This window comes from Branchiostoma belcheri, unplaced genomic scaffold (genome assembly GCF_001625305.1).
Source record: "Branchiostoma belcheri isolate BF01 breed outbred unplaced genomic scaffold, Haploidv18h27 scaffold10, whole genome shotgun sequence".
Classification (NCBI taxonomy): domain Eukaryota; kingdom Metazoa; phylum Chordata; class Leptocardii; order Amphioxiformes; family Branchiostomatidae; genus Branchiostoma; species Branchiostoma belcheri.
Window position 1 is genome coordinate 3,885,532 of NW_017802380.1, and position 61,063 is coordinate 3,946,594.

Consider the following 61,063-nt stretch of genomic DNA (forward strand, 5'->3'; position numbering starts at 1 on the left):
CTCCATCGACTCCAAGAACAAGATGCACGTCAGAACGAGAGTAAGTGCTTTGTCAGGATTAATGACCCACGCATCTAATCAGTCACGTGGCCTTATAGACACGTGGCGTCAGAGGCGGGTCTGGACCGAGATGGGGGTCGTGACAGACTTTCAGCCACCTTCATCAAGAGTAATGACCCACTCAGACACGTAACCTTACAGAAACGTGACGTGAAAAGTAGGCCAAAGGTGTCTGAAAGTCTGTACCGAGACGGAGGCCGCTCTAGACCTTCGATTTGGACATCTTTCGACACATTTTTGGCGCAACTTGTCGATCTGTATGGTCATTATTCCCGAAGAAGGCCGTACGACTGGATACTAATCTAATAATTCATTTGTATTGTTAGGCAGGTTTTCAACGCATTTTGCACTTCCATATTCCTGCTGTTCCAGATGCCAGTGAAGAAAGGCGAGGCGCTGACGGCGGAGTACTCGGAGTGTCTGTGGGGGACGGAGATCCGGAGACACCAGCTCCACAGGTACAAGTACTTCTGGTGCAGCTGTCAGAGGTGTCGGGACCCCACCGAGCTGGGATCCTTCATCAGCTCACACAGGTAGGATTCTTATATTTCATACATTGTAATATGATATGTATAGTTTGAAGAATCCAGACCATATGCATGCATATACACCTTTACCGTATTCTCAATCTCCTGGCCTTCCTCAGAAACACTGTTCCACTCTCGTTAAAAAGACACTTGCTACATAATACATGTAGTAATGTCACCAAACACCACAGGGTGTCTGCTACATCACCAGTTACCATGGTGACAGATGTTTGGCATGGTTCAGGTTATTGACCTTTTTGTTTGGAGAAGAAGAAAAAAAGCAAAAACAACATGCTGTCCTTCTGTGAAGATAATTGTTTTCTATTTGAGACATATACAGTGTCATATAGCATTTTTGGTTCTTGCAGATGTTCAAACTGCGGGGGGAACGTGGTGGCGACCAAGCCGCTGGAATTCAACTCGACCGGGTTCCGGTGTGAGAGCTGCCGCGTCATTATTCGGGGGGAAGTCTTGAAGGGGACCAATCACCAGGTGGAGGAGGAAGTCTTCGAACTGGAGTCCAAAGAACTGGAGACTCCCATTGAAGAATACGAAGGTATGTTTCAACCAATCTCAACCACTGAATCTTTTAAGCGGCCTTGGTAACTATGTGTATTAAAAGCTGTAAGAATCAAATATTGTGTAAAATATAATAGAGTCACAAGAAATAAGACACCGATTTTTAACAGTCTTTAACTGGCCCTCTTCTGAAAAGCTAAGGATGCAATAGCTCAGGATGTGTCACCAGCTAAGGTATACGTGAGCAAGGGGTCATAGGTGGTTGGAAGTCGGTATCGACCCCCGTCTATGTTGAAGTGACATGAGCAACGGGCCAAAGGTGGAAGGATCAGAAGTCGGTAATGGCCCTGGTCTACGTACATAGGTCAGGGTGATTTTATCAAGTTAAACATTTCTATAACGTGTACAGCAACTTTTACATGGTCTTTAAGAGGATTTCGACTTTTCTGTCTCTCTCAGACCTTGTGGAGAGACATGAATCCATCCTGCACCCGAACCACTACGCCATGCTGAGATGTAAGAAGTTCCTGGCGCATGCGTACGGCAGGCAGCCGGGCTACAGTCTGGCAGAGCTGTCCGAGGACCGGCTGAACAGGAAGATGGAGATGTGTAGAACACTCATCGGTAACAACCTACTCCGTTTCTTCAAATCATTTGAACATTTGATATCCTGATCACATTCCTATATTTCTGATTTGCATAAGTAACATCTAATTTTGTCAATCATCACCTATCTACAAGCTTGTAAAACTGCATGAAAAACTCATTATCCATTCGTGAGTTATCCTCTTACACCAAAGTTTTAAAAAAAGACACCTGCAGTTCCCCTCAAAAGCTGATAAGTGATCTAGAATATTATCTAGTACATAAGCTGTGCTAAAGATTTAAATGAGGTTAGAGATTGCTGTCACATGATTTTTGAAAGTCAAAGGTGAATTTCTTTAGTGGGGGGGGGGATCATTAGAAGAAATATAGACATGCTGGAAGATATGCTGAAGACACTGTCATTTTTCAGACGCGCTGGAGATCGTGTCTCCGAGGTTCAATGACGACACGGCCCACTTCCTGTACGAGCTGCATGCAGCGCTGGTGGAAGTTGCCAGGCGGCGGCACGACCTGGGCGTGATCTCCAACCAGGAGATGGTGGTGGCACTGACAGAGGCCAAACACATACTGCATGTGAGTAGCAGAGACAAACCCTTATTTTACTCATTGGCCAGCACCAACCAAAGACCACTGACCAAATAGAAGTACATGTGTGGCTCTACTCAAAACACAGTACCCTACAACCAAGGGACGTCCCTAACCGAAACTAGGGTTACTTTCCGAAGGAAAAATTCTCACCTGAGTGATTTAAGGAAAGTCGTGTAAAGGGCCTTTTCAAAGGGCAAAACATTGGAGCATATTGGGCCAAACCCACTAAAAATAATGTCAGATGATGCCATTGTTTGACTGTCATATTCAATTTTCAACAATCTGTGCCATGTACTCCTCAAACTCACTTTTGTCATTTCAATGTCAATGTCCTTTGTAATTTTTCACACAAATGAAATAATCAAGTACCTGTACATTGTAACCTTTACACCCCTAGCAAGCCCTACAGCATCTATACCCCTGGAATGATGGTGACCTGCGTGACCTTGAAGCTGAGTCTAAAGCCAAGAAGAGCCTGGAAGCCCTGGACGCCTGGATAGAGCTAGTCGAGACCTCCAAACCAACCAAGATGGTTGAGAATACAAAGCCTAAGAAGCCTGCAGAGGAGACTAAACCTAAACAGGAACCAAAACAGCAGCAACAACAACAGCCTGCTGCCAAGAAATCAAAAGGCAAAAGGAAGAGAAAAGGAGGGAAAGGCAAGTGAATTAGGATGGACAACACTGGGGACTTGTGTGGTGGTCCAAGGACCATTCCTTGTGGGACACCTGGCAATTCTACATATGGTACATGTACATGCACTACCAGTGGCTGAAGTGTTGAGCTAAACTGGTGTCTAAAATTGTTGAAGCCATGATTGCCATATGACTTTGATATCACTTGGGATGATCCATTATCAGAACTGGGAGGGATGAATGAATTGATTTTGACTGGTTGTTGAGTAACCCAACATGTTCCAGCAGTATGGTTTAGGTGTAGCTTAGAATATTGACGCACAAAAAAGGATCTTGGCAGACTATTGCAAAATGACAGCATTTATTTATTAACTTAACTTTAAAAACAACTACTTCTAGAAAACTGTTACTTTCATAATTTTCTTAAAAGCTGCTTCTTAAATGTCAGGTATCTGCTTCTCTAAGGAAAATAACATAATGTTGCTAACATGAATAAAGACTAAATGATCTCGATCTAAGGGTCTGGTATTTGTTTCAATGTCTGTTTAGATAGTTGAGAAAAAATCAACATGTAGTACATGTTTTGTAAATCATAATGTTTAGCAGACATGGCAGAAGGAAATCAAGTGTATTGCTTTAGTTCAATTTCTTCTTTTTATAACTTACTGTTGATGATCTGTGCATTATGGTATTTATGTTAACATATACATTCTGATTCTTCTGAACTCAAGCATATGTATGAGAGACTGATAAAAAGATTAAAAGATAAAAACTGCCTTTGTCATTTACTCTTAATGCCCGGCCATCACAGACCTACATTTTGTACTTTACAAGGACTAGTATAGGTGAGGTACAGTAACCCTCCTTACTTCACGAGCACTGTTTCTTTACCCCAGACTTGGTCTGTAAGGCAGGTCTTTTCTTGAGTCTATTCACAGCACCAGATACAGGAGCTCTCCTCATCTCCTCACCATCACTGTCCTCACCTGAAGCTTCCGTCTTCTCGCTGCTCTGGGGATGGTTCTCCTTCCCTGAGGTACTAGATGTAGACGGCTACAGAGAGAGAAAAATGTGTGTTACCACAAAACCAATCCTGGGATCCTGTATCATTCTACCTTTGTATTTGCTTTAACTGTAATGATACAGTGTTGACAGAAGTAGTAGCTGCTGGGAAGCAAACCAAACTTGAACCTCCAAGAAGTGATTTGGGTTTTTGTGAATGCATTATACATGAGGAGGGAATGGTATAACGTCTTACACATACATGTAGTCCACCACTTCAGCTTCCTGAATTCCTCAGGCCTTTAAACATTTGCAAAAATCAGAACAGAAGTAAAAACTTACCCCACTAGTTCCTGTAGTGTTGTCCATAGCATGCTTCTCTGTCCAGCGCTTGGCATTCTCCAGGTACAAGGGTCTGTTGAACTTAAACTCATTGGACTGAAAGGAAAGGAATTGTGCAAAATATGAAGACCTGTTATCAATGAATGTGTAACCAATTTACAATTAAATTACATGCTTGATAAGTTGTTGGTCAGGAATTAAGGACAAGTACACTTGAACTTGAGCCATGAAACATGTATTTGGCATTGAATCCAACACATCTCATCTACAAAATCAAGCCTCCTGTAAATTGCAAGATTGAAGCAGAACTAGACACCATATACAGGTTCCAATTAAATACCCACAATGTCAGTCATGAGTGGGTCGTCAGGGTTGGGTTCTGCCATCAGCAGTTGGATGGACGTCAGGACGGTCGACACATTCAGAGACGGCTTCCAGCCACCCTGGACATGGTATCAAAATATAACATGTCAGGTAAACATATCCCAGTACATACACAGAAAATGGCTCTGTTCCAGTGGTGTTGCCAAAAACAGAACTGGAGTGAGTTAGGAAAAATTAGTGGCTCTAGGACCATTCCTTGCGGTACAACTGACAATTCTACATTGAGACAGAGACACCCTGATTTTTGTCGTTTTTTTTATTGGGATCTCCATAATACATGAGATCAGAGATGTGTAATTTTTCTTTCACAAATCTTTAAGTTTAAGAACCTGAAGACTGCTACCTTAGGAGGCATCTTGAGAATGTCCAGGCAGATCCTTCCCCCATCGTCGACGTTAGGGTGGTAGATGGGGGTGACAAACCTCACTTTAGGGGGCTGAAATGGGTACCTGAAATGAAAGATAAAGACTGTGTACCACATGCACAGGCAGCTGTGACACTACAACTACTTGAACTAGCACTGACATAAAATGGCAAATTGCAAACACAGCCGTGAATTTTTCTCTGCAGCATAAATCATAAGGTTGTGAACATTTACCTTTCTGAGACTTGTATTTCCAACTTGAACACACCGCCATGGTAGGGTGTTCCTTCTGCTCCAAGAATTTCTGAAATTAGAAAATGTGATGACTGTGAAAGAGTATAATTTAATACACGTGTAACGTTAGTACGATACTAATACTAAAAATAGTAACAAAGAGATAATTTATTACTGCTACAGCTGTTAACATGATGTAGAAGCATATGTCATCCCTGCCCATCTACATTGTACTTACGAGCTTCGAGTTCATCCAGTTTGTCTCCCTTCGGCCAGCAGGAGATTCCCGGGGGCGGATCACGGGCAAACATCTCCACCTCCCGCTTCATACGCGCCGCTCGCTGCATGGCTGGAAAAGGAAAATAAAAACCTTGCTGCAGTACATATGAAAGCTGCTAGGGGGACTAAAATGAAAATTGACAATATCATAACACTCCATCCAAGATATCTCTTCAAACCAGATTGTAACCATATATTTATGTACAAGTACTATATCATTTGTAACGTTACTTGTTAAACGGGATCAAAATCGCGACAAAATTCATGCAATTACATTTTGGCAGTGTCAGTCCCAGCCTCCTGGCCTTGCAACCCGAAGAGCGTAAAATTCAAACTTCCAAGACTTCTTCCAACTCACCTTAAAAGTTTGTGTTTCCTTGTACTCTCTGAACTGCCCAGGTAACGTGTACTGAGTTAACTTTAGGTTTGTAAGCTTAGTATTGCAGCTATACAACTAGTCGGTATATCTCGTCAAGTCGCTTGTTCACACACTGGAATTTCCCGCGAAAATTTGGCCCGGATGTCTTTCAGACGATGCCATTCAAATTAAGGAGTGACTAGATCTATAACTTTCCTCCTTATTTTTTAATAGGTCAGAAAATATGTTGACACTATCAATTATTTTGTTATTGTTTGCTCAATATTCTTTTATCAATTTTGTTTACTAAAACGTCTTGGTTACGTTGAATGGATCTACTATCTACTATATTGACTTTCCCCTGTTTTGGTTATGGTATCTGCCTTCGGCATTAGGGTGAAAGGTCAAACAAAGATGGCGTCGGCAGATCTGAAATCTGCAAATTTCTAACATCGCTGTGAAGGTTTTAGCGTTTTAACCAGTTAAGCAACATGGGCGTCACCTGGTAAGTGGTGTTTTATTTTTGCGATTCTTCACAGACTTGGTTTAAATGATTTTATGGAAGCTCTTTTCTTACATTCGAAAAATAGGGTAATTGAAACTCGGGACTTTCACATAACTTACTAGTAACTTACATCATCAGTCTTTTGTCCCAGATAGCAGATTACAGAAACACAACAAAGCACACAGACGTGCCAAAAACAAAACTTTTTCACACTGAGGTAGAAAAAAAAAGAAAAAAAAGGTTTTAGAAAGAGAAAGAGATTGTGTAATAAAAAAGACAGTTTATAAAGTTACCGCTCCTCCACCCTGCAGTGTGAGCCAGTGGCCGGTGCCTGATGGGAAGAGTGGACAGCAGGCGGTGGAGATGTTACAGCGGCGGTTGGAGGGGACCGGAGCCACCAAGGCAGGGTCATTCTGTGTGGACTGTGAGACCTACATGTCAGGACAGTCCATCTGTGAGTTACAGCTTAGTTAGTCAGTTAATGAGTTAGTTATACAGTTTTAAATGTCCAGAGATTCATATTGAGTTTTGCATGACATAGCATTCAACAAGTTAAAAATTTGTTTCTTGAACAATTCGAGTCCAAACAGTAGTCTTAATCTTATAACCTAACTCATGTGTTGTATATGTTTTTTTTTTTTAGCTCCATCTAAAACTGCCCATGTGATGCACAACACGGAACATCCCCTGACCTGTTTTGCCATCATGGACTCAGGCACATGTCTGGTGGCAGACAGCAACTTTGATCAGCTCATGACAAAACTCAAGGTAAATATAGTATGTCCTTCTACATCATTTTTTTTTTCATATTCATCCAGTAATTATTTTTTTTGGGGGGGGGGCTGAAATATGGATCAATGGTAAAATGTGGACCAATTATTGAACTAAATTCTTGTTATGCATGTGATATGATTTAGTAACACAGAGTACTAAGCTAATATTCTTGCTTCTTCGTTTTTGGTCCTCCAAGGGTTTTTACACACCGAGAAAAGGAGCTAAGATAGAAGTGAAGGGACCAAGATATGAGTATGTAGACTTCATAGTGAAGATAGGGACTGTGACGACAGGACCAACAGCAAGTTCCAGAGGAATACTGGTGGAGGTATGCATGTTTGTTACATTCTCTGCCATTGAAGAAAAAGTACTATCGTTGTAGTTATCAGCAAGGAAACAAAGACCTTTGTACAAGGATATGTGGTATTCATAGTCTACAGTTTTTAACCTTCTTCTTGCTAGTTCTGAAAAGCTTAACTTAGTAGGGCACTTACTGTACATAAAGTGTCGATATGACAAAAATACACATAAGGATACCTTACTTTAAAGTCTGTCTAGTAACATTCCCATTCTTTGAAAAATAGTACCTTGCTATCAAACTATGTAGGGTGCAGAGTTAACTGCATAAAAACAAGTACATTGCTAGAGCGTTTCTTTTTTCCCTCCTGCAGGTTGAATACACACCATGTGTGGTGCCCAACGACTGCTGGAGTCTCCTATCAGAGTTCATGGGAACATTCATGGGAGACAACAAGCCAGCTATCCCACAAGTTCTAGCCAACAAGCAGGATGGGGTCTACTCCCCAACAGACACCATCTTACAATACTTAGAACACTTCAACAACTACAGAAAAAGCACAGGGAACAAATAGAGAGACAAACTGTGGTGATATTTTTATTTTTCTATATTTGTTAATTTTACTGTCACCAAGGCAAGTATTGGTATAGTATAAGCAACAAAAGAACAATGTAGTTCCAAACGCTGTCAACCATATAATCATTTGAATTCATGGCAATGTTCTGGCAAATCTGCAAAGTAACATGATTTGGATTAAAACCTGATGGTAATCGTATCCCTATGTTATATATAATACTTGCACATGTAGTTACAATTATCATATGCCACTCAGTTCTATATCGATAGCCACTGCAACAAAGCTTTAGCAAAACTTTCTTCTAAGAAAATATCTATGTCGAGGAGCCTTGAAGATTTCAACAAGGAATACAGCTCAAGTCTTCATTTTACACAAATCTTGTCCTATTGATAAGATTGTACCTAACAGCAGCATACAATTACATAGGTTTAGTGACCTCTTAGTGTCAATGTACCTAACCTTACATACATGTAGATACATGTACATTCCATCACCAATAGCATATATGTGAGACACAGAAAAATGAAGTTCGTGAATCACCAAAAAAAGGAACTGAAGTAGCTCTTATTCTCTGAGGTTTTGGTAACTTCCAGGCCTGAATGGACTTGACTGCAGTACTACTCCTTGCCACTTGGTGGCATTGTAGGAAGAATGCATGCAGCCCCTAATGTACTGAGTCTGTATCCCCCCTTCTCTCTGTTCTCTGTAGATTGTCTTACAAGCTCTACTAGAAGGACCCTATCTACCAGGCTTCTGGAGCAGCAAATTCTCTAGCGAACCAAATCCACTGGTGGCTGACTGGCCTGTTATCTGTCTATTTGGCTGATATCTACTGTTTCCAGACACTTCTGAAGCCTATAATTTCTTCTCATGAGAAAGCAGTATTGTTTCTAACTTTCCAAAGACAAGACGCCAATGCATTGGGTAGGTTGTTAGTTTCAGAATGCCCTGTTTAGTTGCGGAAGGCCCTCTCCAGTAAGTTTTCGTCCTCCACGGCGTGAGGCATGGTGACCTTGAGTTTGCTGTTCTGGTCCATGGCACGGCAGATGGCCTCCTTCGCGTTCTGGTTGCCGCACCAGCTCCGCCTAGCAACCTGGGAGGGAGATGCAGATTGTGAAAGTAATCCTTCCATTCGCAAACCCACAGCTCCACCACCAAAAGCACTACTTTCGTACCTTGAAGTAAAGACATATCTTACCCCATTAGAGACGTCCCATTGAAGCATCATCTTGGCCCTCTCACCAGCATCCTGCAAGGGGGAGGGGGTAACAAGCAGATCGATCAATTACCTACAAATCAAAAACTGTCATTCCATAAAAAAGGCAAAAATTTATCAACTTCTTTTGAAGGAACAGTTAAATGTAGTGTTAAAGTATAAACTACAAAGTGTTAAAAGGTACATGTACTTATTTCCTTATGTTGGGAAACAATTGGCTTAAAATATATTCTGGCAAAAAAAGGAAATTAGTGAGAAAAAGGAAAAAAAAACCTACCTCTGAACCATCCAGCACCAGACCAAACCCACCATTGATCACTTCTCCCCTGTGGAGGTGAAAAAAAAAACAGAATTTTGTTTAATACCAAAAGTGCATGTATAAAAATAAAATTGCAGTACATGTACCTATATTATCAAGTGCATAAGTTTAAAGACCACAAGAACACTTGACTTACCAGCCACATCCCCCACCGTTGTGTAGAGCCACCCATGTGGCACCTCGGAACGAGTCACCAACAAAATTCTGAACAGCCATGTCTGTGGGAAATAGTGATAATCATTTTACCAGTTGAATATATCCTAAACTAGTGAGGGTTGAGGGTGGGGGAAAGTACGCTAATGTTCAAAATTCATAAGACAATACATACACAAGCTAGTTATCAAATACCATCAGATGAAACCATTCTTACTAGACCAATACTATGTTGATTGTTGAACAATCAAGTGATTAAAGCCTTTGTTTACTCTCGATAACTTGTTCAGCCGTATATATGTGGCCACTTGTCAACAAGGTCGAGTGGATGGGGGGTGATACAATAAACAAATTGTACATGAAATGAAAGTTTGCTATAACCATTACTTACCAGCACAAAATGCTGAACCATCATAGATGTTGGAGGTCTCTCTGAAAGGACTGTAAGAAAAACATTATTCTTCAAAGAAGGTTGGCATGTTTGACCAAAACTTTACAGTGAGTCTTTCTTTTCATGTTGGAACAAAGCTCAACTTTACAACTATGGCTTCTACCTACACAGATGAGTTTTGAATATTAGTGAAGACGTCTAAAAACAACAACAGACAACAACGTTTCCTGACCTGTCCGTACCGCTGACATCGTGGTGGTCCCTGCTGATCACAACGGGCCCTTGTAGTTTCCCATCAGCCACTGCCTGATTAAAAGCCGTGGCGATGGCGATACGACCCACACGGTCCGCGTACAGGATACGGGCCTGGGAACCTACAACCTGGAAACAACGGTTGTATTTTATCAGTATTGGAGTAAGGAACTGAGGAACAGACAATCAAGAGAGACCTCCAGTCACAAACCCTGAGACTGGTTGTTGACAGAGCATCCTGGTCTATTTAAGTATTGGAGTTAAATTATAGAATTCTAATGTTTAGTCAAAATTAAAACATAATTTTAGGCCACGTGAAATTGAGAAAGAAACAAAGCTACGTGCAGGGAATTTTATCAGAAATTTGAATGTGAAGAACATGCTCTATTCTAGAGAACAATTATAGTATACACTGTATTTACGTACAAAACCCTACAAAAATATCCAGGCGCACCAGTGCAACTTAAGTCAAAAACTAGATGAACAACTCAACCTTGCGCAGATAGAGTACTGACCATCTTGTGGATGCCTGCCTCCTTGATCCACCTGATGTTATCCTGGAACTGCTGCTTTGCGCTCTCAGGAACTGTGCAAAACAATACCAGATTCCATTATAAATATGGCATCTTTTAAATTTATGGGGGAGCAGGTATGAACACAAATGACATTGGCAGATATCTTTTGTTCATGATCAGGTCAACATTTATTATTAATTTTAAATCCAATGTAATAAACATTAATAAAAGAGACAAAACTCTTAAACATATCTTCTGTACCTCCTTTGTTGATGATATCCTCCAGTACAGATGTAGCGATCTCGTCTGTGGTGGCCAGGTCATTAGGGTTCCCAGACGTGCACACCCAGCGGAACGGACCAAAACCCAGTGAGAAGATGTCACTGAGAAAAAACAAATCAAATCTTCAAGGTAGCAGACATACACTATCTGAACCTCAACTTACATTATTTAAAATACATGTACAATGTACTCCAAACATTTTAAAGCAACCATCAGCAAGGACTGGATATGTGGTACATTAAACTTTCTAATTACTAGTACAATGTATATGAAGCAAGTCAAATATACACAGACACAGAATATACAAATACGTGTACTTACAGAGAGACCAAAACAGCAATTTAACACCAATCAAGAGATTGGCAAGGATACAGAACAATGACAGATTGTCTCCTAATGAAACGTTACTAAGAGCCAAATGCTACACTAAACTCAAATGTTCATTTTCTCACCCCATGATATCCTGTACGTAGGAAGGGTAGCGGAACCTGGTGCCCAAAGTGTCACCTTCTTTATTCACATCAGCACCTGCCCGTTTACACTCCAGTAGAAAGGCGTTTCCATAGTCCCAGAAGAACATCCCTCGATCAGACAGCTTGTTGATGGCAGTGATCTGACGGCGCAAACTGTCAAACAAATGCAAACATCTCTCATAGTAGTCACAACTCTTTCTGGCACTTGTACATTGTCAACATGCAAACAAGAATCCTGTGTCAAATGCAAGTAGAAATACAAAACTTACAAAACATGTAGGCTATACATGTATGTATTCAATTCTTGCAAAAAACAGACCTTTCTTGCACCAAGTTCTTGAACCTGAGAGGGTCGCTGTGCATCACTTCATTGGCCTCAGTAAAGGACAGCTGAAACACACAAAAAATCTGTCAACTTGTATCACATATATATATGTATGATATGCTAGTATGTGTTACAGCAATTTGTAACACCTAGTAACCTATTGCCTACATCTGACTTTCCAAAATTCTAATTTTCACAAAACAAAGTGTATCTCACTATCAGTTTTATGAGATTTAGACAATAGGAATATTTTTGAGGGGTATATGTAAGTGACTGACCTGTACAGGGTAGTATCCCCCACCATACGGGTTGTGACAGGAGGTCTGGTCAGATCCCAGGTCTGCTAACAGCTCACCAGTACTGTCATACTCCTGCACGAGCCGCTCCCTGATGCAAACAGGATTTTGTTTAAAGGTTGAACAAAACAATAAGAGAAATTGCAAAAAAAAAAACATGTTAAACTACCCTTTTTCAAATTGGGACCTAAGCATTCATTACTACGTTGCAGGAAATGGCCTAAAATATGAAAATTGTCTTAATTGTTACAATTGACTAACTGAAATCAAAAGTCATCTAGAGAAATGTACTGGTAGTCTGATAACCTACCAGAGGTCTACTGCATTGCCAAGGTAACCAATGCTGGTGGTCTTCTTCTCTCTCTTGTACCTCCTGAATAGGGTAGAAAATCAAGTTTGGTACACTTAGTTAGGATGCTTCATGAACCAGGAAAGATATATAGGCATTGAGAGGAAGAACAATTTCCATGAGGACTGGTGGTTGGTTTCTTTATTCACAACTTATATATAACAAGACCTGAAGCTTTGATAACCGTTTGCCATCTTCATTGATAAACCCAAATTGAAATCCTATGATTAACCTCAATAAAATGCCAGTTATACAAAAATGTATCATATAAAAAAAATTTCGACAAAGCAAGTACCTGATCATGTTCATACATTCATCCAGGTTGGAGGTTGTCTCCATCAGCCAACTGGAACAGATCAGAACACAAACAGGAAAGTTCATCACAAGTCATAGGGAAAATATCAGCTACAATGTTAATATGTACAATATTGTACAATCATGTGGATACGATAAGGATAAAAATTAGGTTAGTTTCAAATGCATGTATCTCTATCATCAGAAGGATTTAGATACTTGCACACAAATCAGCTACATTTCATACACAGTCAGTCACCCTTACCCCTGTTTGTGTCTCTTGGTTAGTGCCTCCTCACTGACCTGTGAATGTATTTAACAGACAAAATGTTATATCATCAACAGGAAATATGCCATGGTCTGTAGACAGTGAAGAAGTCGTAACAAAATACCTACAACAATAAACATGTTGCACACATTCACCTGTGGAGCTCACAAGCTATTGTTATAGTTCCTCCTGCAGCTGTTTATTTCTTTTGTTTGCCTTTTCTTTATTGCATTTGCCCATTTGCCCATTGTACAGAGAATTTGTTCATTCATAGAATGGTGAAAAAGGTAGATGAAAATACATGTATAGTAAAAGTTTCCCCATGCTATCTATATAACATCCATTCATCCAGTAAGCCACCCTTGCACCTGAACTCACATGTTGAGGATGAGTAATTCTGTGATGTCAACACTTCCCCATGTTGGTGTTGGACTCTCACCAGTCAGATAATTGTGTTACCTAAACAGTCACTCACACACAGCTGTATAAATACCTCTGTCTTTTCTTCTTTACTTCTGGTTGCCATTATTTAATGTGAAACTGTGTTATCTGTCAGGAATTTTGTTTGTGTGTTGCACCCTTAAGAAAGACACTTAACACCTATTTTGTCACTTGACTCTCTCAGATGAAGGGTCAGTACTGGTGTGTTACAATATGAGGTAGTTTACTGGTTATGCAAAACAAGAAAAGGCTATCTTCACCTCAGCGATGACTCCGATACAGCCGGCTACGACAGCTGCCTTGGCCTGGGCACCACTCATACCACCTAACCCTGAGGTCACAAACACCTGTGTACAAACAACAAAAACATGTCTGATCCTCAAGTTTTCATCATAAGTGTACTGATCTTACAATGGCTGTGATGTCTACAAATGTACCTCTAGTGTATTTAGCTGTGAGCACAAATTAAACAATGATTGAATAATGTGTATGAATCACTAAATATTACAATATCAAAACCTTTCAGTTTGAGAATATACAGGGTATATTATTATTATGATGAATAAAATTTGTGACCAGAATCAATATATAGCATAGTATTTTTACCTTTCCAGTCAGGTCATTCAAACCCAGGTACTTGCGACCAGCGTTCATAACCGTGATCTGAAACATGCAAGAAGTTTGGTTATATATGTTCTACTGTACAAACAAGTAATATATGCAAGCAATAATACTGCTGTCCACCTATGGCTTATAAGTACACAAAATGTAGTATGTATACCCATCAATAAAAAGTAGTTAACATCAGAGTTAGATACATACTGTAGTTCCATGGACGATTCCTTGTGGCCCAATGTAGCAGTAACTTCCCGCAGTCATTTGTCCATACCTGTCAAACAAAGTAATACAAGCAATAAATTTCAATATTACCTTGTTTAATATCTCACTCTCACTCACTGTTATATCTCAGTGAATAAAACTAATAATGAAAAAGAAAGTTTGGTACAGCTTGTTTCATAAGAAGTGAGACAATATAATCTTTAGGCAATAAAAAAAAAAGTGAATTCAGAACTACTATTAGAATGAGAGCCCACTCACATGGTGACTCCTAGTGCAAACATCTTTTCATACTCCTCTCTGGAGGAATAATTTGGAACCACCTGCAGGGATACAAACACAATCAACAATCAGGATGCACCATGGACTATATTTAAACCAATAATTGACATATTTCCTACACAAAACACTGATCTATATGTACCGGTATTTGTCATACATATCTACTGACCATGCCATTAGTGATGACGACCCTCGGTGCTGCACTGTGACTGGGGAAGAGTCCAGCGGGGTGGCCGGAGTACATGACCAGTGTCTGGTCCTCTGTCATCTCACACAGGTACTGCATCGTCAGCAGGAACTGCAGAAACAACGAACAGAAAAACTGTGAACTGCTGTCCATGGTACAAAATGAATGCACTACAAGATTCTAACAATGCCCTTAGCCAAATACTGTAAATGCATGTATTTTCGCAGGTAAATGTATGAAGCTCTACAGCATTACTGCTGACCATACACAGGTCCTACCCTCCACAGCGGTAAGGTATCACCGTGAAGAACTGCAGAAATAAAACCACTGCACACATCTCAAGATTGACCATACCTGTGCCCAGTTCCCAAACACTTGTCCATTGCCACCATAGGTCACCAACTCATGGGGGAACTGAGGACAGAAGAAGAAAAAACATCAAGTTTTGTGCATATTTAAGACAAACATTAACATATACATGTACTACTACTATGTACAAACTTTCTTAATCAAAATTGGTTAGCAGCAGTATAACTTTTTAACTTACCTGTGGGATCAAATGTATCAAATTCTATTTTCTTACCTGGGTCACCCAGGTTATAATACGTGTTAGCTATGATGCAACCATGTGTTCTTACCTGTGCCACCCTTGGGTCCAGGTTGTTCATGATCATGTGCATGATGGCAGCAGCCTGGCGAGTTCTGGCCGGGTACTCATCAATGGGGTAGGCTCTGGGGAGAGGAAGTCATTTGAGTCACTGTAGTATCTTGGATCTTTGATTTTATTTTGAATTTTCCATAATATTGTCTTAGTCAAGTTAGTATGTGTGTATATTTATATATGTGAGTATATATTTGTTTGTGTGTCTGTCTGTATGTATGTGTGCTTGGGCATGCTGGCATTCACTACAAGTGGCTAAAAATTTTTGTGGCCATACAAAACATTTTGTCAGTCACCTTATCTCACACTGTGGCCTGAAGCGGTACATGTAGATGTGTCCGTAGTCCCGCAGCTCCTGGGCAAACTCTGGAGCGAGGACACCATGCAGCTCTGGTGGGAAGTACCGCAGGGCATTCTGCAGGGCCAACTGTAAGTGTAAGGGAAAAAAACAGTTTAGTATTTTTTTCTCTTCATAGTGATATGCTTTTTATATGTAACTTGTAATGGACAATAAATGTTTTCCCAATGAAAGCTAAAAAAAAAGTTTTTGTTTTTGTTATGTGCTGTTCAGTTCATTTGAAAATAAAAGTAATTCTACATTGTTTTAAAAATCTTTTCGTTAATTTTTTTCTTTTGCACAAATAGACATGAATAAATTCTAGTAATTACTAAAAGTACTAGTAAACGCGGCAGGGGTCAAGCCCCCAGACACTCCCCCAGGGCTAACCAATCACGTGCCTCCATTTGGTTTGATTGATATTTCCCGCCCAAAGTGGTCTAAAATCTCCCCCTCCCCAAACTTTTAAACCCATTTCAACCTCATAAACACAAATCACAGAGCAAATAAAGTAGAATTCGGCTTTCTATTCCGATTTTGAGGCAAAGGTTGTAATCTAGAACAGTTTTCGGGCGTCAGATTTTTCGCAGACGGCGTTTTTTTGCCGACTGCGCTAGAGGACAAAATTATCTTCACGTACCCTCTCTTCTTCAGGGGTCAAGTTGGGAGTTCGAACCGGCGCGTGCGGCACAGAGTCGTCCCGGTCCCTCTGTGGCGGCAGCTGGTCCACAGGCAGCCCAGAACAGACATCTTTTAGAGAAGACATCGCGGGAAAATTGGAAAAGTTGAAAAACTGTTTTTCCACGTCCGGGTGAGGTCAGAGGTCAACAGTCGCAAAATGGTTCGTTCACGCGTGACCACAAGTGTCGTAAAACGAGTGAAATCTGTGAATTACGTCTCTAAAAACGAAGAAAAAATTGGAGAACATGTCGTTTAGACTTATGCAGAGAGGTAGGAGCTGCTAAAAATTTAAATAGGAAAACTTTTCGGGAATGACGAGAGAGTTTGAGTCACGGACACGCATTGTTGCAAGTCAATTTTTGGTCGCTGGGAGCGCTGCTGTCATCCACTTGCGCGTTGAGGTGATCTTCAAGCAGATATTGGGGTGAAATATTGTAACGTTTTCTTACCTTTTAGCTTTGGAAATGGTTACTGACAGGATGATCCTGTTAATAACAGAATAGTTTCCACTATTGACAGGATCATCCTATCAATAGCCTCAGCCTTCAGCTTTTCGACGGTCACTACTACTTGGTGGCACGTAGGTTACCACTTCGATAAAATGTGTAGGTCTGACCAAGGAGACTTCCAGGCTCAACCAGCATGGCTGTGACGTCACAAAAACACGTGCCCCTATTGGTCGTTCAAACTTTATGATTGAATAGCTATACACTACGTTCATGTTTCCTACGTGAAAAAGAAGACGATACCGTTTCCATGATAGATTAGTTTCACTGAGCAACTTCTCGCAGATGACGTAGTACCTTTGTTAAGAAAGAACCGTCCATCAACAGGGACTAAAAAGGCGGGATATTTGGACAGGCTTGTCAGGTCACCAGAGGTCAACACTAGAGTTCGCCTGAGCGGGCCCGGGCTATGCTAACAGTTGTCTCTCTCCTCGAGAGCAAATGTCAGACGCTGACAAGAAAGGGTACAGAAGATCAACGGAGCTTTGAACGGGTGGAATGTCCGTGTCAAAAGGAAGACAAACTGGACAAAAGTGTCTTTCCGGAGTGACACCGGCGAAGCGTAAACTGGATACGCTCAATTCGGGCCACTCTTGCCGTGAAGATAGTGTTGTATGTGCTCTTCTAGACATGTAGTGATGTGGGACACGGGAAACGGAAAGACATACAGCACAGACACACAAAAATAAGAATAAAAACAAAATAAAATCTCGCTAGCGCGAAACACTGAAACAAGAAAAAGCCGGGCAAATTTTAGCCTGATATATTTTTAACGGTGTTAGTTTCAGTTACTTTGGTACAAGAATGATCAGAAAGGCTGGCTAGAAAGATTGGTTATTGTCATAAAGAAAGGAAGTAAGACTGGGCCCCACCAAGTTGGTGGGTTCTGCGTACAAAAGTGACTCTCACAGATACAAACGAATAGAAAACATGTGGTTCTGTTTTCCAAAAGTTCAAATGTGTTATCTAGACAGTCTACGTTCTTTTGACATCCGCACCTTGTCTGTAGAGTCCGTTTCGTCTGGTCTCAACCAAACTTCGCTTTCGGCTGAACAAATACGAGAAATTCATCAAAATAGTCCGGTGGCGTCGGCACACACAGTCCGCCAGTCAGAAAACAGCGCTAATCTGGAGAAACAACATCGTCCAATAATCCATCAAATGAAATAGTCATTGGCGTACAGATAAACGAGTCAGCCGACCGACCGGAAGTCTGAGAGAAAAAAAATCGTCCAATGCTAGCCTCTACCAGGCTTCGGGAAGAGGCTAAGATCCTCTGAGAAATTGGGCCAATAGACAGATAACATGCCAGGGGAGTTGGTCCAAGAAAGGGTAGTTTGCCGCTCCTTCAGCGGACCAACTGCCTGACATCTTACCTGTCTATTTGGCTAATTTATCATAGGCTCTTTCCAGTTACTTCCCACTGAGCCTGGTAGAGGCAGGTAGGGTGGAGGCTAGCCCAATACGTCTGTCAATCAAGCAATGAAGTAGGCGTGGCCAAAAACTGACGAGCAACCCGGTCTGCATGCGACGATTTTGGCAGCGGCGACCAATGAGTGCTAGTATTCGGAGCTCCGGTGGTTTGGTATTGCGTTTCGCAACAGTAAACACAAGAGAGGCCAGACCGAGTTTCGCGGCGTGACAGGCATATTTACCGGCATCTGCGGGGCAAGCCACACGACACTGAGAGAGGCTCTCGACTGTACCCGCCTCCGCGGAGCACGCGTTCGGGAAACGGACTCTACAACCAACCCCGGCCACCCTATAACTCGTGTGTACGTCAGTTCCAAGCAACATGGGCACACGCTACCACCTCTTGCTAGCGTTACAAGTGCTGGTCCTCACCGCAACGGCACAAGGTATGTAGGGGAGAAAATATCTCCTGTCGTCTGCCTTCGTCAAAATCGAGTTGGTATCGCTACATAAACATATCGTGAGGAAAATATAGTACCGGTGGAGAATTATAGAGAGCGTGTTTCAGGGTTGTTGCCTTTTAATTTGTGAGTTATTAGTCTTGTACGAGGGTCGCCTGTAGAGAGACATAGGATACTCGGATGCGCAACTACTGTGTACGTGAAAGAAGCTCGGGTATTCGCTAGTGTCGGGCAAGTCGTCATGTGTGTCTTGTTAGGGCATATCGTGGACACAACGCCAAACGTTTCTGAACGCCCCGTGTCAGCGTCTGAAAACACAGCCGTGCCAGGCATTTTCACAGGCTGAATCACTGAATAGAAGCTATAAGGCTGGCTTGGTGTTGAAATAACGTGTACAAAAAAGTCATTCAGTGCGATACGTCAAACGTTCGCGTATGTAAGAGACGGTTTGTAAACGAAACATCAACAGGACAAACAGAGCTGAGACGATTCTAGCCAACACGTACGTAACGGTGCAGTCGCCGCAGGTCGTCGTATACGATATTGTGCATGATGTCATGCATAGGCTGTGATAGAAATTACAGAACCAACCGCATTATTAAAGCCTTGCCACAATAAGACAGCTACATGACACATGCCTTCAGTTTGCGGTTGGCGACGGTCTTACGACGAATGTGTCAGGGCTCTAGCCAGAACAGACGACCACAAAATGGTTTTATTACACAGGGAAAATACATTGTTAAAAACCGTATTGTTCTAAACTAAATAGGCGCTGTCTGTTTACATGAAAATGTCATATCTGATATTTAGTGTCTCTCCCGTTAGCCTATCGCAGCCGCTGTGACAGGCACTCGTGCCACCCGCCGCCCGGGAACCTGGCTATCGGACGGCAGCTGCGGACCACCACCACCTGCGGGGAGAACGGCGGAGAACACTTCTGCTCCATCTCCTCCTCCTCCGCCTGCTCCAAGGTGAAGTGCTACAAGTGCCACTCCGGGAGGAAGAACCGACAACACCAGCCCAGGTACATGACCGACACCGGCGCCGGCCACCGCGGGACCTGGTGGCAGTCCAGGAACAACGGCGGCGCCGAGACCGTGCAGCTGGACCTGGAGAGCCGCTTCTACTTCACGCATCTCGTCATGGTGTTCCGCACGCCGCGCCCGGCCGCCATGGTGCTGGAAAGGTCGTCCGACTACGGGAAGACGTGGAGAACGTACAGCTACTTCGCGCGAAACTGCACGGAGACCTTCGGGCTTAGGGAGGGGGTGAACCCCGAAGGAAGCCTGTGTACGTCCCGGTACTCCGACCCGGACCCGTGTACTAGAGGAGAGGTAGGTAAAATCACTTGCTTTTTAATCCTCACACAACGTAGGTAAACACACTTGCTTTTAACCCTCCAGCGACCAGTTATCCTCAGCAGGTGAGTCAAAAACTTATGCCTGGCGTCTGAATCAGCAAGTGGTCGAAGAATTCTTTCTTTTCAATTCAAGTCATGCGGTGCTTTTTTTAACGACGCCTTAGGGGCAAGGCCTGCATCATTGCCGTTCAAGTTCACATGCATAGTTTCCGCGTATCCAAGAAGTAGATCTGCCCCGGGCACAGTTCTGGATACGTGTGGACTATCCAGAGCAGTGCCTGAGCATGGTTCTAGATTAGAGATCTGGATAAAGCACAGTTCTGAATATAGTAGCAGGTATTTTACCTTTCGGATTGACAATAAGTCGCTGGATACGACTAATTCTTTCCGCTAGATAAAAACTACTACTTCGCGCGCATGTTTTGCGGTAGCGTCTTTCCCTACAAGCACGCAAAGCATCCGGGCTATGGCTTCCATTTGTTTCGAACCCTGGCCACCACCCCACACACTTCGCTGGGAATCTGAATTCGTTGAATACCACACGAGTCGGTAGTACATGGAATCTGCGTGTCCAAAAGTCGTGCTGGGAATGCCGTTAGAACTGCCGTAAGTGACAGGAATTCTTTGCAAGGTTCTCATAGCTTCCTCGTTTAATAGGTCCTTATAGGTAGCCGTCTCTTTTTGTTTTGCGTGAAATTTGCCTTAACTTTCTGTATCTGACCCATTGTGACCCATTCTTCCAACTTGATCACAAGGTCAATCTGCGGTAACCACCCCTCTTTCTGCCATCCTACTGCATTCTAATATTCGAACACAATGACAGACACACACACACACATCATGGCAATCTTCCCTCCTATAACAGTGTGTCTTACAAATGCTGACATACATCCACAAACTCGGCTAAGTCTCCTCGGCTGACCTGAATCCCTCCATGTTGTCCCTGCCGATGTGAGACGTGTGAAGTTTATTTTTGTTTGTCTGTGAGCTGTCGGCACCGTGCTTACAGGTGCGGAGGACACCACTGTTAGACGGGGAGGGGAACATAAGAGAAGTCGACAGGAAGAGGAAGAGAAACGGTCCATGGTCTACAAGCAAACATACACAGTTTCACGAACATTCTCCAAACCGACAGTGCATAATAGCCATGTACAGAAGAGCGTCGCTAGTAGTATTTTTGTTCTATTGCCAAAGTTATTTTAATTGTCTACTCGTCATATTAAGTCTTGTATCCAGCGTCCTTTCACACTTGTGTGTACTCTCCTAGCAGCATCATTTGAAAACTGACTTGTACTATCGTATCCTAGCATCACTTGACACTTTTGTAGCCAACAAAAAATGGCTTCCAGGTCAGAATCTAGGCCGACTGTTACCACTGAAGAAGATTTATGTTTCCCTGCTTGAGTGTGGGAGGGCCGTCTTGTCCGTCAAACACTCTCAGCACGGCGCGAGCATCCCTGGCACGTCAAGTGGTCCAGAATGTCCGGCCGGGACGGCACTGACCACCGCACACGTCCATCTACTGCCGGACACCGCAGGGCTAAAAATAAATCCTGCTGAGTATTTCTGAACGGTTGGGAATTGATATGGATGACCTTCGGGTTATGTAACGGTTTTTATAGGATCCTTTTCGCAGACGTTTAAATCACTCTCGTATCCTCATATCCAGTGTCATTTGACACAAAATCTCGTATCCGGTCTATCCAGACGATCAAGCCTTCATCTGGTCAATATATTTACTGATATATTTACCACTTAACATTACCGGAACACAAACCTTTTTGTAACAATTTATATTGGTAGTTAGTTTATATAACATCATTGTTACCAGCTGTGCGCACCTGCCTAAAGACATACAGAGTTCGCACGAGCGAGCTTTAAATGTTTAGAGCGTTGCATTTAATTCATATATAGGCCAAGTTACTGTTTCCAACCCCTCCCCTCAATATGTCATAGGTATATATGTCATACTCCTACTACACGGGTGTCTTTGCGAGCTTTCCCAAGTTGATCCAACCACTTTGCGCGCTTTGCAAGGTCAGCTTTCCTTTTTCTATATTGAGGGGCACTGGGGTATTTCCATAAAAACGTAGCAAACGTTGCTAATGCGACTTTTTAGATAACGTATTTTACAGCACTGTAAGCTACTCCATGAACATGCATAACGTTTGTCAAGTAGTTTTATGTCTTCCCAAACCGTACAAGATTTACAGCAGAGCGATGTCTGGCGTTTGGTCTACAATTTGATACATCCGCTCACAAAGATTGGGGAAGAATTTTAAACGCCTGCAGCATCCACACCCTTCCCCTTTTAACACGTATTCAGTTCTTGCCTTGAATTCCGAGAACTTCCAGACGTTATATAATACTAGCCTCTGCCAGGCTTCAGAAGCGGCTGGTTAGAGTACAAAACTGGCCAAATAGATAGGTAACATACCAGGGAAGTTGGTCCGATAAAGGAGTACGGTTTGGGCTGTCTCCCGAAACTGTACTCCTTTGGCGGTTCAACTTACTTTGCATGTTATATTCCCTATTTGGCCGATCTCTTCCCTGAAGCCTAATAGAGGCTAATAGAATATCTTAATGAAGTCAGCGCTGTTTTTCAAAGTTGCTGTCACCCAGCTTCTGTTTCGGCAAATTTATGAGTGGCTGCCACAGTCCACACCATGCCCATGTACACTGAAGTAACCCGTAGGTCAAAGACCTGGGCTATGGACAAACAGGGCTGCGCGGATGTTTTTCGCGGAAGGTATTTAGAGAATCTGCGTACAAATCTTTTGAGCCAAAGGTTGGAAGCCCATATAAACCCCAGGACTTATAAATACATTAACGCTACCGTCCGCTACTAGCCTACGTAGGCTAGCTCCTCGACTTCAGGGCTACATGGCCAAGGAAATTTTACAACAACCTGCCCCCTATCGCCCACCCACCCACTCCAGCCACCCCTACCCCCGAGTTAGACCCAGTGCTAACTCAGGGGGGTTGTGGTCCTTGGTCGAATGTTGGCCCCAGTCTCCAGAAACAGCCTGGCATCAAAAGGCTATCTCGAATCTAGAATATGGGCTAATACAGTCTAGAAATACAGGCTCAGAAATACGTGGATTTTTTTTTACAAAATACTGGCTCTTGAAGTATTCCTAGAAGTTGATAATCTGTTGTAGGAAAGCGCGCGCGTCGTGACCAAGCGGCAGGTTGTATGTTTAGTTTCCCACTTGTTGGCAGGTGGGTTTCTGGGAACGAGAGTATCAGACTGCAGGGCGGGTAATCCTGGGGCAGAGAACAAACACCTTCGTGTGTGGCGGGAAACCTGACAGGAGTAACAGTTTGGGGCGGTAGATTGACAGGTGTTTGGAATGGGGCACGACCGCCACTTTGGGATGTACCAAGATGTATGGGCCATAGGGCTGGGGTTTTGCGACAAAATGATTTTTCTTCCTTTTTTTCTGGTCAGCTGATTTCTTTTTGATGTTTTTGTACACTGAATTTTGTACGACACCTCCACGGATGTCACAAGACTGTCCTCACAAGACTGTCCTCAACTTGTCGTAAATGTATCCGACTGTCAAAAAAATATGCGACATTTTGAGTTTCAATATAACTGAATGCCGTACGACAAATCCACGACTGACAAGAATGTCCACACTTCGCCGTAAATTTATCGTGCGACGAATGTGCCAGAAACCTGAACATTTTGATGTTTCATTCCCATCTTTCATTCACTTGCTATACTGTCAGTAAAAATAAAAGTACTCGCTAACTGGGCATACTTTTCTGCTGACGAAGCGAGCGACAATCTAGCCAGCGTTTGCCCGCCGTGACTCACCGGTGCACCGAGACTCTCCCACCGCCCGTGTGGTCACCGTGTCACGGTGATTCACCGGGACGGACCGCCAGGAATGCAGCTTCGTGTCCGGCCTTTCAGAAACTTACGTCTGGGAAACTACAGTACTTTGCCTCCCTTGAGAGACGATGCCAGTGTATATTACATACGTTTGTGCTGAGTGAACATTTGATTTTTACCTCCCTGAACGAAGGTATCATTTTTGGTGTCTCTATGTGCTTGTGTGTTTCCGTGTATACCTTCTATTCTAAACAGGCTATGGTCTTGTTGGGGCATGTTTCGGCCATCTAGCAGCTTGTTCCGGAACTGCAAGGCCGTTTTTGTTAAAAAAGTTTGGAATAAGATAGCTTCAAAACCAATCGACAGATTTTCCCCGCCTCTGTTTACCTTAATATCTATGGAAACTGAAGTGTGATTTTAGAATATTCAGTATCATTATATTACAAACAGTTCAAAGGATATAGAAAGATATAGCACGTACGAAATTCCAATACTCCAACAAAATGTTTTAAAACGGACCTTTTTCGCCAAACCCAAACCGTATGTTTCCTACATTCAACAGTTGTTTTTCCACTAAATCAACTCAGCGGAAACCCAATGCTTCTCGCCAACTCGGCGCTATTTCTGCCAAGTTTGAGACTAAGTACCGTATCACGCGACAATTAGATTTGGTCCGTGTCGTAAGTTCAACTAGTCCCATGTGTTTGTTAGATAGTGACTGGCTAATCAGAAACAGAGGCTCCCGTTTTTGTCTGATCCCCCAATTACAGTTCATCGCCCTTGTTCCAGAAAGGCATGAAGTTGAAGTTGACCGTTGGAGTTTAAAATAATGTTTTTTTAAGACCTGGCTGATGGATTTGATCCACTCACACCGGGATGGACATTTACTTCTATCGATACTGTTCATCATCTTACACAAACTTTATTCCACAACAATTGTATAAGGTGCAACGATGTCATCTACGTCTATCGTATTGGCACGTGTACGATATATGTGTGCGCAGCAATGCCAACGTTGCGTTATTCCAACTCTGGAGTCTGGCCCACCTGTTCCACTTGACAGTGAACACCCGTTGAACATGGCACCATCCTGTTTACAGCAAATAACTGAAACCTCAGGACGACGCGGTGTGGGGGTTCCCGCCATTTTTATCCCGAGTTTACCACTAGGAAGGAAGTCTTTAGTGTTACTGGGACTGTTCAGCCACTTGTCTTTGTGTTATGTCATCTGCATGTGCCCCGACTGGTGTCTTACTAGCGTGACTACCGTTTTAACTGGGGTATAACAAAATAAAAGAAGGATAGCTAGACAGGTTCTGAAAAAGAAAACTTTTGACAATGATCAAAAAACTTAATCTAGCCCTGCTGAAAAAATAATTTACCACCCAGGTTTATTGACAAAAAATCACCCAGAGGCTACAAAGAACGGCTTACGAAATAACGGTATTTGTGCCAAGTTCACTGCCGTTAATTTTCACACAGCCAAAATATCAATTATGTAGATGATAAGTCGGAATGCTGAGAATTCCTGAAACCGTGTTAAGGCGACCGCGCGTATGCGGGGTTTACAAAGATAAGGCACGCCTTGTCTTGGTGAAGTGAAGTTGCTTTTAAATCTTTAAGACGTTGGCTCGAGTTTTAGACGCTGACGTTGCCAAATTGGTCTACCACCTGTTTCTCAGAACGGTGGGACTGTGGGAAAGGAATTTTACTGGAGACGCGTTACCATGGTTACAAGGCGTCAGTATAGACTGATCCCGAATGTCTATCACAATTAGCAATTCAGCCAATTATATCTTAGCAATTAGCTATTCGACCAATGAGAGAGTACCTTCGCCACATATTTGCATTTTTTTAAAATAATTTTTTTAATTAGAAATACGTTCGATCCACAGAGGTGGTGGGAACTCTTGGATCAGTCTATTAGCACGTGCTACTTGTCATGAGTTGAAATACGTACTTCACATGGCATGGTGGCCTTGTGGTTAGGGTTGTCGACTCAGCAGAATCTAAAGGGTCTTGTTTCGCGCGAAACGTACGTACAGGGGTTTAACGCCCGAGGCTTCCGCCAGAACCGCGCCTGGGGAAAATATACGTTCTTGGATACGAAGAGACTGTCGAGAACCGTGCCTGATCATAACTCTAACCCATTAAGGCATAGAACTAGATGTTCTTTGCCTGAATGGTTCTGGATATTTGTACAGGCATAGAACCGGGCGCGGTTCTGGATACGATATAAATTAAACCATCCAGAACCATGCCTGAGACAAATCTACGTCGTTGGATGACCTTGGATACACGGAGACTGTCCAGGTCCATGCATGATCCTAACCCTGACCCATTCCGGCATAGAACTAGATAGGCACGGTTCTGGATAGCGGTTTAAGCTCCCTTCTCAAGGACGAACAGCCCAATCCTAAGGTCAGTCCCGCCTGCCCCTGTGTTATTGGAGGCATGTCACAGTCATGTCCGCCTGTCACCACCCGCCCGGCTGACTGACATCCCGGCACGCTGACCACCGGCCGGGCGAGATGGGCATGGAGCTGGGGAATGACGCGGTGGAGGGTAGATTCCAGCCTCCAGCAGATCTGTTAATGGCTGCATTTAATACAGCACCAATACCCAATACTCAAATAGTTTGAGTTGATACCACAGATAACACAAAAAAAAGCCTGATAAAAACGCATGAAAACACGTTAAAAATAAGCCGAAGTCAAAACCTCTGCTTGGGGAGCTCTGGGCAGTAGTTACTTCCGGGTACAGACGGAAGTATTGTTTTGAATGGCTGAGATATCGGATTGTATATGTTTGTGGGGGAGAAATTAACGGGCATAATGGAGGGCAGACAGAGGAAATGTGGTGAACTTGAAGATCCCACAATCTGGCCAGGAGCCTGCAGAAATAAGGGTCGACGTTGGGGAATTGCAGGAAGCCGAGGACTGCAGCATTGACCTTCCAAACCTGCAGTTTCTGTCCTAGTACCAGTTTCCATTAAAATACGCCATGAAATTTCCTCGGTTGTTCCAATACTAGTATATAAATTTACGAAAGCCCCAAATACTTGCCAGAAGTACTGGACTCTGTTTTCTTGTTCCAACGCCCCACTTTCCAGTCTTCATTTTATAGCTCTTCGGGTGGTCCGCAGTTGTAGAATGTCTCCTTGAAATGTTTGGTATCATTTCAGGGACCAACAGTATAGACTGCTGTTGGACGGCAGTGGCATTCGGCGTGCTGTGGCAGACACCCTGTAGTTGAGTTACATTATGTAGCAAGTGGCAGGACAGAGTTGGAGGGGCTGGTTACCACATATATGAATATGATTGATTGAGAATTAACAGAGCAGTAGTATGTTCCTATTTTTGCATTTTGTAGGGTGATGTTATGGGACCGGTTTATTCCTTGGTGGTTCACTTTATATTGATGTCTACGTCTCCAGATGGTACCTCTGGCTCAGTCTGTCGCGTGTGCCACAGGAAATGTTTTAACAGCGCCTTCCCGAATGTTTGGCATGTTGTTGGCGGAGTTCCATGTGGGCCTTTGGTTTAGTACACTTCCTGTGTTTTACGGCGACCCACGGGAGTCAAACATACATGTACTTGCCCCAGCTACGCACAGGAAGCTCTTTTAAGAGCTTAAAAGGCCATACCGATTAATTAGCGGCGTTTCCGACGTTTAACAAGTTACAACCAGGTCGTAACCGAGGTATCGTATCCTGAACCGTGCCTATCTACTAATGTGCCTGAATGGGTTATGGTTAGGATCAGGTACGGTTCTGGATACATCAGTAGAGGTGTCTTTTGTTGTAAAATAAGTAACATGAATACTTGTTTTGCGACTGCCGGCTGATCTTGGGGTGGCTAATGGCAACTGTCTGGCAAATAGATACTGTCCTTGCAGCCACCAAACGATCTGCTTGGAGATTATTCACCAATGACAACATCCGTCTTGATGGACGTTTTTGGGATATTTGTCGTCAACAAAGTAGATTTGACGTCCTTGGCTTGTAGCCACATGCACATGTACGCTACGGTGTTTACGACTTTGCTTCCGGAATTTGCAGATGATTATCAACAAACCATGCAGGATACTGAAAGAAGGGATTATAAGAATTGTTGACATTTCTGCCAGGTCATTGCAGTGAAAACAATCAGCGATTTTCAAGACCTGGTAGCCTCAACTGTGTGTCGTTGAACTCTCACATTTTACTTGGCTGTGTAAATTAAATAAAGAAAAATAATTAAAAATATCTCCTTTAGAGAATTACGAGAATTGTTGACATTCACGGCAATAAAAACAATCAACGACTTTGAAGACTTCGCAGCACGTCAGCTACTACGTCATCGAACACTGAAACTTTCTTGTCAATCATGGAAACTATTTCTTTATCATGTGATCCTATCAAGATAATTGGTCCTATTAAAACGCATCGTGACGTCGGAATCACAAGACGCGATAATAAGACTCATTAATCTCGCCCGCTCGAAGTCGTCTGAGTGTTTGTAGCCGTTATCCGCACTGAAAACTCCAAACATCCTTTGGAAGATGACGTCAAGACCTTAAGAGATATTTAGAAAACTAAATATAGAAGCGCGCTACGAGATTTCGATACGTTGAGCCAACTGATGCTACCTCCGTGTCTGTATAGCCGGTATAACCCCCCTTCGGCGTAACACACCAGCTTCGTAGGCACACGGCAACAGCTAGCTACATTACACTGAACGACCTGTTGCACCTAGCCAAGAAGGAAAAAAAGTTTTTACAATTTCTTGACCGAACCCAAAGCTTTGCATTTCGTTGTCCAAAGGTGATGATGCTGATATCATGAAATTTACCCATTATGTAATTGTACATATTTGGTTTGGCTGAGGTTTGCGCTCCCGGGTGCGCTGGAATCTCAGGTTAAACTACTCTAGCCCGCCCGCGCCTTTGATGTGTGGATTTTGGCAGAAGAAACTGGTTTTCTTGCCAAGGATTCTGACGGTAGCCTGGTCCTATCAATTAGCAAGTAAAACTTGTTTTGGCAGCTGACAAAAAGGTTTTAAAGAAGAATAGAATTTCAAAATATCCGAATGAAACTAAAAAACGCCATCACCAAATTGGACTTCAGTTCGTTCACTTTGGTACATCAACAAGCGTGGAGAATAAAGATCACGATGTTGTTGCACTGGCTGTATGTACTGTCACCGTGCCCAACATTTCTGAACTCTCCGTGATTATATGAACATTAAGACAAAGTCATCAACCTTTGAGGAGATCCGACATCTTCAAGAGCTCAGCATCAGAGCATCTTTCATGGGGGACCTTTTACTAATAATTTCTTGATTTGATATGACATTTTAGCGTACATCAAATGATGTTGCTGCAGTATTTGGAATAATCATGGCCATCATCACCCTAGGAGTTAAAATGAAGCTCTCTGAGTTTTCGTGTATGATGACCTCTTTGTGTTACGAGGTCTCACTTGTGTCTGCCATTGCCGTTAATGCTGTGATGTCTGTCTGTTGTTGTGCAGGTGATCTTCCGGGTCCTGCCCGTGGGGAGTAACCACAGCATCAGCGACCCCTACAGTCTCCACGCACAGGACCTCATGACTATCACCAACATCAGGATGCGCCTACTCAAACGGCAGGTACGATTTTCCGGCTATGCAATGCCAGTGTTGTCCATGAACAATCCACCGCTTCTTTGGAAGCGGTGGATTAACCATTATTCATTGACAAAGACTCACAAGCCGTACACGTTTGCTCGCCTTGCCGTGATGTGACTTCTTGCGACAGTTAAACTTCTTACTGTCTTACCCCACAACCAATACAAATGTAGTGGCTAGATGGCTACATTAGCAGACTGAATTCAATGTTGAATTCCGACTTCTGTCCCAGTCCTGTAGCTGTCCCGCTGAGCAGGTCCAGGAGAAGCCGTACAAGTTTGCTCACTTCGCGGTGTATAACCTCATCATCAGCGGCAGCTGCTTCTGTAACGGACATGCCGACATCTGCGTACCCATCGACGGGAGGAAGGTGGTCGGACCGGGAGGACAGAGCGCTCTTCTTAAGGTGTGTCATCTTTTCCTCATCTTAAATAGTCCTTAACTTAGACCTTAGATCCTCCTGCAACCTTTTCGCAAGGTCAACTTCGGAAATTTTTCCCTCCAAAGGCTCATCATTTTGTAGTGTTTGTTGGAGGGTGTCCTTTTGAATTTGTCGTGTTACCTTCCTAATCATATTAAAGTTTAAGTATATATCAAAGGTGGGTCTAATAGAACCCTCAGATGACGGATGCCCACTAAAAGACATGCGTAATTTCTTGGCAATAATAGACATTAGAAAAAGAGATTTGATAGCTTAAGTTCAGGAAATCCCCCACCCCTTCTTAGAAACATGTTATTATGTAGTCAGCACACTTAGTAAGCCTGTTGACATCATACTGGTTTCCCAGAAAGTTATTCATAGCCAAAGGAAGCCATTGATACATCTGAAAGGGTATTGGATGGCAGACTTCTGTCGCCAGGGGTTTTGCCCCTGCATCTGATCCCTGAAGTACCATAAATATTCCCAAGTTCAAGGGTGACTTTCAAAGTGGGATTTGGACTGGTGAGGGTAAGGTCATGACAGGCAACATAATATCTAGCCATCTTTGCAATATGTTGGACTAGTTCAAAGTCAAAGTCAAAGTGATATGTAGATGAAATTGAGCATTCTACTTTGCTTGTAGCAATTCTCAGCCTAACAATAATTGGTCCATGTTAGCACATGAATACAAAAATTAACCTGAGGATAAAGATGTTCCCAGTTCTCCTGACTAGTAGTATCCAGTATTTATCATATTGCTTAGGGGTTCCCTGACATGGGTGGGCAGCAATTGGCTAACTCTTCACACTGCACCTCAAGGCAGCTCTGTCCAGCGGGTCCACACCACACTGTACTGGCAAGGCCACACTCTCTAATGTCCTTTTTGATGCACAAAATCTATAGGGGCTTGACCAGTGGAAGGGCTGCTAGAAGCATGGCTTAATCAGCCTGTACACCCGGAGGTGTTGAGTCCTGACCTGATGTATATCCCTGCCAGACAGGGAAAGTGGTGTTTATTGGGATAATCACCAGTGCATCACCGGGAGGGAGGGGGATCTGGGCCGAGTTAGAAACCTGCTGCACACATGACTTCAGCTCAGACTTCATGGGAAATGAAAATGAAACACAACAAAAAGATCCTACATTTTCAATGAAGCAACCATAGGTAGCTGAGCTGTGGGTTTGTGTGTCTGTTGTCTGGACAGAACGGTTGACAGAATGTGGGTGGTGGGAAGATTGACAGGAAGAATGACAGATTCTAATAGGTCTAAAGATCAGACAGTGAAATTGAAGGTCTCAGAATCTGGCAGTGAAGAAGCTTTCTCACCAAATCTGGGAGCCTCTTGAATGAAAGCCCCCCTCTTCTCTGGACATAACAAAAACACACAACTGTGTTGACTGGGATGGCAGCCATCTTGATTTGAGCTGTTGCCATGGTGACCACCAAAACATACCCCAACACTGAAAGGTGTAAATCAGGGTTGAGAAACAAACTCTGGCCACATGTTGTAATAAATCCACAGGCACGGGTCACCTAAGTCTTTCTGAGGTTGGTTATCTGGTCTACTTGGAAAAAAATTAAACAGAGAAAAATTTAGTATAATATTTGATATGTGTTTGATAAGTTATTCCATCCCAATTTGATGAAATGTTATTGTGATAACTTATAAGAATCTCTTTGTGGGGGCCTGTATGAAATGACTTTAAATTTGTGATTTTCAAAGATCAGACTGTCCTTTAACATGCTACTGACCTATAGGAACTGTCAACGCTCTGTAAATGTGTTCTGACTTCTAAGGTATACAGTTAGTAAGTTGGTGAAAAGGTCATATACGTGACTAAATGGAAGGTCCAGGTATATTGCCCATCTGAGTCTTTGACATATGAATGTACATTCATATCGTACCCTCTGGGGTTGCCATATGATCTGAACGTATCTTCTTCACATACGTCAAAACAGGCCGATTTACTCCCAGTAAAAATTTGGCGTATGCAGATTTCGTACTGCCAGATTTTTACCCGCATGGAGATGGGTTCTAAGTCAACAACCCTAGCCTCAAGACCACCTTGGCACCTGTATACATACCACAGTGACACATGTCCTGACTTTACATGATATATAGACCTGGGCAGTGACAGGTCCTGTCAGCATTACTTTAACTACTGTGCACATAGTTGTAGCGCTACATGAACTGTTGTGTTACAAGTCATTTCTACTGAACAAAAAACTGAGGAAAACAAACAGTTCCAGTATAGATGAGCCATGAACATGGTTCACCCACGTGCGGTGGGAGGGGGGATTGTTGTCCGACTAAAAGGTTATCTCATTACTTTAACGTTCCACAGTGAAAATATCCACTATTCATCGTGTTTAGGCACACAACAGAGACAACTCATTCTTCCAAAGGTTGATGGGCAGAATGACAAGTCAAAAGGTCAGACATGGGAAATGAGGTGAACTTCAAGGTCACAGAATCAGACTGGAGCCAGCAGGAATTAGAGGTAGACATGGGGGAATTCAGGAAGCTGACGATTGCATGAGTGATTTTCAAAACTTGTCCTGATCTAAACAAACTCCTCGGTTGTTCCAGTAAATTCATGAAAACCTCAACTGCCAGGCAGAATTATGAGATTTGATGTTACATCTTTAGCATTGATGTAGATTTCATTTGTCTAGATCTTAGAAAAAGAACCATTTCTTCTTAAAAAGCAAAGGTATTGGTTCTGCTGATGGCACCTGAAAAATTCAGACAGCCTTGTGTGGACCCATTGAAAGTAACTAGCGCACTAGTACCCGGATCTTATAAATTCTTTACTAGCCTGAAATTTGCTCACTTGTGACCGAAGACTTCCTGTCGGAAGCAAAGGGTGGAAGAAATGAAGCAGCAGAAGATGAGGTTCAGTGACAGAGGGAATGTTGATTGTAGGAAGTGTTGACAGGTGGGTGACAGTTATTTGCATGTGGTGTTGGGAATGCTGTACATGCTGGATAGAATGTTCCTGGACTGTTTTGTTGACTTTTGTAGCAGGTCAAAAAGCGTCTTTCTTGGTGCTTACAAGGTCAAGGCTACTACATGGTACATGCCTGTCTAAGACAGTAAATGCTACTAAATCTAACAAAAAAACTTTTTAAAAAAAGCTAAAGCTAAAAAAAGACTACAACAATTATAAAAAGCACTCTGAGTATCCAAACCTCTGTCAAGATACATTTAGTGCCTGCCAATCTTGACCCTCCCACCCACATGCTGTCAACCTGCTCTGTCTGGACAAACAAGCATACGTGCAAACCCACAAAACTATTCCAGACCCAACTTCCTAGGTTTTCTACAAATCACAGGAAATGAGAATAGCTTCCCCTAAGAATTAGTACTTACAGTACTAGTAACTTGCTTACTCCTTGTATACAGAAAAGTGGAATGCAGCCCCCTACATCTGCTTAGTTCCAGTGCCACCTGTTCCTGTGAGCCTCCATGGACCACTTGTGGCTCTGTCAGCACCAGGTCCACGTGTAGCAATAACAAACACTGGGTGGATCCATGTGAAACTGCCATTCCAGACATTGTGGACATAGTTTACACTGACAACATTCAGTGAACAGGTTACGCCTAGCCTCTACTAGGCTTCAGAAGCAACTGTAAAGAGTAGAAAGTGGCCAAATAGACAGATATGCTGCTAAGGGAGTTTTTCACTCCCCTAACATGCTGTCTGTCTATTTCACCTGTCCAATTTCTACTCTTTCCAGTCGCTTTTGAAGCCTACCTAGGTAAGCTATGAAATGCCAGTATGAGTGGGTGCTTTAAAAACTTGATACATTTGACAAGACCTCCAAATCTTATTAAGCTACAAACAATAATGTTAGTGATTTTAGTTGCGGTGACATGCAAAACTTGGATCGGAACAGTGGCTTCAGTATATGTAGGGAAAGTTTTACATACCGGGCTAAGATAACGAGAAGGGAAATGTCCTAGTTGATTGACGGGCCCAGGACAAGTTTGGTCTCTGATGTTAACTTAGCACATTCCAACTACAAATCACCAGTCAACTACTTCAACAAGTAGGTCAAGATACTACCAGAGACATTCTGCTGTGGAGTCAGTTATGGACAGTTTCGAACACGCAGGAATGTAGTGGGTGGACTGCAGGCTGGCTGGAGCCCATCTATTGTGATGTACAATGACTGTGCAACCATCGTAGTCTCTGTTCCCTCTTTAACTTATCCTGGTCGGAAGTCACTGAGATGTCAGAAGGATTGTTGGCTGAGAGAAAGTAATTTCCCAGGGCTGCCAGAAACCCTGCACTGTTGAAGTCTTGTTTTGGACGTGTGCCATTCAACTGCCTGCATCAGAGATATGGGAGGAATCTGTGGGATTCTGTACATTCTTTAGGGATGACAACTCTGCCAGGTTTGATTGCTGTCAGTCAGAATGCTGCCTTTGTAAGGCCATTCTGGTCAGCAGCCTGGTCTTCCGGGTAACTGGTGCTGTAGCAGTGGTGTTGGATTACATTATGTAGCAAGTTACAGGACAGAGTTGGAGGGACTAGTCACCATAAATATGTGTTTGAATAAGAATAACAGAGCAGTACATGTAGTTTGTATAGTAGACCATGTGATGTTAAACATTATGCATTTGCTTCGTAAATGTTACCTTCTAGTTAATTTTCATCAATATCCTCTGCCTCTGCAGGTGAATGGAAAGTGTGTGTGTCGACACAACACAGCAGGAGTGAACTGCGAGCGCTGCGCTCCTCTGTACAACGACCAGCCCTGGAAACCTGGCAACGGACGCACTGGCAAGAAGAACATGTGTGAAAGTACGTGACTGCCTGGTTAGAGGAGTGGAGGAGAGACATTGTCATTAGATATGAGATATTGTCATGACTCATTAGATAAAATTTCTACTCTAAATATCCATAACACTCGACAAAATGACTACTGTATTTACTATTCTACGACTATTGTATTAACTATTCTACAACTAAAATTTAAGCAAAAATATTCATATAATTGAGTTCTGTGGGGCCTGGTATGCATGTACATGTACTTAGTATGTCCAAGGCATCTTCATACCAAATTTCAGGTCATTTGGGTGCAATGATGCCATTGAGGGCACAGGTGCCAAAACTATTCGTTTCTGGTCTGTCCCAAAGTATATGATTCTAAAGTGGCGGTGACAACTTTTCAGAATGTGATTGCAACAGCCACGCTGACAGCTGCCATTTTGACCTGAACGTGTGGCGGGCGACCAATGGGAAGACGGGAGGGGTGTGTGACGACTGTCAGCACAACACCATGGGCAGGAGGTGTCACCGCTGCCGACCTGGGTACTACCAGGACCACTCCAGGGACAAGGCACATCCCGAGATCTGTAAAAGTAAGATTTTCTTTATTGACTTGACAGAAATGCCACTGCAGTTCCAGAAAGAGCTGCTAGGGGGACCAAATGTACAAAACTTTTTTCTCACACCAAAAGCTACCTAGTATTGCCAGTAAGTGCTGCTGCAGTACCAAGGACAGCTGCCAGACGGCCCACATTTGACCTTGCCTTTCATTTTCCCCAAGAACTACAATGATCTTTGCCTTTGGCGCAGTGAAACATTGCTATATATAGCATATACAGAGCACCCTGTTACAAAACAAACTGAGTAAGAGAGTGCCCCTCAAGTTCCTAAAAGTTCTCCAACAAGTCCGCGACACTTCCTTACACGCTTGTACGATGAAACCTTTTGGGACTCGCTGGCTTCCTTCAACAAATACTGACATCCTGACCAGAGTTTTCGCTCACAGTTGATACCACTGTACTCTATCTCTCAGGAGATCCATCAAAAGGCACATGTTAGTGTTTAGGGAGGTGGGAGGGCTGACTTCTGTAACACTGCCAAGTTGTTTCTATGCTTCACAAAGGATCTCGGGTTCCATCTCAAACAAACATGGAGGTCCAAGGGCTCTGTTAAGGGCACTTCCTTCAACTTAAGTGATTGTAAACTACAGAGGAGTGGGCAAGCTGGTGTGTTGGGGATAATTATACTGTGAGAAAAAGTGCAGTGCTTAAAGCTTTATACAATGAACCCACTTTTAAGAGTTGAATGCATGAATTTAGGCCTGCATGGACCTGTATCTGAACAAGTTTGGTCAATCATCTGTTATAAATGTAGCCATCTGCCTTTTTCTAGTGTTCAAATATCTTCTTGATTTCCTATATTCTGAGTGGTGCAGGTAAAATTTGTCTGGTACAGGTATGTGCATGTTATGCAGAACATTTTGAGCCCTGGCTTAGGCATTTTTCACCTACAGAAGCTGGTAAAACTAAGTCCAAGTGTATACATGGTGACTATCAGAAGAGGGAGCTTTCTTTCCTTAATTGTCTCTAATCACACAAACGAGGACAGTCAATAATTACCGGTACCTCATTATCCAGGACAAGACACTGCTCTGGGTCAGGGTCAACAACCTGACCTCCTGGCCAGCTATTTCTGGGGCCCTGCAGACAGACAAGTCAACAGGGTCCAGACATGGACTGGCAGATACACTAATGTGCCCTAGAGACAGGCTACCTCCGAAGGATTACTGAAGAAGAATCTAATTTGTAAGAGAACAAAAGAGAACTGGAAAAACATTGTGCAGTGTAATATCATTGTAACCTCTGGCCAGACAGCATTTTGGTCTATTCCGTTTTTAAATCTTTCCTTGATAGAGATCTGCATCCTTGTGTCAGTTGATTAATAAATTAAAGACTTTATAAAAGCTAATAGTTTAGACTTTTTAAAAGCTGATGGTTGATGTTACTTATTGATATGGATCTGATTGATAATACAAATCTTAGTATTATAGAATAGAGTAGGGGGAACAGATACCTTCTGCTTTTGCCCTGCAGTTCCACAACTGTGTGATGCCCCCTAACATATCTTTGTAGTACTGCAGTCACGTGAAGCAGGAACAGCCACTGAGCAACATAACACTTTTATGTTTCTATCTTCAATACATCGTCCATGATTTTCAGAGAAATACTAGTAAATTTGTTGCAGATGTCCTTTGTCCTACGTCCACACAAAATTCTTTTCTTAAATTTTCAGACATAAATTTTGGTGAGATATCAAGATGAAACTAGAAGGAGGAGGAAAACTGGGTACTGATTGTATATTTGGTACTGAATACCAAAGTTTGACCCTCAGACTGTGTTTTCAAGTTGATCTTCCAGTCTAGCACTATCTTTTTAATTTACAATGAAACAAAATTAAAGTGGTGTGCTATTATTCCCCCCTCCAGAATGTGAATGTGACCCGGTTGGTACGGTCGATGGCGTATCTGGGAAGCGGCCCTGCAACATGCTCACCGGCAGGTGTAAGTGTAAACACGGCGTGACCGGCGCCAGGTGCGACCGCTGCAAACCCAACTACTGGGGCTTCGGGAAGATCCGGTACGGCTGCCAGAAGTGCAACTGTGGTTCAAAGGACATCTGTGACCTGGAGACCGGGGCCTGTCGACCAATCAAGGAAGAGACAGAGCCAGACTTTCAACAGTACATCTCACTACAGAGAACAGGTTAGAAACAGACCACTGTAAGGAGTCCAGGGGTATCATGCTAGTGTTGGTTGCAGGAAGTGCTGATTCACAAATTCATCATGTATCTGAGTATCTGAGGTTCTTTACCAGGCTTTGGAAGTGGCTGGAAAGAGTAGATATTGGTCAAATATACAGATAAACATGCTAGGGGAATTGGTCCACTATAGGAGTACAGTTTGCTGCTCTCCTGAAGCTTGGTAGAGGCTGCATGTTTATGTGACATTTCAAATCCCGTCAATGACAATGAAGACATTGATCAGTTAGCATATGTTTGCCATACTTACATAGGATGTCTGTCTTCTTTCTTAGATCACTGCAAATGTCTCGAAGAGACTCTAAAGGATCCGGAGCTTCTGTGTGACAAGCATTACGACTTTGGTAAGGTCTTCTTCTTCTTGAGTCACTGTTGGAAAAAATTCAACATTGTATGCAGATTAATTCAGTGCACAAAGAAGTACTTTGTTTTGAAGCCCAAATTTCTTTGGTTTCAAGTTCTATATGGAGCAATGTGTAAGTCTGCAATTTGCTAATAAAATTTCTTTTTGAAAACCATTTCCACATATTTGGTAGGGAAACTCTTACATACTTTAATACTTGTTTTCCAGCCTTGCGAGCGACAGTTAAGGATGCCCACGACCTTGGCGCGCACGTTGCTGTGACCGTCCAGATCCGGAAGGTCATCCTGTCGAAGAACGTGTCTGTGGAGAAAGGCGAGGCGAAGGTCTGGCCGACGTCGTGGGCGGAGCACGGCTGCACCTGTCCCATCATGAACGTCGGCGAGGAATACCTGCTCACAGGGTTCGAGGACGTCGAGAACGGACGCCTGATCGTGAATGAGACCAGCTACGTGAAGGAGTGGGCGCAGGCTACGACGAGAGACATCACCAGAGTACTGAGAAAAGTCTGCACATGATGTACAAACTAGTATAGGAACATAGACAACTTATTACAATAATACAGTGCAAATACTGCCGAATCTCTTTGGTCAATGAATCAGTCCTTCTCGTCTTCAGTTTCATTTTTCGCGGCTACAAGACAACAACGTATAGGCGGATCTGATACAGCTTAACACAATTCTTATGCCTCCAAGTTAAGTCAGTGATTTCTGTCCTGAGTTTCATTGCTCTAGGCTTTCAATCTGTTTAAGTTTGTAAATAAGATATTCTTAAAAACTGGAAACAATTATTGGGGTCGTTTTCCAATGTCTAGAGGTATAATATCCATGGTATCATCACAAGGGATGTACAGAATATAATTTACACCACTGACTCTTGTACATGTAGGCTACACTCAAAAAGTACCAAACACGCATAGAAAATAGTAAAACAAAACTTATAAGAAAAATAATACATTGTACCAGTATTTCTGCAATGCTTGCATGTGATCAATACAGTACCTTTTCAACAACTGTTCTTGCAATAAATATACTGTAATATTCAAACATTAAGTATGTAAATATTGGGAACTACTGATGATGATAGAGCCTCTTGGGTACATGGCAGTAATACACTGCTTGATACAAAAAAGGATACATCAATTTTAAATACATGTACATGTATAACGTTACTGAGTTGAATTTCACTTCCTCATACCATTAACTTAGTACTAGTAAGGACTAACTTATACAAAACATATGGCCATACTTTCTCATGTGTCTTTAAGGGATCTCTAACTTCTAAGTGTCTTCAAGGAATTTGTAAATAAATGTGTCGGTCATCCAAGTATGGTGGTTTGTCATACTATGATTAAACATTGTAATGTTGACGACTTAAGATCATAGATTGACGTGGCAGATCTATAAAAGAGAGAGACATTTCTGTACAAAAATCTGTAAGTTTTATTGGTGATCGAATAAAGACATTGGTCTATAGGACGACCAAATCACTGCAAGACTGGCTGAGATTCATTATGTATGACGAACTTTTAATTATATGCTTTTGATTCTATTTTCGAAACACGTAAAATCTGCAGAATTCTACCATCAAGGGTTGTACTGTAAGTTTTTGACATCACAAACACAGTAAAAAGAGTCTGAAAAACGTTCAGTCCAAAAACAACAAAACCTGCCTGCAGCTGAGGTATAATGTACTCAAAATCTCCGACCACTTAGTATAGCCCAAGTACATGTACATGTAAGAATGCATATCCCTGGGACTCTTTGGGTTTCTTTCTACCAAAAATTGGTTTGTCAAATTTGTAATCCTTTGTGTACATTGCATGTTTACTGGTTGAAAAAATTGGCTGTCGTTAAATTGACAGTAGCCCTGCAAACACGAATCTATAGTATCAATCGCAGAATATGGCCCTTATTTAGATTATCTACTTTTGCTAATCATGCTTCTTCATGGTTTATACACGTATATCTTGAAAGATCTCTTTAATACAAGGTAGAAACTATTTTGATCTTGGTTAGCTTGCTCGAGTTGCTGTAGACTCTTTCGTAACTGCTACCTCTTCGCTTGTTTTCTGTTCAACCGTTGTTGTTGTTTTTGTTTGCTCTTCCTTGTCATTGTCCTCGTCCTTATCGAATGGGTACAGCTCTGGGTACTTGGACATGCACTCCTGCATGGAGCGGAACTCCTCGATGCAGTCTGAACCCTTCGGTTCTGCCTGGCTGTAGTGGAAACAGGAGAAGGCTTCCTTGAAGGGCTCGCCGCAGGGTCCGCTGGCCATGCCGCCTAAACACGGGCACTGCCAGTTGATCTCTCCGTTGGGAAGGATCAGTCCTGGTGGAGATAGGGAAGAAAATCTAATACAAAGGCTCTCAAAGCCAAACTATGGTCACTGCAGACCCCCATATCTTCGTTAAATCATTGGAACAAAAACAGAAGTGAAGCAAAGACAGCTAGAACTAAGGAGACTTGCCACAAAGGAAAGACTAAATGAGAGAAAATGTCTTGAATCCAAGATATCTTACCAGGACTGTCATCATCTTCCTCGGGGTTGTACGTGATATCTGCTGTGGACGGACTCTCATGGTCCTCCTTGGTGACAAAAATTATCTTGTCTTTTCCTGAACAAAAGCATAAAAAGCATTAGTTATATGTAGGAATCAGACCTATCTACAAGTTTCAAAGAAGAAGTTGACCGGATACAAAGCATTCTTCCAAATACGTCAATGCGTACAATTGCTTGATTGATATGTTGAATCTGTAGGCTGCACTAAGGGGGCCTTCTAGTTTAACTGAATTATAGGATTGACAAAGAAAATGTCAGACAACAAATCCACTCTACTTAGGGCAAAATAATGCACTCATTTGACCACATATACAACCTGAGTCTGACTTAGATATTTATAACAAGACAAATGTTACTTCTGATGCTAATTCCTTCTGAATCTTTTACAAAAGGCTTCGTAAATGCCAAAGCAATATAGGATCACTTGGACTTAAAGAAAATCAGTGTTGCTCTATCTTATGTAAACACTCAATACTGGTTACGTAGGTGGTGTTGTAGAGTGTTTGGTTCGTAGTCATGGCAACAATAGTTCGTGCATCGTAGGTTTCTGGGAAATAAAACCACCTGGAAAGTTTCAGGACTTACAGTAATCCACAGACTGAAAGGGCACTTCCTTATATATAAAGCACTGATGACTCAGCATATATGGGATACAAATGATCGCCATGACTTCGTGGCCAGTGAGTGGCAGGGCAAAGTGGGTGACAGCTGGGTGATTTGCCTACCAATAATTTGTATAAGTCTTGAAATAATATGTAAAGAAAAACAGCTTTAACTCATAATATGAGTCTTATAACAAGATGCCCTTGTTGTTGAGTTGCAAGACTCAGACCTCCAAGACACAGGTACCTATGATCCAACACAAATTCGTCCATGTGTTGATTTTACCATGTACCAAAATAATTCATACCTACCTCAGCTCCGTCCCAGAGGTGTTGACAAAAAATGCTATATCAGAAATAAAAATATATTTATGATATAAGGGCCTATTTTCTATGGTATTTGAATGTTAGCTGAAAATTATAACCATAAGAAGATAAGATTAAGTTCTTGTTCTAGGTCAGTCACCCATCATGCTAGTTATTTCCTTGCAACGTTGTAATTTCTGACAATACAGTATTACGTAAGTCACCCATGCAAAACAGTGATGAAACTTCCAAGATGGGGGAGGGGGGCAGCTATGGAGGAGAAAAGTGATTTTGAACATTTTCTAAAGCACCGGAGAAAACAACAACTCTAAAACCTTTACCTTGTTCCCTGCAGTAAGACATGATCACTGCACAGTCTGATCTTTTTGAGAAAATTGCACAAAACTGGATCAAAAACCAGAAAGTATTTTCACAGCAGTGATACACACATGTTCCTCAAGGTGAACCACTGCGCATGTCCGGCCTTGCAGTTTTGTAACTCTCGCGAAACCTCGCGGGAAGTTTTTGCGTGAATCTCGCGAAATCTCGCGTGAAGGTTTTATGCAAATCAACCGCAATCTCGCGTGACGTCACGTATCATGTTTCCGTTTCCGGTTCGATGAGGGCGACTCGGAGATCACGTGACCCGGGGCTGACAGAAAAAATGGCGGTGACCCCTCGAACCGGCGAGAGAGTGGCCCAGCTGGGCGAACACTGACAAAAATTTCCTCTGAATCCCATAAAATCACAACTACCGTCCGTTTTTGTGGTCGTGCAAGGTCTGTGAGGATATTGTAAGACGAACTGCTCGGTAAGTTTTTTCCTGGAACCCGTAAAAAGGCGAATTTCTGCGGTGTAAAAGTAGACTTCCGTTGGTGAAAAGACTTGGACTGAGTTTTGTGTGTGTGGTGTTGGTAGAGCGCAGTGCAACGCGCACTGCAGCCCAAAACAATCGTCATCAATTTAGTTTCCACGGATAATTTCCGGATAAAAGTTTAAATCCTTCAACTCAAGAGTTATATATGCATTGTAATGCTAATATGTCCCCAAATATTTATAAATGACTTTTTGTTTATGAAAGGAAAGGTAACAAAAATTTCACAACTTGGCACAGGTAGATTATAAAACTTTGAAGCACGTGCATCCGAATGAACTTTGTCAGAGCAGGTGACGACGCAAAAACTCTCATATCTTTGTTCTTTCCTTTGGTTCGGAAAGCACAGCCAGTCAGCATTCATGCAAGCTTTTTCTTCTTCTTTTTTTCTTTCTGCATACAAAAGGCCCCTTCCACCGTGACTGAAGCTATCAATTAAATCTTGAGGGTAATCCTTTTTAACTGGGTATTTGCATCAAAATCACTGTGACAAAGAGAGATTATCGTAAGAATAACTCTAAATTTTTCTTGTGTATAAGAGTGAATAAGAATTTATACAAATTGCCTTTCCTTTGCAGCAAAACCAAGGGATATAAGAACGAAATTTTAGGTCTGAAGGCTGTAATATAATTTGCAGTGGAGGGATTGTAAGTGGTAGACACCACCTTCTTCATGTACTGTTGATAATCCCACTTTTGGGGTTTCAATTGGACCGGCACTGATGGATAAGTGCAAGCACGTTCTGAAGCAGCGTCTGGCGGAGGACCACTCCATCCTCAACCCGCAGAAGTGGTCGTGCGGGATCTGTGGCACCACGGAGAGCGTCTGGGCATGCCTGAGCTGCTCGCACGTCGCCTGTGGGCGCTACATCAACGAGCACGCGCTCCACCACTTCCAGGAGACCAAGCACCCCATCTGCTTGGAGGTCAACGAGCTCTACGTCTTCTGCTACGAGTGTGAGGAGTATGTCTTGAACGACAACAATGCCGGGGACGTGCATCTCCTACGAACCACCCTCAGTGCCATAAAAAACCAGAGTCTCGGCGCACGGACGACTCGTAGTGGGCGCGTGCTGAGAGCCGGCAAGGACGACAATGCCGGGCCCAAACAGACCAGCGTGGAACCAGACCAGTACTATACCGCCATGTACTTCAGGCGGTTTATTCTCATGCGGAAGGTTTTCCTCATCTGGCGCGACAATGTGCGAGCAACCAGAAAAGCCAAAGGCCTACCCCCGCACCCGGAGCCGAAGAAACCCGAGAGAAAACGAGTCGTCAAGAGGAGAAGGAGTTACGACAGGCCGTCGACCCCCAGCAGACAGAGCCAGCGAACGGCTGACAGGAGAAGACTGAAGGAGAGCGAAGACGATTCCAAACCTCGTGCCCCGATCACACCAGGGGTCACTGGCCTCCGTAACCTAGGAAACACGTGCTACATGAACTCCATCCTCCAGGTGTTGAGTCACCTTCAGAAGTTCCGTGACCTTGTGTTAAACCTTGACCTCGACGGCTGCAGCGACGGGACGTCCACGAGAAGAAGGCTGTCGACGGAGGCGATGGAACACCGAGCCGGCGGGTCGAGAGGACTGTTCCGACAAACAAGCGTGGACTGTTTCAAGGCAGTCACGACGCCGCCAGCGAGACGGAACCTCGGCCGCGGGCTAAACGGTGGCTCGTCGGGAAACGGTCGGGGGAACAAGTTTGTGCCTCTCAACGGGGAGGCGGCGAACATCACGAGTATATCCCTCTGCCGCGACCTGCACGCTCTCTTCAGAGTGATGTGGTCAGGCAAGTGGGCCCTGGTCTCACCGCACGCCATCTTGAACTCTGTCTGGAAGCTCATCCCGAACTTCAAGGGGTACAACCAGCAGGATGCTCAGGAATTTCTGTACGAGCTGCTAGATAAGGTACAGTCGGAGCTGGAGCGGCTCTACTCCCCCAACATGACCATGAAGGCCAGGAGAAACCCCATGCCCATGGAGATCTTCGCCCAGAACTTCCAGGGGGAGCTGGTCAGTCAGGTATGGTGATGGTTATTATAACTTATCTCATTTATAATAATGTTATCATAACATGTATTGCATCAAATTGCATGGACTTGTTGTTTTGTCTGCTCTGCTACATTGTGAATTTGTAGCGGAGAAAACAAAAAAAAACAAATCCATAACTTTCCATTTGTAAGTTGTCAAAACAATTGTTTCAACTGCAAATTCAATACACAGTGAAAACCTCCTTTCCCTGTTTGCTGTGAAATTGAATACCCATAAAAATAAATGAAGTTACAATACTCAGAATATTACATTATATTCTATTCTTTGAGTAACTGCCAACTCTGCTTATGCTCTAAATACGGTGATTTTAAAAAAAAAGTTAAATAATGGAAAATTGGACTTCCATTTTATAAGGTGGCAGCACAAAACAATTTTTAGTTATCCCAAAGTCGTTAAAACTGACAAGTCTCACTTTGCTGTGAAACCTGGGTGTTTTGCCTGAGTGTTTCCATCCCAGTGCCAGTAGAGTTGGTAAATCAATCTGTGCCAGACGCCTGCATGCTGTTCTGCCTCATTCATCCTGAAAGGACCCATTGTGTGGGGAAAAGGCCTGGGCCTTGCAAACCTGGGCTTTGTTTTACTTCCATACTGTAGCAGTCATGTAAAATCCCCATTTTACTGAATTTCATCTCTTTCCTTCTTAGACATTTTGCTTATTGTACAATATAGAAAGCAGTGATAGTCACATCTATCAGGTAGTCCCTTGTTCAGGAAGTTGGGGAGGGGGGCAAAAATTGGAGAAAAGGTGTAGCTTAGTTACTTTGAAGTATAAACAATGTCTGGAAAAGAGTCTATTTAAAAAAAATTCTCTGCCAGCTACAATACAAAATGTATATGAAATTATAATGAATATTTATCCTTCCCTCTATGTGTTTTAAATAAATTGTAAGATACTGAATTACAGTTTACGTACTATATAGGTAGATAATCTAAATTGTAATGCTACAATAGTCTTAATTCTCAATGTATTTCCTTCCAAAATTACCACCTACCAACAAAGCCTTCAGGTTTTTACTGCCCAACGTGAAGTGTGTACATTTTTCCACACACGTGCACCACTGAAATGTTTGGTATGTGTGCAGTTACGTCATGTCCTAAAGCCTTAGTCTTTCCTATTGTCCCCTGCTTTCGACTTAATTACACCTTGTGCACAACCTGTAGCAGCAGATATCCAACTTACGCTGGTACATTTGTGAGCGTGTGTCAGAAGTGGTATTTGCATGACTTTACAGGATTGACCTTTGAACAGGATACAACATTGTATTGTTATGTAGGAAGCTAGTTCTCATAAAAATGTTTTGGACGAATAAAATTGTGATAAAGTTACCTTGGAATTTCTGAAATTAAAAAGTCGAAGTGGTCAAAATGGAAGATGTTTAATTTTATTAGTTTTGTTGATCTATGGCCATAACATGCTGGAAATTTTTGTTTCAAGGGATTTTTTTTCATTCTAGGTCTGAATTTTAAAGATTTTTTTGAAAGTTGGAAGAGCCATTGGAGGTAATCATAAAAATCTGCCTACTTTCAATCTAACCTTTGACCCTCTGAGCAGGAAACAGATTGGTTTATCTCTTTAATCCGCTATAATCAGATAAAGAAATGCCTTATGTATCCCCCGAGGGATAATAGTCATTTATCGTGTGCTAAAAATCAGCCTAGCAGTCATAACATTTGCCGGATCCAAACAAAACTGAGATAACTGAAATATTTTACCCTGTGTGTCAGGGTCTGACTGAGTGTATAAATTACTATAATTAGAGAAATGTTTTAGAGCAATACATTGTCTTTGATTTACAGTCACTCACTCTGTAGATAAATAGACAATCACATGTTACAGTAAAGTTGATTGTATGCTATTTGGAACAACTGCTCACATACAAAGCCCTACATGTATATAAAGCAACAACTTCTCTATAGAGCTTTATCTGTATGTCAACACTGCTAGTGAATAACTCCTTTGTCTTGGTTTTGCTTTTGCCATTCTTTATCTCCTCTGTCCAAATTAATAGCTATTTGTAATGCAGAAGATGCAAGATTCAGCAATGAGAAAGTGTACTGATTGTACTGAATTCTGAATGTTTGGACCATTGCTTTGTTTGTTGTTGCTGTACCTTGTGTACACACACACAGTTGTTTACTGACTCAGTCACCAATATCACCGGGGCATATTTCATCATGCGACTTCAAAGCATAGTTGAAAACGAAAGGTGAATATAACAATGAGCCATGAGCCTAAAATATGAGCCTAAGAAATCTCAATTGTCTACACTGCCCCCTCCCCTTAAAGTTAACTTAAAGCTAAAGCTCCAGTTTTTTCAACTTGTTTGTTTCTAACTCTTTGTTGGTCCATGTTTAAAATCATGCCCCCCTCCCACCTGCAAAGACCTATGTAGGATGTAGCCTGTATGGATAAATGTGTAAAGGATAGCCCCAAGCTCCTGACAAAAATAAATGTAAACGTACAAATCGCTATACATGTAGTACAGTACTGACTGTAACTAAGGCAATAGTATTGAATTTCTAGTACAAATTGTGTTTTGTGTTTCCTTCTGTCCAACTATATTTATATCCTGTTTGTGCTGGTCTGGGTGACAATGACTCATTTGGACCATGCCCCAATCAATACAGTCCAAGGCCAAGATACGGTTGGCCATGCACGTTTTTCAGGCAGGCAGCTTTTGGTGTGCAATTTTTGGAATTCTTTATCTAATGGCCTGCATTATTGTTATGTCTGGGAGTAATGGTTATTTATAGACCACATTTTTTCCATAATAAAAGGGCCTTCAAAAGGAATTGTTCAAGGCTAATCTACTTAAGACCAGTCTTGCTAATTTTATCTGCATTTTCAAAGATATTAAAAATTCAATTGTCAATGCTGTGTACATTATTATTTCTTTTGTAGAGCTGCTAGATGCAAATAGTTCGTTGAAAATGAAGTTTGCTTGTCATTATCCCTAACAATCTGTCAAGTCAGCTTGTCACTTGGATAAATTTGAACACTTGCGCATATTTTTTCAATCTATAGAATTGCCTTTGAAAATGGTCCCAAATCAATTCTTCAAAATTATTCCAAATTGTCCCATTGTCCCCTACTTTCTTCAATGGCATAGCCATTTGCAGTACACAGCAAGGGGAAGGGTTATACCACTCAAGAAATTGGTGGGTGGTCAGCATGATTTTCAATACTATGATTGTCAGGAAATATTCAATACAAAGGGAAAATTATCAGAAAATTTCAAATGAAACATGGGAGGGGGGCTGATTTCTTCCATGAATTAAATGTTATCATTGTGCAGGCTTTAGACTTTGTGTGTTTGTTCATAGAATGTGTACATTTTTTAGGATCATTGTAGGTTCTGTGTAGGTCCTTGTCCTTGATATATGTGAATATTTTAACCTCCAACCCAGGACAAAGCAAAGGAGCTGTAGTGATGTCATGCCCATGTACAAACACTGGGGATTAACTCTATTCATGGCCACCTCATGTTGGCTGTCTGCCAGGCTGTCACATGATATAAACACTACTCCCTGGTGTCCCTCTATGTATGTCAGGACAATGTTTGTTTCTAAAAGGAGCTAGCTTGGGCCGTTGTATGTCAAATATTTGGTTCAGTAAATTTTTTTACATTTCTTCATGCTGAATACTGTAGATGCATTTATTTTGTGGTGATTTTGCTGTGTTTTGATTTTTTTAAATTCTACGTCATAGTAAATTGATAGGGAAATGTATCATTGTTGTAGAGATGGTATATTCACCTTACAGACTTTATTGAAAACCATGCCAAAAATAGAATTGCCACAAACATTTGAAGATTGGCAGTATCTGCCCTGTAACATGAATCTATGCAACTGAGTATTTTGAGCACTGAGGAGGAACATGTAAGGGTACTTGTGAATTCCAGGCTGCCCAGACTTGACCTGAGTTTCCCATTGTTGTGTGTTTGTACAGGTGACATGTCTGGTCTGTGGGTACAAGTCCAACACTTACGAGCCCTTCTGGGATCTATCACTGGAGTTTCCCGACAGGTGAGAATAAAGTACTCAGGATTTAGGCAAAAGTTTGTATTTATTTAGTTTGTATATATTACTCATTTTATAACTTGTTGCGTAAACTATCTAACTTGATGCGTATATTATCCTTTGATGTTAGAAGGCAATGCTTGGCAGTAAACTTCCTTAACCACCTCCTCCCTGCTGTCTAACACTTGTAATGAATATGGTTTTCAAAAACCTACTTCAACAATAAGAAGGTTAACATGGTGGATAGAGATGTTCTCAATTCTTCTGACTTAGAGGTGTTGGTCATCAAGCTTCTAGAGGCCTGACCAGTGGAAGGGCCGCTAGAAACATGATTTAGTCAGACTGTGCTCTCTTCCTAAATGCTTGCATCTAGACATGCCTGGCTTTTCTGTCCCCCTATGCTGGCTGTAGGTACCAAGCTCCTATGGTGTCTTCCAGATACCAGTGTGCCAAGGACCGTCCGTTCGCGCCATCGGAGGACAGCTGTCTGCTGACGGAGATGATGGGCAAGTTCACAGAGAAGGAGTACCTGGAAGGGAAGGTGTACGAGTGCTCACAGTGCAACAGGTCAGACTCAGAATGGATTTTTTTTTTACTTTTTTACGGGCAAATGTGGAGATCTTGGCTCATTGGTGACACCAAATCCTTCTGTGTCCTCATCAGTATTTAGTATTTAGACACAGTACAGGGAGGGAAGTCATGTGATGTCCCTTTCCCAAGGGCACAACATCAGGCATGACTGGGTATCAAACCTGGGACTGAACACTCTGACCATTACCGGTATGCCACGTAATGCCACTTTAGAAGGGATTCAACTTCTTTAACCGAAGAGATAAAGCTACATCTATACTTTGACTTTATTTAGATCCACAATAAGCTTGACACTTGTAGTATAGAATCCATGTTTCTTATTCCAGTCGGCGCCGTGCTTCCTCCAAGAAGCCGCCGGTGAAGACAGAAGCCTCCAAACAGCTGCTGATCACCAAGCTACCTCAGATCCTCAGGCTCCACCTCAAGAGGTTCAGGTAAGACGGGGGCATTTTGGATGAGGAAATCATCTGCCATTTCTAAGCATATTTCTATCATTATTTTATTGAAATAGCCCCAAAACTAGCTATGTGAGGTGTCTCTTTATTTTTTGGGTACCTCCCCATAAATACTTGAACCAGCCTACCATACAAACAAGCAACTGTTTTCAGTTCATAGCAGTTTGTAATTGTAACAATATTGTTTGCCACCTGGGCTACCCACAATGCCCTGCATCTCCCAGCATGCAACGGTGGTCATTAAAGGTCTATAATAATATGTACGAACCAAAATGTCCTGACAGATGGTCCGGGCGGAACCATCGTGAGAAGATCAACGTTCACGTGGACTTCGGAGAGGAGTTAGACATCGCCCCGTACTGTTATGTTCCTGACGGCAGCATGGTGGACACGATGTACTGTTTACAGGCGGTGGTGATCCACCATGGGCGAGGCTTCGGGTCAGGACACTACACAGCCTACTGTTGGAACGATGAGGCTGGTAAGGATGTCCGTTCCTTCAAATCTGTGCTGTATTTGGGTGCAGTTTTTGTTGCACTCTCATGCAAAATTAGACTTTGTTTACATTTACGGGCATGTGTGTCTGTAGCTGTTTGAATACAGTAGAGCCACAAAAGGAAAAGGAAAGTGGTATAACTCAGAAGCAAATTTTCTCACTCATGTGAAAATTAGTAACTGACTTAGTAAGTTTATCCCTGTCCCTCCAGGTTTCTGGGTGCACTTTAACGACTCTCGCCTGGACCTGAGCTCCATCGAGGACGTGGTTGCCGGACAGGCCTACATCCTGTTCTATGTGCAGAAGCAGAACGTGCGCCCCCTCCCCGAAGACGAGGAAATCGACATCATGGAAGTGGACGAGGAGGAAGTAGAACAACAACAACAACAAGAACAGGCGACGGCCAGCGGGGACAACAACGTCGAGAAGCCTCAGACCACGGACCAAGAGGACGAAGACCTCAGGAAACGTAGACGCACCGAGGAAACGTAGACGTGGCGTAGACTTTCTCCTGTCTCCAAGCGTAGTCCCTGTAAAACTCTTAGCTGTTGTAATTCCATAGAGGGAAACAGACACACAACACATTGCTAATCCCCTGAAAACACTGTACACATCTGCTTGAAGTAATTCTATCATTTGCAGATAATTCTTCTTCGCAATGCAAGTCTTACAGAACTATCAGACATTGTATCTTCTGCCAGGCGATGTCTTTTTGTCAGGATCCTAGTGCTTGAAGTATTCCTTTACAGTTTGAGAAATGATTTCGTCTTGGGCCGTCTTGTTTTTGTAAAAGTCAAGCATCTTTGTAGATACAAATGTAGATGTAAACTTTTTTGTATGCTTCATGTCAATAGACTTTGGTCTCACTTCTGTTCAGTTAGACGACAAAATCAACAACTCTTTCATTAGAGACAGAATAAGTGGTGGGGAAAACGTTGAATGTATAGAATATTATTCTAAATTCTGTTGTTGGATCTTAGTATGTGTATCGATTAATTGCATTGGTGTCAGTTGTGTGTTCCTCTGTAGTTGTTTGTATGTTTCAAAGGAAATTTCTTTGGCCACGTCCTGAGTTAAAAGAAAAACGTTGAGTTGTCACTTGAAAGATAAAAATTTGTGTATCAAACTGAATTGTATTGTTTTAATGAACATAGACTTTTTGGTGGTAGAATTGTAAGATAAAAATACAACACATTCAAAAACATGTCCAAATTTGACTGTCATATCTGTTATTCAGTGAAGACACTGGAAATCACACCAAGAGTGGCTTGAAATCAGCCAATAGGATTGAAGATAACTAATGCACTTTGTATGTAGAGCTGTATGATGTATCAAGTCAAGTGATTGGCTAGCTGGTGCTCCATTTAAACCTTTTGTCAGGCTTTTTCTCTACTTAAACCTATATTAACATTCTTGTCTTATTTTGCATTCCATCACAACTACAATGCATCTTTTTGTGACTAGATCTTATTGAAGTCTTATGATATATATCAACAGATTTTGAAACATAGTAATTTTTCATGAGGTCAAATTCTTGTGTAATTGCAATGCTTCTTTCAGAAAGACTCAAGTCAGTTTTGTGCACTGCACAATGTGCACATGCACTCTTGTCTGAAGTTAAGAGAAATAGAATATATACCTGAAGAGTGGAGTAAAATACAAACCAGCAAAGAGTAAAAGTTTAACTGTGATCTTTTTTTATACAAGAAACCAAACCTATGAAAACTCTAAGACTGCTATAAGATCTACACATCAAACTCCAACATTCTTGCAGCTTCTTAGGAAATTTCTTAGCCATTTGCATAACTGTAGGTCTGGTAGTCACAGTACTAAAAAACTTTATGAACTTTTGTTTTGCAACAGGAAAAGATTCTTGGACCACAGAAAATAAGGTTCTGTTGACGTCCAATACAAAATATCCCCAGAATGACAAACTGACAAACAAACAGCACACTTGTGTTTTGTCTATTTAACTTCCTTAGAAGTATTGACTAATGGTAAACCCATAACGGCATCACTGTAAGCTTTTTGTTTACGTAGTGTATATCTGTTATTCTTATGTTGTCAGTTGATTCTTGTCTACTAGGTAGACATTTTTGTGTCCCTTGCAGCTACATGTAGTAGTTGATTGCTGAGTGAAGCGTATCGTAGTAGTAGGGTACTGAATCATATGTTAGAACCTAGAGCTTTGATAACATTGAGTTTTTCTTCCTTTTTTTTTCCATTGTATGGCTTAATAACAAGACTGTAATGATAATAAAGTGTCGTTAGTGGTAACCTATGCCCTTGGTGTACATGAGAACAAGAGATGTATTATACAAAAGGAGTCTTTGTTGATTCAAGTTCTCTATACAATAAACTCTGCAGAGTAGCTATTGTTTTTGTGTGATTTTTACTTCTTGGTATGGTCGTATTGTTTTGCATGGATGAGCTGTGTATTCATGTCTCTGCTTACCCTAATACTAGTAGCGTTGTGGTGGGTGGGAGGTGATTTTGACAGTTGATCGGTAAGGGTGTCTGACCAAGCACGTTTCAGATGGAAGTAAATTGGGTGGTAAGTGGGGGACTTCAGGAAGCATTGTAATAAATCAATGATATATGTATATACATTATACAGTTACCTCCACCTTTGCAATATATTTATGAAAACACTTTGCAGAGGTCCGTGGACTTGAAAGTCTTAGAATCCCAACTTCTTGTTTGTGATACTGTAATACTTCTTCAGACCAGACCTTTATAAACAACAAAGTTTCAGTCTACTATTTCCTCTTTTCACTGACTGTTAATGTTATGCAAAAGTTACACAGTTTACAAACAAAGAAATGCTGTCATCTAAACATTGGGAGATTTGTGTTCAGATTAATTTGATTGACTGCCATAAGGTGACGGTCACGGACACAGCTGCAGTATTCTACTTGGCCGCTAGTCTCAGCGTTCTGCCATTGTCGGTGACAGCAGCGCCACCGCACGACAGGAACGCGTCCCTGCAGCCTGGGCGAATGTTGCACGATCAGGGCTAAGGTGTACGGGGCTAGCGGACATGGAATGGCAGGGGCACCCGACAACAGTCCAGCCCTCCGCCGGGCAACATGGCGGCCTCCGCGGGCTGCACACCCCTACGGAACAAAACGGCGGTCGGGAGGGAGATTTTCCCTCAGAGTTGACTCAGAAAAGGACGACAGCTTCACTGGAAGTTGCCGCCGGCTCGAGTCAAGATGGCGGGGCTACGCAATACGTTTATGTGGCGGCCGAGGCCTCCGAGACAGACCCCCAAGGATCGTCCCAAACGCTGACCTACACCCAAGCAGGGATCGTCTCCGAGATTTCGGCGACTGAAGGGAATAATTCCGTCATCCTGCACGTAGCGGAAGGAAAGGGAACTCAGGAGGAGCAGGTTATAGTGGCGGGACGACAAGATGGCGGCCGTGGGAGCGGAAATGGCGGGGAGGACTCCACAGGACAGGTTTTTGTCATCATTCCCCTCGGTATGCTCCACGAAGTCGACGGGAAAGGGGAGGGGGGCGGGGGAAACTGGGAGGGGGCGCGGCAGCAGGTCGCTACAGGGTACGAGGTAGATGGCGGACAAACCGTGGCTCTAGCCCTACCTAACACTAACCCGCCCCCCTCCCACCCTGCCAGGACAGAAGTAGGTCAAGGTTCACGGGAAGAGGGAGGCCAAGTTCCTGAACAAAACGCCTCAACACAAGAAGGCGGTGCCAGCCAACTCAGCTCCCAGGACAGAGCGTGTCTTGAGGAACTGGAGAGAGGTTCGCAGCTCAGTGCCGAGGAGAAAGAGCTCCTCGAAGAAAGCACGCAGCAAGCCGGCATCCAGATACACGAACTTGACTTCCAAGCGAGCAGCAATGTCAACAGCACGACCCTCATGACTCCGCAAGAGCTCGAGCGTATGCCCGAACACGGCCTCGAGTTTGAGGAGTCTGTCGGCCCCAAGGAGTCGGAAGAAAGAGGTAGAGCGGATGCCATCCAAAATGAGGGCATCATAAACTTTAATCCAACAGACAATAGATTACTGGTGACTGCACGACCAGATGGCAGCATGCTGCAAGGCGTGCGAAATGTTGCGGCGACTTCTGGCACGCCCGGCTCTGACGTTGTTTTTACCAGTGTCGTGTCATCAAACCAGGTGAACCACATCCTAAAAGTCGACAGCGAAGGAAACCTCATTCTTCCAACCACGGACGTGAGCGGGGCTCTTCTCACTGGGTCGTCCAACTCAGGGATCTCTCTCGGGGATGTTAACGTCTCGGTGCAGCCGACGTCGATAATCCTCCAAAACAGCGGGACGTCCTCGATCATACTGAACGCTGGTCCGTCCGGGTTGTCTGTGACTTCGGGAAACAGTTCCACACCACTAGATTTATCGAACACTACCGAAACTGACGACAATTCTACTAATAATGGTAAAAACAAAAGCACAAAAGACATGTACACAATCGACAACTCGTACGCAGGTGGCACGACTTTAGATGCGAGCAAAGAAGAGTCACCGACGCAAGTTTACATCTGCCCTGAACAGGGGTGTGGAAAAATCTGCAGTAAAAAGGCCAAGTTCAGACTGCACATGCTCTCGCACACGGGCGAACGTCCGTACAAGTGTTCGTATGAAGGCTGCCTCTGGGCCTTTACAACGGCGTACAAGCTAAAACGGCACGAACAGTCCCACGACGGGAGCAAACTATATAAGTGTGAGCTGGCGGATTGCGGGAAGCGCTTTACGACCATATACAACCTGAACCATCACATGAAAGGACATTACAACCAGAACGTGGAAGTTTGTACGTACGAGAACTGTGGGCAGACTTTCAAGTCCAAGTACAAGTTGCAGATGCACATGAGGAAACATATCCCGCCTGATCGACCCTTCAGGTAGGGCCTTAGTAGTCATAGTAATAACACACATTAGAATTCCCAACACCTTCAGTGGGCTACATTTGACTCCCTTGGCATGTTATCTGTCTATTTGGCCAATTTCTTATCTTTCCACCCACCTCTGACTGAAGCCTGGCTGGTAGAGTCTATTATTGTCAGTCCTTCATAGTTTCTTTCCTTCCTTCCATCCCCACAGGTGTGACTTCCCGGGTTGCGGTAAGACGTTTGTGACAGCGAGTTCCTTCGGATCACACCACCGGATCCATGAGAAGGAGGAGACAGAATTCACGTGCTCGTTCGAGGGCTGCAACAAGAAGTTTGACAAGGCCTGTCGTCTGAAACTGCACATGAGGAGCCACACAGGCGAGAGACCGTTTGTGTGTAGTGTAGAGGTAAGCATTGGGCTATTTCATATCAATTTTTCGATGTCAGATTTTTTTGCAGGAAAATAGTGGAGCAGACATTTATGATTGAAACTACAGTCAAGACAGCACGTTGGGAAAATGTTCTGTGCCTGTGCAAAACACAGGATTTTCATAGCTTTTGTTGCATGTTTGGTCAATGTTACGTCAGAATGGACGATATCTTCTCTGACACAACATTTCAAAAGTTAAACTATAGACGGGATGTCATCCTTAAATACACAAACATACTCATAATGTAATAGGGTAACTAATTCATTTAACAATATTCAAAAAGAACTGAATTGAAGAAGTTTGTTGCTTTACACTTTAAATTTTGTTTTCTTATAGGGCTGTGGCTGGTCGTTCGTCTGTGTATCCAAACTGAAGAGACACATGAGTAAACACACGGGCGACCGTAAGTTCATGTGTCCCGAGGAAGGGTGTGGCAAGTGTTTCACCCGTTCCGAGCATCTCAAAGGTCACATGATCACGCACAGCGGCGACAGGCCCTACAAGTGCAGCTTCCCAGGTAAATATCATTGTGTTATCAATGTGAACCAATCACCAGCCTCCATTCCTATTGTGAACCAACCACCAGCCTCCATGATTCCTATTGTGGACCAATCACCAGCCCCCATTCGTATTGTGGACGTATTATCTGTTTGTCTTTTGTCAGAATGCTTTTCTTAATGTAAAATCTGTGACTGTCAAGAAGTAAACTCACTTGAATCTTTTTTTTGGCTTTGTCAACTTGAAGAATTCTGCTTATGATATTTTCCATTTACTTAGATTGTGATGCAAGTTTCTCGGCGCGAAGCAGTCTCTACGTCCACACGAAAAAGCACAACGAGGGCCTGGAGCCGAAACCTCCCACAGTGTACAACTGTCCTGTTGATGGCTGCGACAAGACGTATCGCAACAAGAGCAGCCTCAACTCACACATCCTCAAGATTCATCTTCCAGGTACTCAGGATTGTCTTAGACCTGGGAAGATAGTGTTTTCTCCAGTATAGAGAGTGTCCATGCCTGTGAGATGTACATATGAATTATAAAAGGGTCAAAGAAGCTATGTGGATCATTTGACGTTTGTAATGAAGTATTGACTATTCTTGATATTTGTTTTTTCTCAGGTTTTACCCAGGAGGATCTGCAGGGGGTTGACCTGATGGCAGCAGCAGCCTCCCTGAACACCCTGGGTCTGGAAACCCCCGTCACAGCCTCTGCCTCTGTGTCCAGCCTCCCCCTGGCCTCGGCGGTGGACACGTTCCCAGTCACGGCAGCTGACTCCTTCTCATCTGTCACTCAGCCTGGTAGGTGGTAGAATACTATAAATTAAACTATTTTCACTGAGACTTTATTTTGTGAACTTCGTGGTTAAAAAGAACTGATTCAGTAGAACAGACAACAATAGGAAAACCCACCGTAAAAAAAGAAGGAACAAAATTACTTCCCCATTGAAAAGATGTTTATTTTAGACCCCCTTTGTGGAGTGAAGTCTACATTTCTTTCTATGCTTTCTCCTCCCTACAGGAGTGGCTAAAGCCTCGGACATGAGTTTTGAGGGTCAGGAGCAGCGTGTCTCTGACCTGATGGTGACCAGTACGGTGGATGACCACATCACCACCAGCTTCCCTACAGAGATCATGTCCCAGCACATGGGCAGTAACGTCGTCACACAGTTTGTCGTCAACAGCAGTCTTAGCAGCCCGCCACACACGTTTACTGGCGTAGCAACTACACAGGTATGGGTGGAAGTATTAGTAGTACATGTAATATCCAGTCTTTCAGTATACTGCTGCAGGGGTCTCTGACCCTGGGATGGGCGGCAGGCCAAAATTAATCTGCAAAAGGCTAGCTGAATTTGTATTTGTGAAAGAACCTACTATAGATTCACTTATTTTTACTGGGATTTAATTATTTTTAAACAGTTCTTTAGTACAGTAGTAATACATTGGTGTACTAATGGAGTCATGATTTTGCAGCACTTCAAAAATGAAATAACCGCAGACATTTGAAGATTTACAGTACCTGCATTACACATTGCAATGCAAGCCCAATTTGAGTATCGAATTCAAAGCTTCTTTAATACTAATCTAATACTTTCTCTGGTTTATCTGCAGGAGCAGGATCCTATCCCCATCACGCCCACCAGCGATTTGGACGCAGCGTCCATCTTCCAGGAGAACCGCTCGGGTTCGGCCAGGACTGACTTCCGCTTCCGGTCCAAGAGAAACCGCCAGGCGGCTATCACGCTGAACCGGTCACTCAGCATGGACAGTTTCACAGGTACGGCTCAAGTCGCTTGGTTGTAAGAGCACGTTGGCAGGGCGACTGTGCCTGAGTGAAACCCATAATGTGTCGTGCCTAGCTCTTTAGCAGAACGTCTTGATTAAGGTTGTATTATTGTATTTAAGGATGTCATCTCATCTATAGTTTTCAAACGCCATGTCAAAAAATGCAGTGTCTGCAATGGGCAAAATTCTATTGACAAAACATCCAATGAAGATGATGGAAAATCTGGGATTCACTCAGGCGCGGTATGCTGATGTGCTGGTTATAAGCAATAGTTTTCCTTCTGCAAAGGTGACCACAATAAGTGATACCCGCGTCAACTTTCAACATTGTTCTTTGCTAATTTCTAACTTGCACATTTTACAGACATAGATAAGGATGGGGATGGCAGAGATCACAGCCTGTCGCCGTCAAATTCTGACATCGCGCCGTTCAGCCCCGGAGACGTGGTCATCACGTCCTCGCGGTCGTTCAGCGCCGGTGACCTCATCATGACCTCCAGCGCCATCACGCTGAGGGACCCCAACACCGGCTCCCACTATGTGCAGACTCAGCTCCTACAGGTAATGTGCACCTCCTAGTGGTGCTGCTTGGTACTGCAGTTTTTGTACCTTCTACTCTAGTTATGCTTTGGTGTTGATTTTGGAGTGGCAGTTAGGTTTTAGGGCCAAGAAGTTGTATAGTCTCCTAGCAGCTTGTTTTTGACCTGCAAAATTTCCAAATCTAGACCCTCTAAAACGCTATTTCCAGCATTTTGGAGGGGCAAATTTTGCTGGCTGGTAGATATTTTTAAAGTAAAAAAACACCTATTTTTGTCTGTCAAAGATGACAAATTGGGCAAAATTTTGTCTCCCATGAGTAGCAAAATTCCATGAAATGACAGAAATACAAACGCTGGCTATAACGTTTACTTCTCTTCTCTCCCTCTCTTCCAGGATGACCCCCCAGGAGATGCTGACATGACCTTCAACCCTGACAACCTCCAGCTGCCGCCCCACAACTCACAGACCCCCATCCCCCCTGACCTCCCCGTCAACATCCTCCAAGAACCCCCCTCCCACCCGGACACCGATCTTGAGGAAACCATGGACGTAGACGCCACCGAAGCTTTCCACCTCGAGCCTGCGGTGACCTCAGCAAGCGGAGTCAACCAGTTCACTGAAAGCACCATCAACTTACAGGATCTGGAGTGACTTTAGTATTATTATGATACGTGAATCTTCTAAAATGGATTGACCAAAAATACATGTACATGTATTCTAAATGTTGCTATTGTTATGACCTAATATACTGAAGAAAAAAAATCCAGTAAGGTTCTACTCCTGGATACTACTACTTCTGGAAAATTAGTATTTTCACATAGTCATCAGTTGCATTTAAGGAGTAAAATCTACTTGATGTTGTAATATATAAAGTGAAGAATAAAAGTTACAGACTATCGTTGTGTTGTTGTTTCTTCTTTGAATGAAATAAAACCTCATATCTACTAGTACATTTCATGTCTCATCAAGACCTAACCACCTACCAAGTTTCATGACAATCCATCTAAAGTGTCTGAGTTATCATGGTAAGTCACACACATGCATACAAATGCTAAAAAAACAAGACTTTTGAAAAAAGTTTATCTCGGCCGCTGGCCATGTAGTTTTGTGTTCTTTGAGGATGTCCACATAGATTTGTGTAACTGCTAGAGAGGAAAGAATGTATTACCTAGTATGTTCATACCTGTAACACCAAACAGGGTAATAAATTGGCTTCCATTATCATTTGCTTCAATGGAATTAGTGAAAAATATTAATCTCGAAGCAGATGTTGGGAGGGAAAATGTTTAGGTAGAGATACAGATTTTCATTTGTGATTGAAGATTTGAGAGACAGGAAAGAGTTTTAGGATATGTATGTGGAGCTAATTTCTCTGTTAGAGTAGGTTACACAGCTCTATGTATGGGGAAGACATTTTTTGGAATCAGTAGTGTCATGTTGTATATTACAGAGGAACTATGTTTCATCTGTATGTTTCATTGAAATTGTAATGTCTGGACAATACTGATGAATAAAGAGCAAAGATGCATGTGTCAAAAGTGAAATGTTTTATTTTGGTATAACTTCATGAGACAACACAAAATGGAGTGGCTACAATAACAGAGCTGTCAAACGTTATCAAGCTTAATGCACTAACATATTGTTAGGTTGTACGAATTCATAAATTTTCGGCGGGGGGGGGGGGGCGATAACGTAACTCTGTTTAAATCTGTTCAACAGCACGAATAAAACACAATGTAATTGATTGCCCTTGCCCGTAGTATCTTTAGCTCCATTTTTATCCTATGGCTCTATGCCTAATACCCTTATAATTCCTGATATTTTGCTATTTTTGCTAAGTAAATACCTAAGCAGCCTCATGCGTTACATCCGGGATCTTCGATATGGGAAATTCCATTCAGGCCACTAATCAAAAGCGACATCTTGCGACCGAGGAATATAGTGCACTTCCATAACCTTCGTCTTGACTTATTCAGATGTCTCAAGGTAATATTAAAACGTAATTTTTTAAACTTGGTTTATTGGTGCAATTGCAGCAGTTATTACCAAATCTTTATAACATTTAATGCATACTACTCTCATGTCCCTAATAAACATACCCCCCGGAATAAACATACCCCCCGGACAAATCTTCAAAGTCTAATATACATACCCTCCGGAATAAACGTACCCCCCGGAAAATGACCAAATTGACAGGTGAACGGTACTAAAATGTGCTCTTTATTTCAATACCAATGTATGGGCAAATCTTTCACTGTTACTTTTGATTAGGAATATAAATATACTGTACTAGTACTCAACAAACAGTGTCGACATTACAGCCATATTACACCACTAGCAATAGGGGTGGGTACCTGTTCGGCTCTTCCAGGTCCAGAGGATCAGGTCCAGGTCCGGACCTGTACCTGTACCTGATTCTGAATACCGGAGTTTCAGTACCGAATTTTTTTTGCTAAATGATCATTGCTAAATACAATATAACGTTAAGTATATGTAACCACTACAATAATTTTCATTTTATTTTATTTTTTTTATTTTTATTTATTTTTTATTTATTTTCATTTTATTTTTTATTCTGTTTTATTTTATTTCATTTAATTTTATTCTATTTTATCCGTTCTATGCATTATCAAACTTCTCCTCTAATGCTAGAGCTACTAAAACTTCAGACCGAATATATTAAACATTTTAATTCGCCCCCTCTAGCGGTTTGGGCCAAATTGCAGCTTTACCAAAAAAATCCAAGATGGCGGCGGCAGATG

The 61,063-nt window shown here is 42.6% G+C and overlaps 8 protein-coding genes across 8 annotated transcripts in view; 5 read left to right on the forward strand and 3 right to left on the reverse strand.

The window, feature by feature from the left end:
- The window catches only part of LOC109471488, a 9,417-nt gene extending 6,351 nt beyond the window's left edge, over positions 1-3,066 (forward strand). The window contains exons 7-12 of the mRNA XM_019770824.1: positions 1-40; positions 433-593; positions 956-1,143; positions 1,566-1,730; positions 2,122-2,285; positions 2,698-3,066. The exon at positions 1-40 is cut by the window's left edge and continues 121 nt beyond it. Coding sequence (XP_019626383.1) covers positions 1-40; positions 433-593; positions 956-1,143; positions 1,566-1,730; positions 2,122-2,285; positions 2,698-2,967 — 988 coding nt within the window. The 3' untranslated portion in view covers positions 2,968-3,066. The remainder of the gene's footprint in view (positions 41-432; positions 594-955; positions 1,144-1,565; positions 1,731-2,121; positions 2,286-2,697) is intronic.
- A 213-nt stretch (positions 3,067-3,279) lies between these two features.
- On the reverse strand, positions 3,280-6,059 carry LOC109471534 (ubiquitin-conjugating enzyme E2 T-like). The gene is made up of 7 exons (XM_019770884.1): positions 5,907-6,059; positions 5,500-5,611; positions 5,262-5,331; positions 5,007-5,112; positions 4,624-4,722; positions 4,280-4,375; positions 3,280-3,988 (listed from the first exon to the last, which is right to left on the reverse strand). The coding sequence occupies exons 2-7, from the start codon at positions 5,606-5,608 to the stop codon at positions 3,806-3,808; spliced, it is 663 nt and encodes a 220-aa protein (XP_019626443.1). The 5' UTR covers positions 5,609-5,611; positions 5,907-6,059; the 3' UTR covers positions 3,280-3,805.
- Positions 6,060-6,300: 241 nt separating this feature from the next.
- On the forward strand, positions 6,301-8,250 carry LOC109471131 (mediator of RNA polymerase II transcription subunit 20-like). The gene is made up of 5 exons (XM_019770362.1): positions 6,301-6,403; positions 6,715-6,857; positions 7,047-7,171; positions 7,374-7,505; positions 7,849-8,250. Exons 1-5 carry the CDS (start codon positions 6,390-6,392, stop codon positions 8,047-8,049), a joined length of 615 nt encoding a protein of 204 aa, XP_019625921.1. The 5' UTR covers positions 6,301-6,389; the 3' UTR covers positions 8,050-8,250.
- Positions 8,060-16,712, reverse strand: LOC109471460 (urocanate hydratase-like). Its single transcript, XM_019770789.1, has 23 exons — positions 16,571-16,712; positions 15,890-16,020; positions 15,571-15,664; positions 15,287-15,346; positions 14,915-15,043; positions 14,725-14,786; positions 14,449-14,515; positions 14,233-14,289; positions 13,887-13,973; positions 13,183-13,220; positions 12,919-12,969; positions 12,585-12,647; positions 12,257-12,365; positions 11,973-12,043; positions 11,633-11,806; positions 11,160-11,281; positions 10,899-10,969; positions 10,364-10,512; positions 10,132-10,181; positions 9,724-9,805; positions 9,546-9,594; positions 9,251-9,301; positions 8,060-9,145 (listed from the first exon to the last, which is right to left on the reverse strand). The coding sequence occupies exons 1-23, from the start codon at positions 16,694-16,696 to the stop codon at positions 9,005-9,007; spliced, it is 2,034 nt and encodes a 677-aa protein (XP_019626348.1). The 5' UTR covers positions 16,697-16,712; the 3' UTR covers positions 8,060-9,004.
- A 1,865-nt stretch (positions 16,713-18,577) lies between these two features.
- Positions 18,578-39,373, forward strand: LOC109470495 (netrin-4-like). Its single transcript, XM_019769460.1, has 9 exons — positions 18,578-18,976; positions 19,817-20,325; positions 29,705-29,821; positions 30,072-30,245; positions 34,946-35,072; positions 35,444-35,632; positions 37,525-37,800; positions 38,131-38,199; positions 38,427-39,373. The coding sequence occupies exons 1-9, from the start codon at positions 18,913-18,915 to the stop codon at positions 38,732-38,734; spliced, it is 1,833 nt and encodes a 610-aa protein (XP_019625019.1). The 5' UTR covers positions 18,578-18,912; the 3' UTR covers positions 38,735-39,373.
- A 269-nt stretch (positions 39,374-39,642) lies between these two features.
- Positions 39,643-42,214, reverse strand: LOC109471265 (mitochondrial intermembrane space import and assembly protein 40-B-like). The gene is made up of 3 exons (XM_019770552.1): positions 42,029-42,214; positions 40,739-40,834; positions 39,643-40,547 (listed from the first exon to the last, which is right to left on the reverse strand). Exons 1-3 carry the CDS (start codon positions 42,048-42,050, stop codon positions 40,231-40,233), a joined length of 435 nt encoding a protein of 144 aa, XP_019626111.1. The 5' UTR covers positions 42,051-42,214; the 3' UTR covers positions 39,643-40,230.
- Positions 42,215-42,282: 68 nt separating this feature from the next.
- LOC109470291 (ubiquitin carboxyl-terminal hydrolase 49-like) lies at positions 42,283-51,266 on the forward strand. The gene is made up of 7 exons (XM_019769209.1): positions 42,283-42,498; positions 43,140-44,581; positions 48,561-48,637; positions 49,043-49,198; positions 49,549-49,656; positions 49,962-50,158; positions 50,385-51,266. The coding sequence occupies exons 2-7, from the start codon at positions 43,283-43,285 to the stop codon at positions 50,663-50,665; spliced, it is 2,118 nt and encodes a 705-aa protein (XP_019624768.1). The 5' UTR covers positions 42,283-42,498; positions 43,140-43,282; the 3' UTR covers positions 50,666-51,266.
- A 1,865-nt stretch (positions 51,267-53,131) lies between these two features.
- LOC109470005 (zinc finger protein ZXDC-like) lies at positions 53,132-59,200 on the forward strand. The gene is made up of 9 exons (XM_019768787.1): positions 53,132-55,060; positions 55,260-55,455; positions 55,816-55,996; positions 56,257-56,430; positions 56,598-56,777; positions 56,998-57,209; positions 57,588-57,753; positions 58,126-58,322; positions 58,695-59,200. Exons 1-9 carry the CDS (start codon positions 53,214-53,216, stop codon positions 58,950-58,952), a joined length of 3,411 nt encoding a protein of 1,136 aa, XP_019624346.1. The 5' UTR covers positions 53,132-53,213; the 3' UTR covers positions 58,953-59,200.
- The last annotated feature ends 1,863 nt before the right edge of the window (positions 59,201-61,063 follow it).

Excerpts from the sequence above, each read along its gene's own strand:
- LOC109471534 (XM_019770884.1), bottom strand. The coding sequence starts at position 5,608 with ATGCAGCGAGCGGCGCGTATGAAGCGGGAGGTGGAGATGTTTGCCCGT. Across the intron at positions 5,332-5,499 it reads ACTGGATGAACTCGAAGCTC|AAATTCTTGGAGCAGAAGGA; the intron begins GTAAGTACAATG and ends TTCTAATTTCAG. Across the intron at positions 4,376-4,623 it reads ACCCACTCATGACTGACATT|TCCAATGAGTTTAAGTTCAA; the intron begins GTGGGTATTTAA and ends CTTTCCTTTCAG.
- LOC109471131 (XM_019770362.1), top strand. Across the intron at positions 7,172-7,373 it reads AGCTCATGACAAAACTCAAG|GGTTTTTACACACCGAGAAA; the intron begins GTAAATATAGTA and ends TGGTCCTCCAAG. Across the intron at positions 7,506-7,848 it reads CCAGAGGAATACTGGTGGAG|GTTGAATACACACCATGTGT; the intron begins GTATGCATGTTT and ends TCCCTCCTGCAG.
- LOC109471460 (XM_019770789.1), bottom strand. The coding sequence starts at position 16,696 with ATGTCTTCTCTAAAAGATGTCTGTTCTGGGCTGCCTGTGGACCAGCTG. Across the intron at positions 16,021-16,570 it reads TGACCCCTGAAGAAGAGAGG|TTGGCCCTGCAGAATGCCCT; the intron begins GTACGTGAAGAT and ends TTACACTTACAG. Across the intron at positions 9,595-9,723 it reads AACGGTGGGGGATGTGGCTG|GGGAGAAGTGATCAATGGTG; the intron begins GTAAGTCAAGTG and ends TCACCTCCACAG.
- LOC109470495 (XM_019769460.1), top strand. The coding sequence starts at position 18,913 with ATGGGCACACGCTACCACCTCTTGCTAGCGTTACAAGTGCTGGTCCTC. Across the intron at positions 18,977-19,816 it reads CCTCACCGCAACGGCACAAG|CCTATCGCAGCCGCTGTGAC; the intron begins GTATGTAGGGGA and ends CTCTCCCGTTAG. Across the intron at positions 30,246-34,945 it reads GACAGAGCGCTCTTCTTAAG|GTGAATGGAAAGTGTGTGTG; the intron begins GTGTGTCATCTT and ends CTGCCTCTGCAG.
- LOC109471265 (XM_019770552.1), bottom strand. The coding sequence starts at position 42,050 with ATGTCTTACTGCAGGGAACAAG. Across the intron at positions 40,835-42,028 it reads GTCTTACTGCAGGGAACAAG|GAAAAGACAAGATAATTTTT; the intron begins GTAAAGGTTTTA and ends GCTTTTGTTCAG. Across the intron at positions 40,548-40,738 it reads GGAAGATGATGACAGTCCTG|GACTGATCCTTCCCAACGGA; the intron begins GTAAGATATCTT and ends TATCTCCACCAG.
- LOC109470291 (XM_019769209.1), top strand. The coding sequence starts at position 43,283 with ATGGATAAGTGCAAGCACGTTCTGAAGCAGCGTCTGGCGGAGGACCAC. Across the intron at positions 44,582-48,560 it reads AGGGGGAGCTGGTCAGTCAG|GTGACATGTCTGGTCTGTGG; the intron begins GTATGGTGATGG and ends GTGTTTGTACAG. Across the intron at positions 49,199-49,548 it reads GAGTGCTCACAGTGCAACAG|TCGGCGCCGTGCTTCCTCCA; the intron begins GTCAGACTCAGA and ends TTCTTATTCCAG.
- LOC109470005 (XM_019768787.1), top strand. The coding sequence starts at position 53,214 with ATGGAATGGCAGGGGCACCCGACAACAGTCCAGCCCTCCGCCGGGCAA. Across the intron at positions 55,456-55,815 it reads CGTTTGTGTGTAGTGTAGAG|GGCTGTGGCTGGTCGTTCGT; the intron begins GTAAGCATTGGG and ends GTTTTCTTATAG. Across the intron at positions 57,754-58,125 it reads CAGCATGGACAGTTTCACAG|ACATAGATAAGGATGGGGAT; the intron begins GTACGGCTCAAG and ends CACATTTTACAG.